This window comes from Marmota flaviventris, chromosome 14 (genome assembly GCF_047511675.1).
Source record: "Marmota flaviventris isolate mMarFla1 chromosome 14, mMarFla1.hap1, whole genome shotgun sequence".
Taxonomy (NCBI): domain Eukaryota; kingdom Metazoa; phylum Chordata; class Mammalia; order Rodentia; family Sciuridae; genus Marmota; species Marmota flaviventris.
Window position 1 is genome coordinate 49,309,157 of NC_092511.1, and position 63,721 is coordinate 49,372,877.

The following is a 63,721-nucleotide window of genomic DNA, read 5'->3' on the forward strand; positions in this document are numbered from 1 at the left end:
ATGACAACAGCTTTATTGGCAAGCCAATTCAATTAAAGCCCCTGCATCCAACAAAGTCTCCGGCAGCCCTCTCTGCATAAAGAACATGGAATCGTGCCTACATTTCCCTGGGTGCCCTCAGCCCTAGCTGTCCTTCTACATGAGAGGGAGAGGGATGAATGAATTAGATGCGGATGATGGTAATTAATGGCTGGCTGTCAGAGAGTCATTTTGGAGGCTTAGCCGTTGAAGGCTCCATATTAAAGACCGAATCCCAGCACAAACTGACCAGGACAGACTAGAACTCTCTTTCTAAATGGTGGGAGTGTCACAGGCACCTGCAAGAAGGGAGGGGGACACAGAAGAAGGCAAAGAAAGGTTGGAGGGGAAATAGAGAAGCAGAGCACCAGGCTGCTTGCATTGATCAATGCTTTTTACACTATTGATATATAAATAATATGTTCATTTTTCATTTTTACAAAATATGTCCTTTAGGCTACCATTACAGAAAACTTGCTTCAGAGTTCTGACATGAGCTTATTAGGGGGCGGGAAGGGAGGGCTGACTGTAGAGCTATAAACAAAATACATTCTCTTATAAAATATACATAGCAGATCATTTTTGCCTTCAGTAACAAAGATAAAATCAGGATTTTTTTTCAATCCCGGCCCCTTCATACCAATCAATTATTTGGCACTTGGAGAGGATGTGGAGAAGAGGGGCATGGCAGAGGCATATGAGAGGGGGCATTGAAGGGAAAGAAAATGGTGAAAGGAAAGTTCCAACTGGCTCATTTACATGGAGATGGGCACCCTCACTTTGTCTGTAGCCAATGCCACCAACAGAGCCAAGTGCAGGTTAACCACCTAGCATGAGAGAACTTGGGTATATTGGGGCTTAATTGTTCCTGATAGGAACAGGTTACCATATGCACCATTTGGACCAGAAACATAAGCCAGCTATGGAGGGGCCAAACTGGTCCTTCTCCAAAAGTTCAAGGCAAGTGAAAAGCCAGGATTGTTCCATCTCTGTAAGTCCTAGTCTTGGTGGTAACAGGGCCTGAGCTGCCACCCGTACAGGTGGGAAATTCTGTGACTGTGTTAGAATGAGCTTCTTATCTCAGTCCCATAAAGGGACCAGAGAATTCCAGGTGGGAAATTCCATTCAAGGAATTTGTTTCTCTGCTCATGTTGATTCTTCAGAATGTTTGTTTAGAACCTGACTTCAAAATTCATGGCTAGAGACAAATGCCAACTCCACCCAGAAGCCTTCCCAGATTCACTCAGCGAGTCACTTTGTCTGCTACACAACTATAGAACTCTGTGTGAACCTCTACCATGGTCTTTAATTCGTTCTTTTTTATGCCAGTCAGCTGTACGCTTCTCTGCATTCCCCAATAGATAGGCACTTCCTGAGGGCCAGGGTCCGGGCTTTGTTTGTAGCTGGCACTCAATAAATCTAGGTGGAATTGAATTGAAAGGCCCTTAGGAGATGGAAATAATTCGGCCAACAAAGCCTCAGTCTTGAGGAGTCATTACGGGGCCTTATTATGACCCAGTAGCCATCAAGATTTCACTGCCATTTTCGTCACTGGAGCCACCAAATTGGTTGCCCACTTTAATTAGAACAGAGGCCAGATGTCTGACCAGCTCCGCTAGAACCGGAAGAGCAAGCAAGCTGGTGGAGTTTCCCAGCTGGGGGCCCGAGGGGCTGGCTTCGTGTGGTTGGGTCACCTTCCCTTGCATACTTCCTTCCCCCTTGCTAGAGTCCCCTCTCTCCCCACCCCCATCCTGAGGGCAGCTGTCCCTTTTATCAGTGAAAGCCCTTTCCTGACAACACATCTGTCCAGCACAATGTTTCACCCTGTCCAGTGATTCGGTTTCCGCAGGCATTTGCATCTTTGATCACTGCAAGGGCATGAAACATTTGTGTCCATAAAGAGACGGCAGAGGCCGAGGATTCCCTTTCAGAAGCCTACCATCCACTAAGTAATGAAATCTAATATTTAAAGGGCATGACACCCGTTCATACTAGATTTCATTAATCAATGTTTTCATGGAAAGGATAAATCCTTTATGCATGCCTTTTTTCCTGATTTTTCCCCCATTTAAAAAATGCAATGCTTATTTTTCTTCTCTGCTATTAGCACACAGAGACCCACTGCTGGGCACCCTGGTTCCTGGCCTCCCCAAACTCACCTTTTCACATTCCTTCTGAGGGAATGGAGTTCAACTGAGAAAACAAAGAAGAAGGAAAAGAGGCAGAAAGGTCTTCTAGTTAGTCAAAAGTGTGTTTCATTAAATAAAACCTTTGCGACGCTTTAAAAAAAAAGAATGTTATTGTAATGTATATGAACCTGTACTTGGCATGTGAGTGACCAGCATATCAGAGACTCAGGAATGTATAGCAGAGGATCACAGTCTTCATTCAGACTCTCACTAAGCGCCCTATTACTGACATGGAAGAAGACAAAAATGGTATTGCTCCTACAGCCACAGACCCAACACCTGAGATGAAGTTCAGGTAAGTAGGTTTTCACTTAAATCCATCCTGGAGTATGCTGTCCAAAGAATATGCTGATTTTCTGGCTTAACATCTTTGCACATAGCCTCTTATGCATCTGCATATAACATTGAAATTGCAATTAAGCAACAAAGACCAGCACCAAAATCCTTAATCATGTTGCTAAGGACAGAAGATTCCCAATGAACCCCCATGATCTCTGAATGATTGAATCAGAGAGATTGAAGGTGTTTGGACACCTGTGAGTGTGCTGAGACCTTCATGTTACATGCTTCTCTCATTTTATAAAATAGTGAAGACCTACAAAATATAATTCCAACAAATTGTTAAATAATGCTCTGCTTTCCCAGTGTAATTGTTAAATAGTATCCCATTTTCTCATTACCTTCAAGTGTAATGCCCACTGTTGAGCTCCTGAATGACACTTTTTAAAAAATGCACCAAATAATGCAAATATGGAAAACAATATTCACAAAGATGCCCAAAACAATATAATTTGTAACAGTGGGAAATTGGAAGCAATCAAAATGATAACAGTAGGTAAATGGTTAAGTAAATTATGACACCTATCAATGGGCCCTCATGCTGCCATTGGGAGGGCAAAGGCTAAAGCCACATGGAAAAATGCAAATGACACATGCCAAGTGAGAAAGATTAGAAATCGTATTGCATCCTGGTTTCAACTAGATAAAACCATATTTGTTTAAAAAAAAAGATTGGAAGAGAATAAACAAAACAATAATTATATTAGGAATTATGAGTGAAATTTTCCCTTATGTTCACTTCTCAAACTATTAATCATGCTATGTGTCTTTTATCAATTTACAAAACCAATGGAAAACCCAGCAAGTTTGAAAAGAACTGTTATTTGTTAAAGTTGCTATGATTTTGAAATAAAGAAGAGTAGTATGCAAAATACTCTAACTGTAGTAAACCCAAATTAAGAGGCTCAGCGACCCACGCTACTGTGCACACTGGTGGTCCCCTTCTGCAGACTGACATTGACTCAGAGGTCCAGGGCTCTTTTCAGATACTTTCATTTCACCTGACCAGTTTATTTCAGTAGCGCTGGATGAGAGGAGGCAGCATAGCAGAAACTCAGAGCTGAAAGGTCAGACAGCTGCTTCCCCATGAAGGCAGGTTGCCCGATTGGCTGACTCTTGCTTGGGTTGTCAGCTGCAGTGGAGCTGCTCATGGTAGATAGTGGAATGACCACACAGGAGAGGTGAGGAGCTGGGAAAGTAAGCCTCTCCATTTAAAATAAACTCGAATCTCCTCAGTTGTGTTGAATAAGATCCCCCAGGATACTGAAACAACTTGCAGCTTTGGCCTTAGCACTATGTGTGATCTTTAAAGAATTAAGTAGCATGAGAATAAAAGAATCAGAACACTGGGGAGAGCTGGTACGCAATAGCTATGCGATGGAACCAGCCCAGGTGCCCATCAACGATGAATGGATGTAGAAAATGTATATACACAATATATATACTCTATATACACAATAGAGTATTATTCAGACTTACAGAGGAATGAAATCCTGTCCTCTGCAGCAAAATGGATGGAACTGAAAGACATTATGTTAAGAGAAATAAGCCAGACATGGAAAGACAAGTACCGCATGTTCTCTCTCCTATGTAGAAGCTAAAAAAAGTCAACCTGAAAATAGAGCTGTGATTTCTAGAGATTTGGAAGGGCAGGCTGGTGAGGAAAGGGTAGTTGAATTTAATCAGTGTACACTGTCTTCATGTATGGAGAGATCGCACCAATGAACCCCATTAATATGTACAACTAGTACGTGTTAATAAAAAATTTTTAAAAGACCATTAGTGGGGGACAGTTTTGTTTCCTTGTTCCAAAGATCACTTCCTATTATTCAGATGGATCATGCTCACTTCTTGAGCAGAACTTATTTCCAAACAACTGTCTCAGAGTGCCACGGAAAAGAAGGGACCTAAAATTTACTTTGTGGCAGCTGGCCATAATTTACAGGTATTTGTTAACAAGTAAATTTCTAGATGAAACAAGAAGACCCTGGGTAAACAAAAGTTTATCCAGCAAGATATCCCACTCACTTGACTATGCTGTACTCCATCTTAAATTTTATATTGGGTCACTCATTTCTGTATTACAAAACCAGCTCTTTCGTAGTCTTGGGTGAGTAGAACTTTTGTTCCACATGAGCTACAAGTTCTAATAATTTTTAAGACAGTGACCTCCTCTTAGGAACTAGCTTCTTTCCATAACACATTTGATAACTTTATCAACCCTAGTGTATTAAAATATCATACGCATAGACTATGTAACATTGGTCCGGAAGTCTATTCTTAAGACTAGCACTTTAAGCTAGTACAACTACTTTTACATGCAACCTGAGTGCAAGACAATATCATATTCAGTTTGGAAGCTGGCCCTTATAAAGTGTGAAATCTTTTAACACACCATAGGAGTACACAGAACAATCATTATAACATATTTTTAAATGTGACTCTTTTGCTGACCTCTTCCTCATCACAGTGCTTTTGGTCTCATTTCTGTGGTTTAGAGTATAATTTTTTTTCCAGCCATGTTATTCTCAGGAAAATGGAAGAAGGACTGAACTCTTCCCCTGAGTGAAAGATCCAGACAGCCCTTGAATCATGAAGCACTAGGCAAAAGAGAGCAAGAAAGAGGCATCTCCTTGGTTGAGTGATTTCTTCTGCCTTTAATCAGAGGCAAGATCATCCTAACTTTTGCTTGGTAGGAGCAGAGTTTCAAAACCAACATCATTTCTGGAAATGGGATGCCTCTGATGCTGCCTTTGGACCTGTACCACTTACCCTTAATGTCCCCCTTAGATTCTCAAATTTTGACGAGCCTGCCTGAAACTTATAATCTACAATTAAACCAAGGGCCTAGATTCCCTATGGAAACCCAGAGTCAAGCCTTAGGGTTATTCTGAAAGGAGACATAGAGTTGTAAGGACATTTGAGGAGTCTCCAGTTTAGTGGTGGTCAACCTTGAGTGTGCTTCTAAATCATCAAAGGAGATAGGACCCAGCCCAGAGATTTCAATACTGTGACTGGAAGAAGCCTAGAATACACATGCTCAAACACACACACACACACACACACACACACACACACGCACACATGCATACACGCACATGTGACTGTCCCACAGATGGACCCATCATACCACTTTGAGAAACACTGATGTAGTCCGATAACCTCAGAGATACCACAAAGATGCCCAGGACACATGATCCATTGACAGTAGAGTTAGGTGTCATATTCAGGTCTGTAGACTCTTGCCAATTCTGCTGCCCCAAGGATCTGCAGGAAAAACAATTACAACTGGAGCCTGGGTAGGAGAGGGGATGGGTATTACTCTCCCCAGTGGATCCCAAGCTACACTGGGCAGTTCAGAGCCCTGAGCAGGCAAGGACTTGTTATTCCACCTTCAATAATCCCTGTGGCTAATCTTCTCCAACAGAAGCCACAGCAACAAACCCTTTTTCTAAGCACCTGAATTTGATCCACTATCTAGACAGTACTGGCCAGCCAGGGTTGGCTCAGCAGCATCAGAAAATCCCATCCCATGGTCACAGGTGCCAGTCAGGTGGGAGCAAGTCACTCGCCATCTCTTTAGTTTCTGAAAAATGAGTCTAACACCTACCCTGCCTGTTTTTCTGATTTGTTGGGAGGATGAAATGAGATGATGGGATGTTCTTTGAAAGTTAAAACCTTCCAGAAATGTAAGGTCCTATGTAGCATTCTTATACTCCTTATGGATCTGGTGCAAAAATAGAATGAATGGATCCTCTTCTAAAATAAGAATTGGATAGGACAGAATTTCTCTAAAGTACCAGAATTGCTCATATTTTCTAGGAAAGCTATAGCCATCCTATGCAGGATGAACACAGACCTATGGTAGCAGAACAGAAATGATGACGTTTTTAGAAGGTATGGGGGGTGTATTCAGCCTTTGACCCAGTGGTTCAACTGACTTCCCATAGTCAAGACCCACAGTCACCAAACAAAGGTTTCTCTGGTCCACTTAGTCCTGATCAGAGCCAATGGTCCCTCCTGGCCCTCCTCCCTAACTCTGAACACATGGTGCTGAAGGGCTTCCTATGCCTCCTTACCAACACTTACAGACTTAAACCATGAAGAAGCCCAAATAATCCATTTTCTGCCTATATTTGCAAGTTTAGAATGAGGACAAATTTTCAGATCTTTGGGGTTTTTTTTTGTTTTGTTTTGTTTATCTCAGATGGAATCTGTTTGTAGAAAAATCAGGCTTTCTTCAGGGGCCATTAAAGGGTGGAAAAAGGTGAGGGGTGAGGCTTCTGGGAAAGCTAAAGGGCCCCAACTTCCTCTTCAAGGGGAGCAGCTACACTTCTGCCTAGCTGGGCTTCCATAGAAGGCTTCATTTTGCTGATTTATAAAAGAAAAAAAAAGGGGGGGGGGGTAGGCATGAAAACCAGCCATCTGATCTCCTGATTTATAGGATCACACTGGAGAAAGGTTAACTCATTTTTCAACTCCTTCCCTCAGCCATTTGCCCAGGCAAGAGAAGGATGGGAAATTGTGCTTCTTATGGAATGGCTTCCCGTCAGGGTCCTTGGTGTCAGCATAGGCTCCTACCTGTGACATCATCTGGGAGTAGCTTCTCCTGTCCTGTGCCATACCTGGAAGTTCTCAGTAGTGACCAGTTCCACCTCATCAGTGTCCACTAAGGGCCTTTCTGGGGCTTCCAGCTAGTACACACCTGGGGTGGTGTCCCAGGGTTCTTCATGTCCTCAGCCCAGGTCACATGGCCCTCTGGTTTCTGGGTAATACCACATTTCACATAATCAGCTCCACCTCCAAGAGCTCTTTCAAAGGACAGTTCTCCAAAGAAACTTATTAATGACTCTATAGTGACTCCAGGGAAGCAACCCTGGTTGTCACACTTAGTTGTCCCCTCAGGACTCAGGCCTGCTGACTCTCCTTCACTCAGAATGTGCTATCCAGTCTCCAAGGCTATCCTCCCAGGAGTTGTAGGGGAAACTTTTTGCTCTTTCTGGACAATGTCCAAACTCATGGCTGAAGGCCTTGGCAAAGCTTCAAGTTGTTCTTCATGGGTTCCCACCATAGCCCCAGAGAGAGACACAGATGTGAATGTCTTCCCAGTTATCTAAACACATTATCCTAACGCATTGACAGCTGGCGCTGGGTAAGACTCGAAACAATGACTTGGCCATTATGCAGAAGAGAGAGTGTTTGTATATGAAAAGCTTCCAGAACTTTCTTCCTCCTTTCCTGTAGCTTGTCTCTCTGGTCTACTGTCTCCTCACTCCATTCCCCCAGCTACAGGAGGAATAGACAAGAGAAGGCTAGAGGGTAGGCAGACTGAGCCTCTTCCCATGGAACAAACTGTATCTCTGACAGAGTCCCCAGGTGTTGCCTGCATCAGTGGCTTCCCAGAACTCAAATACCAAGCCCAAGGACTTGACTCCCAGAGGAAGGGAGAACAGGGATCCAGATTCAACGGGGTGACGTTCTCCTACAGAATGTGGCATCCCAACCTCCACCCGATGTTAATACGGACTTCAGTTTTAGAGGAAGGAGATCCCTAATCCAGAGAATGGCTGATTCTAGACCCAGACCCTACAATATGATCATGGAACATTTTGAACCAGAAAGGATGGAAATAATCAAAGACTATTAGGGCCATGACAAAAAAGATATGGGGAGCCAGGAAAGGAAAGGAAAAGAAAGAACAGGGAAGGGAAAAGAAAATTGACAGAAAATATTTGGGAATTGTGAATACTAGATAATAATATTATGTCTGTTAAATTTATGGGGGATGATAAAAGTATTGTGGTTATGTAGGAAAATGTCCTTGTTCCTAGAAGATATAGCCTGAACGTGTGTGTGTATGTGTGTGTAGATGGGGGGGGGCGGGGATGAGGAGAAAGTGAAATAAAAGTATCAAACATTCTTTGGTGAATGTTGGAGAATGGTATAAGTGCTCATTGTACAGTTCTTTTCAACTCAAGTTTGACATTTTTCTAAATAAATACTTGGGAGATGGAGGAGGAGGTCTTCTACAGGGCAAATTTACCTTGGAGGGAATAAACCTTCAGTGTCAAGGCCCCTCACTAGATGGGGCCCTTTCAAGACCTGGTTAATGAGCATCATCAATTTAAAGTGCAGGAAGATGAATTACTGCACCAGAAAATTTGAAACATCCTGAAAACTTACAACTCACTCACATATAAAGGAAAACTTGATAAAAGTTGTCCCAAATTGGTCAACAATCCTAAAAATTTACCTGACATTACTAGTAATAAGCAACCGAACTGACATTTTCTTAATTATCTGTAATAAAAGACAAATTTCCATCAACCATGGTAGAGAAAGACTAAATCATCCTTTTATTCTCTCTGTAGAAAAATATTACAAAATTGTTGTCATATGAAGAGGTAAACAAATAGAGAAAGGAAAGCATTACAGAAATATATCAAGAAATTCATGATAAAAATGTTACATCAGCTTTCCACATTTTTTGGCATGTTTGTGGCATTTGTCAGTGTTTTTAATAATTATATAATTTATGATTTATTTTCTTTTATTCACTTTAATAGTGTCCCTTGCCCAAATTTGTATGCATTGTTTCCCAAATAAGTAGATCACATCTAAACATACACACATACATACAAACATACAGCTTTTTTTCAAAGCAGCATATTTTGTGCTTACAGCTCCTAAAAACACGTTTTGGAACATCATGGCCCAGAGCAAAGTAGCCTCTTTTTATCCACATCTATCCAGCTTGGCACTGCTGCAGTATGTAAGCATTTGACCTCCAGAAAGATGTTTATTTGAAAAGCTTATTAAAAGCAAATAAACCATATATTTCCTCAATGATTATCTTAAATTTACATGCATCCTGCTTAATACAGCTATATTCATTAACCTAGTTGAGCCCCAAAACAGCCCTGGGTGGGAGGCAGGACAGATGAGGATTTGCCCCAGGTCTCAGCAAAAACCCCACCCCAGCCCTCCAAGTCTCTGATTGGTGCTGCTACTTCAGAATCCTCCGTGAGTAAACTGAGCGGGCAGCTCTCTTGGGAATGACAGCAGAGAGAGGAGGGGACAGCAGGAAAGGCAGATAGAGAGTTGAAGGTGGTGTGTTTGCAGAGGCTGCAGCTGATCCTGCTGGGAGCTCAGGAGTTGAGGCTCCCTTCTGAACTGTCACAAATGAAGGCCAGGGAATATGCTTTCCTATGCCCACATCAGCTAATTGGAAGCAGGTCATCCCTGGGGCGAGTGGGTAAGATTGGGTAAGGCTGCTTCCTTCTGCCAGGGCTGGTTCCAGAGAAAGTACAGCTGTGAGCCATCGGCCGCCAACAGTCTCCCAGCAGCTGGGCAATGAGCATCCGGGTCTTGAAGGGGGAAGTGAGCAGCCAGCAGGGCATATACTACAGGGTCCTCAGCTGTTTCAAAACATCCTTTCAGAAAATAGCAACTCTTCTAGAAAAGATGAGCAGCAAATGGAAGAGAGGGGCTTGCTAAGGGAATCGATGAAATAAGGCCACCACCCCAATGTTCACGCAGCTCTTGGATCTGAAAAACTAAGACTCGGACCTAATGTACCCAGAGTTTCCAAGAATACTGTACCTGGACAACAACACCCACCCAACCTCAACTACTGTTGCCAATAAGAAATGACTAGGGTGACATTTTCTCCTCGTTAGCCTGGTGCATTAAGCTGCACTGAGCAAATTACACCTGTGTGTTTGGAAAGGTTAAAAAAAAACAAACTTTATATTCTTTATAAAGAATAATAAAAACAATTCTAGGAAGGAGGATAGAGCAATGCAAAGCTTTCTTGGAAACCTCCTTGCTGTGACAGGCGCAAAACTCCTGGGGCCTGTGCCCACAGTCCTGTCCCACAGCCAGAAACCACATGGACTCAGAGCTCCTGGTACCCAGCTCATCCTGCTTTGTCCTCTATCCTTCTGGGCCTGGCTAGGATGTCCAGCTCTGGCACATAGCAGGGACCCCAGAAATATGAACTGAATGTTGAGTTATTGACATTGGTGAACCTTGGGAGATGCCGGGCCCAGTGGCTTACACTGACTGAATTTTCTTGCATAAAACCCTAATGAACAACAACAGAACCTTTCTAAAGCAGACCAAAATGCTTTCCCAGGAACTCTTCTGAAGTTCCTTCAAGTGGGCTCTCTATCCACCAAGATGTTTCCAAAACTGTTCCTACTCGTCTCAAAATAATGCAACCGCTATTGGTACTTGTGCTGAGGACAATCAATAAATTGTACTTCTCTAGGTCTCAGACTCCTGTTCTAGAAACTAGGAAGCTGCCTGCCTGCACTGAACTCTGAAGAACAGGTCAGAGAAGAGACAGCATCCCTTCAGCACGCAGGAAGACAGACTTTATAACAAAAGGTGGAACACACTGCTCAACCTTGTAGCACAACCTTGCCCATCTGTGCTAAAACACAGGCAGAGACCTCAACTGTCATGACTCAAGAACAAAATATTGTCTGTGCTCACTCACCTGATAAAGGCCTTTTTTTCCTATAAGTTCATATACTTTCAAACCTGCTTTTTAGGCTCTAGGAAGAGATGGTTAAAAAATGGTTGTTACTTGGGAATTTATCTTTAAACACCTTTTCCTCCACAATTAAAAAAAAAATGGTGTTAGCTAATTGTCCCCTTACTAGTGACTTACAGAAAAATAGGATCCAAAGGGTCCCAAACATCTTTGCACCTGTAGGAATCTTGCATTTTAAAGGGATATAAAGGACATGTCCAACTCTTTGAGAGCTAACACCCACCCACAGAGTTCCCATCTGGACCTGACACTGTGTGAATGAAGTTCTTTGTATTATTATCAAGTTATTTAATCCTGACAACAACCCCAATTTACTATTGTTATCCCCAATTTACAGATGGAAAAACTGAGGCCTTAAGAGTTTCAGTGGACTGATGGAGAGAGGCAGAGCTGTGAGTTAGGCAAATTCACCTGACTCAGGAGTCTATGTGCTTAATCATGATGCTCTCTTGCTTCCAGAATGTAAATGCCTTACAGGGAATGCTTTTACTTTCAATCCTTTAGTTGTCTTTATTTTCATACTTCCCTTTAAGACAGACAGAATGAAGACTATACATTTCATGAAAGAAGCAGGCTTACAATGACCTAAGTTACAAAATTAACCAGCTATTGCACACAGAATGGAATTGAACCCAACACGTAGGCCAGATTCCTAGAGTTGAACCAAACAGACATAAAATCCATGGACTAAATACAGGCGTCTGTTCCTGATCAGAGGGCAATCGAACCCACATGCTGGACAAGGGTGGGAGATGCTTGCTAAGTTCAGCCTAGTAGTCGCGCTAAGGCACATGGTATCCTCCCTTTAATTTGTCTTGGGCAAGGCAATGAACCTGTCTGGGCCTCATTCTAGGAGCGATGACATGAGTCAACTTGTTTCAAGTACAAAACAATAATAAACACTTGCATTATCCTTAATCATTTCCAAAACAGTGCAAATGCATCATCTCATGTAGTCCTCCTAGCACTACTATGAAGAAACCAGTTCATTTTAGAGATAGAACAACAGAGGCTCACAAAAGTTGTGATTAATCCAAAGCTCCGTAGCTCAGTCTTGACGTTTGATCACAGGTTTCTCCGTTGTGTCTTTCAACATGTTCAGGTTCATGATCCAGCAGGAAAAGGTCAAGTTCAAAGAGAAGTCTGGGAAATCTCAACCTAGACCATCAAACTAGGGACTATTCATCCCCAGAACCTCAAACGTATTATTGCCAAATGCACGAGAATGTTGGTTTCCATTATTTAACCAAACAGGATCTGTGCCATGCACATTCCAACTGTAAATCAGATTTGGTGAATCACAAAAAGCTATTGTTTTCCAAGTTTTTATCTGTTCTGCCTGAGTCTCAGGCACTGCTTTAAATTTTGAGGGATCCCAAGATGCCAGTGGTCAACTTGTGCAATCCAAGCATTATGTGATCAAAAGACTTAACTGTCCTAATATAGAGTCTTTATTCATTGGTTTTTTGATATTAAAACACCAATAAAACCAATATCTAATGGCTCTTTATGTTATTAAGTCACATGTTCCTTCCAAGAACCCTAAGAGATAGGTATTACTGTTATCCCCAACTTACTGGTAAGAAAACTAAAATGTTAGAGAGGTTGAGGAACCTTCTAATCATTATCAGAGCCATAATTCAGACACATGTACCTGATTCAGGGGTCGGCCCCTAGATGTGCACTCTGGAGTGCTCAGCGATAGCTCCTTGAATAGCAAGCAGTTCTCCTCTAAGACGTGAGTGTAATGTTTGGGATAGAGGTTTTGTTGTTTCATGTCATTTAATTTTATTCCCTTTTTATCAATGGAGTTTATCACCATATCTTTATCTCTATCATTTCACGCTTTTAGCTCATAAAAAGATTTCTTATCCTTATTGGTCAACTTCCTAGTTCTCAAATAACACACCAGCAGAAAATAAGAGAATTGGAGAGGTTATCGACACTGGAAAGACCTGGCAAGAGGTGACAAAGGAAGAGAAAGAGTAGGTAGAAAAAGTGAGTAAGAAGGTTTCCAAAAGCAAATGCCATCTCTCTTCTCTCCCCTACCTCTTCATAGCATGGCACAGGCCTCTACTGGTGAGCACTCTGCTTACCAAATAGGAATAGGTGAAGATCTAGAGATGAATGAATGAGTCCAAGGTGGCAGGTAGGTCCTGGCTGTCTCCCCTCCTCCAGGCCAAGAGAGTTGCTGTTCTCATCTCTTGGCTCCCTATTATAAAGACATGTCATCATGTCTCAAGTGACAGTTCTCCTAATCGTAGATGGCCAGGCCCAATCTTACAACCCTTCCCTCTGCCAGAACCAGCCCTCACAGGAGTCTCTCTTTTGCCATCACTGCCAACCACACATCTTCTTCTACTTCTTGGTGGTTTATTTCATCAAGCTATCATATTTCCATCTATACAAGCCACTCAAATACTCATTTGAAGAAGACAAAATGTTAATAAGAATGATATTATAACTAAATAGGGAAATCACACCACCAGCAAAGCCGTAAGTAATAATAATGTATGGAGTGCTTCCTGAATTTCACCTTATGCTTTGCATACGTGATTTCTTGTCATCCTCTCAACACACCTTCGAGGTTCGTACATTTTACAGATGGGAAATGAAGGCTCAGAGACCTAAGCAGAATGACAATATCAACCAGAAATTGGTGATACCTGACCCCACCTACAGTTCTGTACTTCTGCTAATCCCAGGCTCTTAACTAATATATCAGACTCCTTAATCTACCCTACAACCAGGCAGGCTTTGGTCAAAGGAACAGATTTATACCCTTGTTTGGTTTTCTCAGAATATTTGAAATCGACACATTGCTATTGTCAAGAGTTCAGCCAACCACAGAGTTTGAGGGAAGAGCTCACTAGAACTCCCTCATGATAGGACCATCTTCACATCACATCACTGTCTATGAATTTGGGGGGTCCTCACAAATACCTCAGCTCTGGCAATTCACCAGAATGATTCACAGTTCTCAGGGATGCATGATATTTAGGACTAGCTGTATTAAAGAAAACAAATACAAATTTAAATCAGTAAAGGGAAGAGATACAAAGGGCAGAGTCCCCATGAGGTCTAAATCAAGACTTCTGGTTTTCCTCTCCCCATGGAATCACATCACCTCTTCCTGATCACAATGTATGACAATAGAGGATTGCTAACCAGGGACGCTGACTGAAGCCTTCAGTGTCCAGAGTTTGTATTGGAATTCAACTGTATAACATTAATATGGCTTTTAGTCTCCAACCTTCAGTGGAGGTTCAGCCCAATACTTTGTCCCCAGTTCCTCTAGAAGTTAACACCAATATAGTGTGCCCAGTTACCTATCATAATTAGCATTATTAGACTGACCAGTGGTCAAAGCCTCCCAGGAGCTGAGGGCAAAAGCCAGATCTCACTTTAGGTAAAATCAATTCTTCATTACATAGGTGTACACATATTACCAAAGTACCTTGACAAAGGTAAAGGTAGGAAAAAAGATAATAGATAGATAGATAGACAGACAGACAGACAGACAGACAGATAGATAGATGACAGAATCTACAATTTTAACTTTGGGGTCAAAATAAATTTCAGAAGAGATCATGAATCCATGGGTTCAGATAGACAACACACTCCACCTGTTTCATTGATAGGATCTAGAAAGGCTGTTCACAGTCTCATGGAGGTGAAAACAGGGAAAGAGCCTAAAATCTTGTGATTTCTACTAAAAACACTCAGTCTCACTACCATGTAGACACGTATACTGTCCCCAAATCACATTTGCCTACTGGAAGTTTCCTGCAGGCCCTGTCATATCAGTGGGCTAGGGTTTGGTTATGTACACATCTCTCTATAGACAACATGCCCAATATGCCTTCATTTCCTTAAAGGCCCTTTGAAGGCCCCAGGAAGGAACCTACCATGATCCATTTCCATCTAGACTCCTAGCTTCAGAGGCCTATGGGTTCTTCCTGAGAGGTCTGAGAATCCAAATCTACTCCAGAGCATCTGTGAAAGTCACCTGCTCCAGGACCCCAGGTATGAACTCCAGGACATCAGATCCCATACCTACAGAAGGGTTTTCTCTGCTAAGAAAAAACCAGGGTGGTGCCATGGCAACATCATGGATAAGAAGACGGTTTGTGCCTCTACTCTGCCCCAGAAAGTTCTTTCAAGTCTCCGAATCTTCCTTTCATTGTTTGTAAATTATAACAGCTTAGAGTCCTGCTACTCCAAAGTACAGTCCAATGACCAATGTAGGTCATTACCAGGGAGTTTTCTAGAAACAGACTTTCTAGCGCCATCCCAGCACCACTGTATTCAAATCTGCTTTGGAGCAAGATCTCCAGGTGACCCGTGTGAACATGAGATTTGTGAGACACCAGCGCAGCCCATTGTCTCCAGATCCTTCCAAGACCTACATTCTGTGACGAAAGGCTCAAAGTCCAAACCTCAGGGTTGAGATGTCTCTTGGAACTGGGAAAATCCAAGCTTCTAATCAGGAGTGGTCAGAAAGTGGAGTCACGGAAGGCGTCTGCGAAACCCAAAGCCCTTGGACAAGGCAGCACTGGGACTGGGATGCGGGAGGAGGAGAACCCCTCAGTTTTTCCATAGGCGCCCTCTGTGTACCAGCTGAGGTCTCTAATGTAAACCCTCCTGTGCCCCGACCTAAACAATGAGTGTAATTATGGGCTCGCTCACCCCCCCCTCAGATGCAGGACTCAGGGTCAGCCCTCCACAGGGTCCTGCAGGAGGTCTCATTTCTGAGTCAGGGGGGCCTCTGGTTAACCAGACAGACCCGACTCCGAGGGGCAAAGTTGACATACCAGCATAATTACACGTAGGTTGACCATATTTACTGCAACGCTGTTGTTCTAGAATTTCAAACAAAGGCTGAACCCTAGGAAAACACACCACTAAAGAGAAGCAGATTGTCCTGAGTGATTTATTGAAGAACAAAAATGAGGGGAAGAAAGAGAAGAGAATTATCAGAGACTCACATATACTTCCCTTTCCCCCAGCTCAGGCTAAGAACCACCAGTGACCACCGCTTTCCCACCCTCCCCAACGGAAAAGCCTCAAAACACTGACAGCTTACTTTTTCTGAGGCATGTTTTCATGTGGCCACATCAGATCCCATGAACCCGCTGAAGCTCATCAGAAGAAAGCAGGCGATCGTGTTGTCCGGGGCAGACAGCTCCTCTTCCCTTCCGCTTCTCCTCACTCCCGCACACCCTCCCCATGACATCCACCTAGAGATTTCAAATGAACAGAAAATTAGTCATGGCTGGAATGTGGCTGGAGAGAAGCCAGAAGATCAGGCCAGGTATCATAACTATCCTTGTACCTTGGGAAGTTACTGGTAGGAACTAGGTTTGAATAACTGCCAGAACTGTTTGGCCTCCGGTTGGCTCCAAGTAACTATAAAACCGTGATGGAGAACAGTGGCATTCCCATTGCACACCTGAAATGCATTGCACTGTCATGTTGGCCCACCGTGACAGGAAAGGGACAACTGGAAATGGCCTCAGAAAACAGAACCTCACTCAAGAAAGGAAACTCAGGTACAGGTGACTTAGGGGTCCCCAAAAACTCAGTGCTAGGAGGATCTCAGAGCTCAGAGCACTTACTTGCCATGGCCAGCCCCATCACCACCCTGAGCACAGGGACACACTCACACACACACACACACACACACACACACACACACACGATCACAATTACAACTCCCCAGCCAAAGAAGACTTATCAACACCTACCACACGCCTGGCAAAGAGAAGCAGAAGATAGGCTTCCTGTCCTCAGACTTTATGACACCTTTAGAGAGGCAAAATCACCCATGAAAAACAAATTGGAAGAGTACAAGAGGGGATCTGGCACAGTTCTGAACAGCTTCTTAGGTACAGCTGAGTGGCTGATGGAGTCAGCAGGTGGGAAGAAAGAGAGAATGGTTGGCCATACAGGTGCATGGTAGTTACTAAAAGTTTTGTTTTTCTTTTTTTATTATTGTTATTGCTTTGGAAAAAAAAAGTCCAAAAAATTTCATCTATCCTGTCAAGGAGAAGGTTTCTTTGCTAAAGCTCCAGAGCAGAATCTTGGAATTTCTAATTGGAAGTCTTGTTAAGGTGATCAATTCTCCTATCTCATTGCTTGGGACTCAGAAGGGGGTGACACATTCTGGGCCAGGTGGTGCCATACAAATGAAGAAATAGCAAGTGATTGGGCTAATTAGCCCATTGACACACACACTTATAAGATTGTGAAAAAATATTTTGCAAACTATGTATGTAGTTATTGTTCTAAACAGTCCTTTGGCCAGGCATGGTGTAGCCCAAAGAAAGGAGCTGTGTTAGTCAGTTTTCCTTCACTGTGACAAATACCTGAGATGATCAACTGATAGGAGGAAAAGTTTATTGGGGCTTATAGTTTCAAAAGTGGCAGTCCATGGTCACTGGGCCTTGTTGCCTTTGGGCCTGTGGCAACATAGTACATCATGGTGGGACCATATGGTAGGGGAGGCCTATTCACCTCACATAAACAGGGAAGCAGAGAGCTAGAAAGAGAAGGGGCTTCCACTAGGCTCCACCTCTTAAAGTTTCCACCACCTCCTTCATCACAGGCTGGTGACCAAGGATTTAGCATATGGGCCTTTGGGAGACATTTAAGATCCAAACTATAGCAGGAGGCATAGAATAGAAGAAAAGCCATAGAAATGCCCTAGCCAAGAACAGGAGCCTCCTTTTCTGTGGGCCTCTTTCTCTCTCACTTTGATTCCCAAAGTCCATCAGAGTCATCCATTCCCCTTCCAGAGAAGTGGGCTTGCAGCCTGTGCCCATCGGGTTCCTTGTTCTTCTGACTAGCAAAGGATTGCATGAACTGAGGAGGGAAATCAGGATCCTTTCCCAAGAAGAAGAATCATTAACTGCCAGTCCCATGAACCAGTTCATACCCCATCCCTCCTTTCTACTTAAGCTGGTCTCAAGGGAAGTTCTGTTACTTACAGTCAGAGGACTTGTGACCAGTAGAGACAATATGTGGGCTCTCGGCCCTTGCCTTCTGGTTTGCATCAGACCCTACCCCGTGGCTTAGTCCTAGAGAATTACCCTGAAGGAAAGGGAGTCTTGGCTCAAGGAAATAAAACAGGGGAGTGTGGGAGGAGGGATGCCTCCTGGGGGAGGGAGACATTGTTCAAGGCGATATGGGGAAAGAGTCGTGGGAAACCACCCCAATGTACTACCCACAAGGCTGGTTGGTGTTCTGGCCCAGGGGCAGTCTGAACAGAGCTGATGAGAACAGCGTCTGCCCATGAACACCCCACTCCAATCTGGGAGCTGTCTATTCTCCCTTCCCCAGCCACCTGCTTTCCAGGAGAGCTGGCAAAACAGCCACAACCCACAGCCCCTCAGCACCTCCAGCCAGCACTAAAACAGGATTTTAGCCATCAAGATCATGAGAAACCCACTATCCCACTCCTTACCAACCATGAGAAATTTGGTTAAATTATAAAACCATTTGAATCTTTCTTTACTCATCTGTACAATGGGGATAATAATAGAATCTGGCTCCTCAGATTGCTGTGAGATCGAGTATGATTACACATAAAAAGCACTTAGCACCACAGCAGGCACAGTTGGAATTGTCATCCTGATTATTGTGATCATTATTAAAAAAAAAAAATGTTCCAAAAACCGTGCTCTGTGAAGTAAGTCAGGATCTGACCTTGCAAAAAATCAAAAAGGACATTCTCCCTGGGAAATAGCAGGCAGCTCCTATGGCAAATTCCAGGTCTGGGTCTATTTTTTGCCTTTATATACTTTCTCATTTATTTTTTTGATTTATGAAAACGCATCCATCATTTTCCAAGGAAAGCCTCCAGACACATGAACAAAAATGATAAAAATGCACAACAAAAACAAATAAAACCATTCAGCATGGCTAACAAGTCAGGCATCTGGCCCCAGTGGGGTAGATAAATCCAGAGCCAGGCTCAGCACAGGGACCCAAAGGTCAACAGGCTGGGACTTTGCTGAAGAAATTAAAGGAAGGATTCTGAAGCTTCGACAGATAGCCTACCAAGTCTACCAAGAGTCTCAGGGCAGATCTTCTAGAGGCAGTCCTCCAGAGGATATCCAAGAGGCCAGTACTGACACCTATGAAATAACTGCTCTACCTCTAGGTGTTCTGAGAATGAGTAGACTTTAAAGCTCTGCCAAGCACCCCCTTTTACCTCCAATTCCTGTTTCAGTAAGGGAGGGGCTGTCTTGGGGAGGGACATGCAGGCAGATAAGAGAATTTGGGATCCCAGGGGTGGGTGCCAGAGTCACTCCTCTGTCTTTATTTCATTACTCTAGAGGCATTGCTATAAGGGAACCCATCCCAGAAAAATTTGCTTTGAGACCAACGTTTCTAGTTCCCAGTGTAGATATTAATTTCTGCTCCAGGTTGCAAGAAGAACAGTGAAAAGGAAGCCCAGCAGAACCAGGAAAGAACCCTTGTGTTGTCCGTTTTCGATCACTATGATAAAATACTTGGGAAAATCAACTTAGAGAAGGAAAGATTTGTTTTGGCTCGAAGTTGCAGAGGTTTCAGTCCATGGTTGGCTGACTCCATCGCTATGAGCTTGTGGTGAGGCAGAAAATTATGGTATAAAGTCACAGTGGGGCAGAGCTGCTTACCTCATGGCAGTTAGGAAGCAGAAAGAAGGAGGAAAGGTCTCAGAACAAGATATAGTCCCCAATGGCATGTCCCCAAGAACCCACTCGTCAACTGGGTCCTATATCCTACAGTTTTCACCACCTTTTCAAGTCCATTCAGCTCTGAATCTATCAGTGGATGAATTCCCTGATGAGGTCGGAGCCCTCATGATCCAATCACTGCCCCAAAGCCCCACTTCTGAACACTGCTGCCTTGGAGACCAAGCCCTCCACACATGAACCTTTGGGGGAATCTGGAATGGCAGATCCAATCCATAAAAAGCCTCGTGGTGTGAGATGGACAGAGGGCCCTGCAAGCACAGCACGATTGCCCTCAGAGAACCCAGGAAGGGCTCCTGAGGGAAACAGGGTCCCTGGGCGTACCACATTGGGAAGTCTCCATAAGATCCCTTCCTGCCCTCACTCACGGGTTGCTCTGGCCATAACTGGCCAACCAAGAGGTTTCTCCATCAGCTGCAAAGAGGCTAACCAGGTGGCCTGCAGTGAAAACTGCCCATTGGAAGATCAGTACTAGAAAACACCCAGTGTAGCCGATCAGATCTTCTCTTAAGACATCCGAGACACAGGGAGTTGCCATCAGCAGGTAATGGCAGATGTAGCGGAACAGAAAAGTAAGGCAGTCACTCGAGCTACCCAGCACGAGTGGACTATGACAGACCTACCTGTGCCTGTGGGGCAGAGCCCCTGTGAATACCAGTACTCATAACAACATTGTTCATGGCACCACAAGTGACAATATGCCTTGAGCATGACTTTGTGCCTGACACTGTTAGGCCCTGCTGCCCATGATCTCTGAATCTGCAAAGGCCCCTAGGCAGTCAGGGCGATTACTATCCCCATTCTACAGGTGGTAGAAACTGAGGCCAGAGAAGTGATACAGCAGAGCTGGAATTGAAACCCAGGCAATTCAATTATGGAACATGAAGTTGTAGTCACTAGATTATACACCTTCCTATTAGAGGCCAGATGGCCATGAACAATAGCCCAGTCCTTCATGTAGCCCAACTGTGGCTACAGAGGCTTCTGTTCATCCTTACCTCCCTGTATGTCCTTCCAGAAATCCCCCAGCACATAAAATGATGTTCCTGTAAACTAGAAGCACAAAAGTTCCAAGAAACTGACTTGGGAGAACAACACAGAATGTCAGGCCCTCCAACTGAGACTCGATGGCTTTCTTTTGCCCTTTTGAACCTTACAGGAAAAAAAACACAGTCCGAGATGGTCTAGACAGAGGCAAGTGCTGGCAAAGCCTGCAACGTAACCCTGACCTAGTGGTCTCCTTTTCCTGGTCATCTTAAAGGGCCTTCCCTGAAGCCAACAAAATACTTGGTCCCAGTCAGGGGTCAGCAAAGTATGGCTCATTGGTCTACCTAATCTGCCTTCTGTTTGGTAAGAAAAGTTTTATTGGAACACAGCCACAATTATTCATTTATGAATTGTCTCTGGCTGCTTTCATGCTAGAAAAGCAGAATTGAGTAGTTGTGACACACACCATATGGCCCACAAAGCCTAAAAGATTTACTATTCAGCTCTTTATAGAAAAAGTTTGCCAAGCCCTGGCCTAGAGTGACTAGCAGGTAAGGAAATACTCGTTGCCATTAGGGACTCCACTCAGCAGGATGGATCTGCCCCCCAAGAAACCCATGCCAGGGACCCAAGCTGAAGAAACTATCTTCCAGGAACATCCACATTAACTGCTCACCCCACTCAATAGATATGTGGTGAGCAACCCCCTGGGCCAATCCCCATGGCCTCCCTGGGGCTGCTCTGGACCCGAGTGCACAGGAGTCTGCTTCCTATAGGTTCAGGTTCCTTTTAAGTCACCTTATGGGTAAAGAGTTCCATCAACATAACCAGATGCAGTGGCATCATCCCAGTGACTCGGGAGGCTGAGGCAGGAGGATCGCAAGTTCAAGGCCAGTCTCTGCAACTTAGTGAGACCCTGTCTCCAAATAAAAAATAAAAAAAGCTGAGGATGTAGTTCAGTGGTAGAGCACCCTGGGTTCAATCCCAGGCTTAAAAAAAATAATATAATAAGCAAGTACTTTGTTTGTTCCTCCTATATGTCTGGCATTGAGATGAGTGTTCAGGTGAGCAGAGGGAAGAGGACAGAAAATCCAGCACCACAGCTGCCCTCCCAGAGTTTAATCCAGAGGTAGAACACATAGGGAATGCACATAGATAGAGAACTATCTGGAAAATTAAGGGTCGGGCATTACAAATTAGAAACACTCTTGAAGTTCGGATTATGAAAAAGTCAGCCTTGGAATTAAGCCTTAAAAAGGAGGGAAAGACTTCCAAGGGCAGAAGGGAGAAAGAGGGGTGCTCAGACTGGGAGAAGCAGAGCAAGACTGAGGGCAAGGGGTCTTCATGGCCATCATAGGAGCAGCCAGGACGTGACCACATAGCTTTCTAGGAAGGGAAAAAGCTGTGTTGGCCACAGGATAGGAGATGAGGAGGCTGTGTGAAAGGAAAACCCTCCCGACTGCTCCTGGTGGCTCAGGGTGGAGGTGCCAAGATGAGGGGAAGACCTCCAGCCAAGCGCAGAGGAAGAGCAGGGGGGAACTCTGCACCCGCCAGGGTGAGGCCATGCAAAGATTCTGCAAGGTGTTTTTCCAGGCAACGAATGGACTGTTCATCCTGGGACCATGACAAGGGGGTGACTGGCAAGACGTAAACCAAATGTGTAGACTCTACTGTGAAACTAAAGCCCCCTCCAACCCAATCCTCCTGTCTTTCACGTTCCTGCAAAGGAGCTGCCCCCTCCCTGTTGAAAGGCAAGGAAGGAGAGAGGAGGACAGATTCCGAGATGGCCAGAGCTCTCCCTGGAGTGACCACACAGTCTAAGGAAGCTCTCAGCCCCCACCTGTCCACCAAGGGAGCTTATCTGTCCCCAGAGAATTTGGATTTGGGCTCCATATATTTTCTAGTTTGTGGGATGATACTGAGGCAGGTAAAGAGCAAGCATCTAACCACCAAAGTCCTCCTCTTTTTCATGCCTACGTGGATAAGGAAGACCTGAGACTAACACTGCCCTGTTCTGTGTCTCTGCTCCTTCAGTATCCCTGGATAAGTGGATACCTATCTCCTCTCCTTCACGAAGACTTCTAACCAAGAGGGACTATTGACCCAGGGCCAGTCAGCCAGATCCTCCCCAATAGAATCTGCCAATGTCATCTGAAAAGACCATGTCTTCTCAGCTGATAACTCGAGAGTTTGGAACAGCCTGCCTCATGGAAAGTGAGAGATGGAAGGTGAGACGGATGCTTGACAACCTGGTGCTAGCCCCTGGATCCATCTATACCCGTATCCCACATTCTGCACTCCCCAGTTACAGGAGTCAATAATTCCCCTTTTTCATTTATTTCCAGTTTGAGTTGGGTGACTCCTACTTAAGTCACCTGTGACTTAAGTAATTCTATCTGCAAATCCCAGCCAAGGTATTCATCTTAGGTCAAATGCCTTTGACAAATCTGTAAATGCTGCTTTTGAGCACCAAACTCCCTGTTCCATTCAATCACTGACTACCAGAGAAAGCAAACTTGTACCAACTAACCACAGCAAGTATTGCTTTTTCAGTCCCTCCCTGTTTGATTTCCACCTCCTTCAACAGGCCTGTCTTCAAATCCAGTGCCCATTCCTGCCGCAGTCTGGCTGGGCACAAAATAACCGAGCCACCACACCGCCTTGTAGATTCAAACAGCAACTCTTTATTCCCGACCCTCACCGGCTCTACACGCGCGTTCTGGGAAAATACACTGCCTCTACCCGGCTCCGTGCACCAATTCTCTCAGAACTCCGCACGAGAACTCAACAGGAACTCAAGGAGCGGGTGCCTGAGGCAGCAGGATATGCACTATTCCCAGCAGGATCCACCCTAAACCTGGAGCCACCCTAATCCAGCAGGATCCACCCTAAACCTGGAGCCACCCTAATCCAGCAGGATCCACCCTAAACCTGGAGCCACCCTAATCCCTGAGCAGGGTCACCTTTCAACCAAGACTCTCAAACATTCATTCAATGTCACTGCAAATGACCTGGGTCCAAGGCAAGCCCATTTCCACAATGGAAAGTCCTCCCTCTAAGCAACATTGGGTAGGCTGACAAGGAAATTGCCATGCATCATTCCTACTTGGCTATGGCTCTCAGCACATTCCGCCCTCACTTCCCCTGCCTTCCCTCCTGTGCCTCCCCGCCTCCAACTTTGTTTCAAATGCATCACTAGTAAACGAAAAGTAACTCCCACTTATAAAAAGTATAACTGCCACCAATGTTATGAGCCACCTCCAAGGAAGCCATGCCCTGCTTCGATAAATACCCTGTAACTGCTGCATCATGATGATTGTCCTACCCTGTCCGAATGCTCTGTCTGGTGTTTACAGAGCAAAGGGAGGCAAGTCCCAGCCACCAGATCATCAGGCTAAGCCCCTGGCTTCCCCAGCCTTCGTTCATCTCTCACACAAAGCAGAGAACCTGCAGTTGCGGTCCAAGACTCAGTTTCCTTATAGGTAACCTGGGGAAATGTTAGTATTAATGACAAACCAAGCTGTGTCAAAGAGGAATCATCCCAAACATGGTCAAGTCTCAGCAAAGATAAATAGCACTGTGGGAAGAATTGTAGAAGGGTCTTTGAGTTGTGATGATAAAAACAGCAATGATGCTACATGTCGAGACAGACAGCCCTGAGAGCTTCAATTCTTTCCCAACATTTACTATCTGTGCACCCTCTAAGCCTCATGTTCTCATCTGAGAACTGGGATCCATAATTGCACCTATTATAGGATTTGGGGAGAAAGGGTTGGTAAATTTGTCTTTTATTTTTTTTAAGTTATGAAATATTTTAAACATTTAAAATACAAGTGTTAGTATAGAGCCCACTAGCAAGCAGCTTGAAAGATATAATATCATTGATGCCCCATGTGCACCCCACCTGGTCTCATTCCCCTTCTTCCCTTCCAAGGAAACCATTTCTCTGAATTTGATTAGATCAGGGGTTGGCAAGCCTTTTCTGTAAAAGACCAGATAGCACATACTTTTGACTCTTTGAGCTACATGGTCTGTTGCAAGTCTTCGGCAAGATGTGAAAGAATGGGTATGGCATTGTTTCAAAAAATTTTATTTATGGACACAGCAATTTGAATTTCATATGATTTTCAGGTGTCATGAAAGATTGTTCTTTTTTTCCAACTATTTCAAACTTTAAAAACCACACTTCAGTTCACAAGTCACACAGAAGCAGGTGGCAAGCTGGACTTGGCCTGTGGGTGGGGTTTGCCAACCTCTGGAACATACCATTCCCATATGTGTTTTAATTCTATAGCTCCACCTGTGTTCAGCCATACATGTATCTACAGTGCATTCATTTTAACTGCTGCATGGGATTTCACTGTACAACTTTACCACAATTGACTAAGGTTATTTATAGCATTTCGCTACATGAATTTAAGACTATGTGTCCATTCTTCTCTGGATAGGCATTCCACCTTATTCTAGTTTCCCAAACAGTGCTCAGAAAAGCACCCTTAGACACATCTTGTGCCCATGTCCCAGTAGAATTCATGATTATAGGATATTTGTTGAATATCAAATGATATTTATTGAATAGCACATGAAGTCGCAAAGGCAAAAACTGGCACGTGGGAGGTACCCTGTCCTTGGTAGCTCTTGCTCCTCTAGAGGTCAAGCCAACACTAGGCAGAGGGCTAAGTATTAAAAAAAAAAAAAAAAGAGTGTTTAGTAAACACTTGTTAACTTAATCTGAAAAAGGTAAAATATATGGGACAAATAATGGGACCTGTGGGAGATGGAAGAAAAGAGAAGTCAGGTAAGAGCCATTGGGATCTTGACCAAATGCTTCTGATGAAGCTGGGACATAATGAGCATGCTCTGTCCGGGAGACCAGCTGGCTTTGGCAGGCTTTGGATGCCAGGCAGAGGGGATGGGGCTTGACTTACTGGTTGATGGGAATCCAGAACAAGCCAATCTAAGGAGGGAGTAGGTGCTGTTGGGGATATTAACTCAGCAGTCCTGGGTAGCAGAACTTTTGGAAGCAGATGCCAGAGTTGAGATCAGAGTGTGTCAAGGCGACCAGATCCAACAATGACAACCTCCTGGGCCAAAGCAAATCTTCAGAAATAGCCAGTGTGCAGGTCTTGGGTTGGCCATCACTTGGGGCTAGACTGGACCTTTAAAGAGTCTGTTGAAGCCAGGCTGAGGGCTGATCTCTAAAAAGACATTCCACTATCTAGTCCTGGTCAAGGGGGGGAAACCTAAGTTGTTTCTTGAAATGAAATGTGACATGGAAATTGGTGTATTGGTGTTGTGACTTTTCCCAAGGCAGAGCCCCGTCTAATCCTTCTTGGCCTTTTTTGCATTGTACCTGTAAGCCATTCCAGCATTTGTGGTTCAGGCAGAGGTGGGGAAGCTCCTATTTACCTAGCTTGGACTGTGGAGGATCACACTTCCTACTTAAGTCAATTATTGATATCAACCTATGTTTGAGACATGAAATCAGAGAAGGGGAAGAAAGAGGAAATCAATAGCATCTCTTCGTTCATTTATTCCTCATGAACATATTTAGGAAGCCCTTCTGTGCATGCCTAGGAGCCAGGTACCGCAGGGCCATGGGGATGCACTTAGATTGGCCTGTACAGCCACCTGGTAGGTCAAGAGGGTCCCTGCTATTGCTGTTTTCTTAGCAGTAATACAAAGCAGCATATGATAGGTGCCAGAATTAATCTTTTGGACAATTAACAGGATGAGAATTCAAGGAAATAAAGACAGACTAGGAAAAGACCGAGAGGCAGAGAAGAAACACGAGGGCCAAGCAGCATTTAATGTTGAAGATGAACAAGATGCACTTGGGCTGCGTGAGGCTGTACAAGGGGCTCATCACTCCCAATGACACAGCCACACGTGTTCCGTCCCACCCCAGGCTTGCTGGCTGCCCCACACATCAATGCTCTCTATCCTCATGTGTCCTGGTGGCACAGGGCCTGTCCTCACGTCTCTCTCCCTCTTCCCAGATCCCTGTTGGAGACAGAAGCCCTGTGTGTGTTGACTCTGCGGTTTTCGGGCTGTGTTATCTTGAGCAGAGATCAATAACCCCTCACAGCTTTCATTTTCTTTGACAGACAAAGGAGATGACTGTGCCTCACTCTCCAAGCTATTGTAAATATGGAAGAGAGAGCTCACATCGAGTCACTCTGTGAGTAGGAAAGGATCTTGCTGGCCTGTGTCACTGTCAGGTCTATTGTGCGGGTTCCACATGAACACCTGGAGTACAGCCAGATACAGGACCTAAAAGGTCACCATCAGGCAGAGGGCCACTTATTTAACATGGAACCAGATTTGTAGGAGCCTGAGCCTCATCACCTCTTCCCCCTCTTAGAAAACATAGACAGGGTTGAGAAGTGGTCATCTAGAGAGGTGGTGACAATTTGTTAAGTGGTTACATCTAAAATTTACTGTCTTGCTGATTCACACGTGGGCAGGTGCCTTCTCTCTCTGGGCTAATTGCGAATGGATCTGGAATGCAAGCTAAAGTTCTCTTTTTCCCAGGTGCAAGCTAGGGGCCTAAACGACAGTGGTCTCCAAAATGGTACTTTCATTTCCCAAGGGGAGCACAAGATGAACCACAGAAATGTGAGAAGAAAATATTAGAACTTCTACTTACAGATTTTCTTTATACAATTGCATTAGTGTTCTATTGCTGCTGTAACAAATTATCACATATTTAGCAGCTTAAGAAATTGGAAATACATGATGGCATAGTTTCTATAGTTCTGAAATCCAGCTGGACTTTACTGGATCCTCTAGGTAGAGTCTCAACAAGGCCAAAGTCAGAGTGTCTATAAGGCCATGTTTCTCACTGGAAGTTCTGGGAAGAGCCCTCTTCCCAGCTCTGCAGGCTGTTGGCTGAAGTCAGCTCCTCAGGGTTGGAGGACTGAGGTCTCCATCATCTTGCTGTGTTTGCTGCCCAGGGTGGCCTGTGTTTCTTCTGCAGTATTTCCGGGGCTCATGTTTGCTTTTATCGCCTTGTGACAAATTAAAATCTTTAGTAATGTCGCAGTGGCTGGGATTCAGAAACGAGAATCCTATTTCCCTTCTTCTATTTGGATTCTACATCTTACACATCATCTTTGGCTACAGCAGCCCAAGTGTTGAAAAAATCAAACCTAGAGCATTTTTTTAAACAAATAGTGAATTCTTTTTTTTTAAAGAGAGAGAGAGAGAGAGAATTTTTTAATATTTATTTTTTAGTTTTCGGCGGACACAACATCCTTGTTTGTATGTGGTGCTGTGGATCGAACCCGGGCCGCACGCATGCCAGGCGAGCACGCATCCCCAGCCCCAAACCTAGAGCATTTCACTCAGTGTGCCACAAACTATTATACCAAGGTGTTAAAACCTAATTATGCCTATTAATCTCATCAGAAATTTGATTATTGGTAATACATCTTAATGAGAACAAAAATTTTGGTGAATACTTAATAGGTAAAATCATTGTAAGTATTTATTTCATCTGTATTGATTCTTAAATTTTATTTAAGGATTTTTTGGTTTTGGTTTTTTAATACATGGCAGGCTGACACCAAAGTACATTTTAGTACAAACGTACAAGTAAATATACTTATTAGTTGTAAATTCCCAAAAATGTTTTTGCTGATAAAGTTGCTCAATCAGGGTTTGGTACAGAAAGCTTTAGGTCACAGGGCAGAGACTGTGCTAAGGCAAACACAGACCTTCTGGAATTATTTCAAAGCTTCTTCGAACTTCCTAAATATACTTTCTTTTCAAAATATTTGGTTCTTGGATTGTGATTGATTTTTTCAGGCAATTTGGAGAATTTCTTTTGCAGATAGCCCCTTCCCTAGACCCTCTTGTTAAAGGATACCGACTGTTCTTTCAGGTACTATTTCCTAAGGTGCAAACTGAGAGTGGGGCTGGGGGCCCCCTGGCTTCTTGTGTTCAGGGTCCAGCAGGAGTTGAGGGGCCCTGGAAGGCCATGCCGGGGGGTTTCCTGTGCAAGACTTTACACATTTGCGGGCCCATCAATCCAGCACCTAGGGGACGGGAAGCCGACAGGGTTTGTGGGGCCAGATAGTCAAATAAAAAAAGAGTTGCTCTTTACTTTCCTGAAGTTAATTAATGCTGAACGGAGCAGGCCAAGTACAAAACCCGAGGAGGCTTTCTCTGAGCAAAGGCTTCGCATTTTACCCATAAAGCCAAATAAGCCTGACCCTGGGACCCCACAAAGGCAGGTCAGGCCTAGCTGGGAGGTACAGAGGAACTAACACTTTTCCCTTCACGCTCCTCCCGGTGTTTCCCTTCTGGGTCTTATTTTATTCATTTTTCCAGTTTATAAAACACACTCACCGATGGGCCCTTGGGGCACATGTGGAAAAGTTTAAAAGACACAAGTACAAAAACAGACTGACTTAGAGTCAAGAACCAAAAACAAGAATTCTCCTCCCGCTGCCCCCACCTCGACTCCTGCCCCCGTTATGCTCTGGGCCTTCCCCTCCCAAATTTCCTGAAAGGGCCATAAAGTTGGGCTTTCTCGGGAGGAAAAAGAGGTGGGTGTCAGAACGATTCTCTAATATCTCCATCCAAGTCTTTCTCTGGAGCCTGGTACTGTAGCCCAAGGCGGTTTGGCAAAGGGGTTGCTTGAACAAGGGGCTCAGGCCTCAGCAATGGGCAACGGGGCTTCTTCATCTAGTTCCAGGCCCTGGACAGCCTCCAGAACATCCCAGTCACTTCCAAGATATCCAAGATCCAGACCCCCAGCATACTTATCAGGAGCTCAGATTTCCCACACCAGGAAGGGAAATAAAGACTATATTCTTCAAGGGCTGCCTGAGCAAGGTGCTTTAAAAGGCTCACTCTTCTCTCTCTGGTTAAAAGTGTGCCATTGAAATTATTTTAATCTGCTCCATCCAACAGCTTACTGATAATGTGAAGGGTGGGGAAGAAAAGACAAAAAGGAGGCCAGACATCACTCCTATGGGGAGAAGCATTCACTCACCCTTCTTTCTTTCTCTGAACATGCATTTAATGAGCACCTACTATATGCCCCAAACTAAAGAGACATCTTAAATGAAACGTACTTGCACTCTGGAAGAAATCGACTTAGTCGGGGGTGAAAGAAGGCCTCTCAGAGACCCACACTTAAGCTGAAACCTGAGTTAACCAACCAGGTGAAGGGGCTTTTGAGGCAGGAATGAGGACAGGCTGAGAGTCTGCAGCTCAGCAGGGGGCACAGGGCATGAGAGGCAGCTGGGGAGGAGCAGTTACACAGGCCTGGCTGGCCCCACTTGGGCTGCAGCTTTGTTCTAATATACAATGAGTGGAATGACATGATGTATTCACTGTCTTTAAAAAGCTCACATCAGCTGGAGAGGCCACCCACCCACAACCTTACAGCTCTTCTTATTCCTGGGGTCCAAGAAAAATGATTTGAAAACTCATCCTGGGGAGTTGCTGTCCTCATGGTCTTCATTTTCATCAAGGCTTGGTTTCTGTGTTCACCAGACATGTCTGGATGCTTCACTGAGAATTTTGCCAGGGCAGATGGGAGAGTGTGGGGAGAACTAGACGTGATCCTGGGACAGCAGGTGTGATCCCCAGTGGGAGCGGACTTCTGGGTGGGACCCGCTCTTCCTGCGGGGCCCAGAAGGCCTCCAGAGGTCACTGCCCACTCACCACTTCCCTCCAAGTTCTACCTTCTGCAGGCCATCCAGACTCCTCAAAGGTGAAAAGATGAATAATGCTGTCCCATTGCTTCTTAATCAAATGACAAAGCATGACAACTGTCAAGACACTTTTTAAGAGGTCTGTGAACACATTCTTCCTGAGGCAAAGAAGAATAAACAAAGCCAAGCCATTGTGCAAAGCTTTGGCCACACTGGTCTCAAAATGTCTCCGGGATCCTTCCCCTGCCTAAAGGAACCTTCCAGAAGGACATTGTTCTCCAGTGGCTGTTGTGCTGTGGTATGTTTCACAGGAAAAGGAAGTGGGGTCTTGGTAGAAATCAGCTACATGCCCCCCAGGTTCCCCTCAAGTTAACATAATGCATGCATTCTGCTGCCGGTTTCTTAACAAATACTGAGGTGAGCAGTCTTCCTTGATTGATTAATCCTGCTTCCACCCTTCATCCAATGCATGAATAAATGAAAGAGAAGGTGTACTCAGCTGAAAAGAAAAGAAAAAAGAAGGGAATCAGAGACACCCCCCTGGCCAAAACATGAAAAAATAGGCAATTTTCCCAAAAAGCCATCGCATAGGTTAAAATCGCCCCAGGGAATGTTTAACTTGCTCCTTGGTCATTTATTTGAGCTTTAGGCCACTCTTGGGCTGTGGTGCTTAATGGAAAGAGTGTTTACCTTAGCAACCGCAGCAAACCAGGATCCGGCAGGCGTGCTGGGAGGACACAAAATACCTTCACAAAGGAGGCCATCAGCTAAGAAAATGTCAGACTTCACATTTGGGGATGCCATCAAGGGATCTTTTAAAAATATTTTTCTGTTAATGATGGCTGAGGGTGGAGAAAGAGAAAAAAGAAAGAAAAAAAGCACACTCAAGTTTCCCTTTATTTTTCACTCCGCCCCTGCTTTCCCTCCTCTCCCCCCTCTATTAAACAGTACAAAGCAGGTAAGGCCGTCAGGCAATGAAAAGACCACCTGCGAGAAGGGGTTCAGAAAGCAACCACCTTTTTTTCCATTGTCTTGTTGCCCACTGTCAACAACATGCGCATATGAAGCTCCATATAAAATCCCAGAGGTTGTTTTCCTGCAAGCAAAAAAGATATCCACACATGTGCTCCTGCAACTCCGGGCCTCTTTTCCCCACACAAAAATGCATGGCATCTCATGTGCCTGTCTACTATCAGGTTTCCAATGTGCACATGTGTGCACCCACACTCACAACAGGCAGTCCTGGTTTTTGAGTAGTATGTGAAGGAGTCCGCTGTGGTGGGGGGTGGGGGGTAATGGAAATTGAACCAGGGTTTTTTACCATTGAACTATCCCTAGCCCCCTTTTTTTATTATTATTTTGAGACAGGGTCTTGCTAAGTTGCTGAGGCTGGCCTCCCACGTGCAATCCTAGCCTCCCGAATTGCTAGGATTGCAGGCGTGTGCCACCATGCCTGGCAGGAATCTGCTGTTTAGATGCAATCAGTTGGACCAGAAACACAGCTGTCTGGAGTGTTAAGGTCCAGACCATCAAAAGGGAAGTGATGGACATTTGTACTTTCCAAGAAGCTCCAGAAAGCTGTTAACCTGGTGACTTAGCGGAAAACCAAAGTCAGAGTTCCCTCAGTTTCTCTTGAGGAGGCTTCTGAATCATTGGGGGACAAGAGGATGAAGCAAATAGCAGGGTAGAAGGGGCTGGTGGGTAGAGAGGGACAAGTACAAAAGTACAAGGGCAACTGCCCACTGGGAATCTTACTTTGCGTCATGGAGGGGAGGACCAAGCCAGCACCTCGCCCCCTGATGCACACATAGCTGAGACATCACCATTTCACATGGGAGTGCGCAGCCTCATTGTGCAGTCTTCAGTGGGCAACAGAGCAGACATCTATCCCCCTAGGACTGGATCAGCACACGGTCTCTGCATCTGTTAGCATAGGCTAAAGGCACGGTAACAAATAGACCAAAAGGCCACAGCTTGTCACAAAGGAAGTCTGTAGATCTTGGTAGAAGAGAGAAAGGATACAGAAGGGTCTTGGCCTGGAAGAGTCCCACACCCCTGCCACACGCTTTCCACAGGTGAGGAATTGTCCTGTCTCTGTTTAAATGCAAGACAGGGACTGAAAAATAGAGTCCCTGAATGCTCAGCTTCTTCTAGGTGACAGCTCCATAACATACGGCTGCTACCTCTGCAGTAGCTCTGAATTGACACACTCCTGTGCTCCCAGGAAAAAATTGGTTTACACCTGATCAAAAGGGCAGAAACTGTGCCCATTCACTTTACTTCTAGTTCTTATTGAATGTTGGGGGAGATGATCATGGGCAGAAGTCACTTTCCTCCCCTGGATTGGATTCCAATGTCAGAAAAAGGTGAAGTTGCTGGGTGCCATGGTGCACACCTGTTATGCCAGCAACTCAGGAGGCTGAGGCAGGAGAATTTCAAGTTTGAGGCCAACCTCAGCAACTTAGCAAAACCCTGTCTCAAAATAAAAAGTTAAAAGAGCTGGAGATGTAACTCAGTGGTAGAGCACCTCTGAGTTTAGTCCCCAGCACCAAGAGAAAAGACAAGAAAAAGGATGAAGTCCAAATGCCTCATTGCCTGGGGGTCCTGTTCACCCTGGTCCTCCTGGTCCTCGCCTGCTTTCTTAGTCCCTTCTGCAGCCTCCTCCTAGTCCCATCTTCACTGAGGCACATCCCAGCTCCTTCTCCCAGAGCCCACCATGCTCTCAAATGCCTCGACACGCTTGCATGCTGCTCCCTCTGCATATGCAGAAGGGCCCTTCCCCTCTGCTGTGCCTGGCAAACTTCTGTGCACCATTCAAGATGCAACCCAGACACCCCCTTGCTCCCTCCTCTCAGTCCCAGAGTCCTTGGGGAATGCATTCAGTGAACCACTGAACACACTGCTTTGTGTCGGGTCTGTCTGTCTCCAACCAGGCCAGCAATTCTCAAAGGCCCAGGAGACACTTGGCAAACTCTGCAGATATTTTTGATTGTCCTGACTGAGGGGGATTCCACTGGCATCTGAAGGGTAAAGGTCAGGAAGGCTGCTAAATATCCTACCATACATAGGACAGACCCCCCAAACAAAGCATTACCCCACTCCAAAGGTCAATAGCACAGAGGCTGAGAAACCCTGAACTAGCTGGTGAGTTCCTTAGGACAAGGACAGCCCTTAATTTTGGAATCACCTTAGCAATGTCACAGTGCTACACCATGTGCCCAGTAGTCTCTCTATAGATGGAAGGAGGGATGGACAAACTGCAGGAACTGCCAAAGAAACACCACAAGGACCCTTCCTGGGTCCCTGAATGGGGCATTTCACTAAATTCATTAGACACTATTTCAATACATGGTTCAATCAGTTAATTTTATCTTTCTTTTTTTTTACAACTCCTATTCTGCTAATTTATTTGTATAAATTATGTTTATTGACGTAAATAATTTACCATCTGAACTTGTTTGTTTTACATCTTGCATCTTCACACCCTTTAGTCCCTGGGAAATTTGAGGGACAAAGTGTTACATAAACTGGTTACAAAGTGTATTTTCAGGAATAACATGTTTTTGAGATGCCCGGCTTATTTAACTGTGGTTTGCCTACTTCTACTCAGGCAAGAAATAAGTAGGTAATTATTTGACCCAACCCAACATCTCCCCCAGGGTTTCCCCTGCCCCCACCTGGCCCTGCAGAACTTCCAGGTGGAAAAATAGTGATTGTAGTACACATCCACAGCACAGGGGTGATCCCCAAAAACCCCCAACTTGTTCCCATGACCCCAGTTGTCCCTTCTGTAGCCAAATGGGCAGACATCACAGGGGCACACAGGTGTCAGGAAGGCCCTGTCCACTGGTCTCTATGCCAACATGGCCTCAGACTCTACAGAGAACAAGCTCAAAGATAGGCAAAACCCTCTCCTGGGTGCCTCCTAACTCCATCACACACAGAGGAGTCTGAGCTTTTGACAAGCAGATTCGGAGGAATTCCATTCAAGCCAATTGTAAGAGCTTTTTTGAACAAAAGCTCTGTGCTAGGCACTATGCTAGAAGCTGGAGATGTAAAGAGAAATTTTAAAAAGCAGAGCTACTGGAGGGAGACAGACACAATCGTTAAAGGCTGTGTATCTGTACAGTGATAGCAGTAAGAGGGGCTATGGCAGCAGAGAGCCACAGGAGGGACACAGGCCCTCGCCCTGACAGCGCCCCAGCAGAGAAGAAAATGGCGGCTAGCTGGAAGGGACAGGGAGAGTGGGCAGATTCTGACCTACAGCCTCAGCTGAGTCTCCAGGGTCAGGTTCCCTGCAACTCTGAAGACAGTCCTGGACCAGGTCCTTCCCCCTAGGACTTCAGGGGGAAGTATGAGCTTCCCTCATACATTTCTCAGGAGGGGGTGGGGTCGATGGCTAAGTCAGGCCTATCAGGAGCGAGCCCGCTGGGGCCTGGGGGTCTCTTGCAGACTAAACATTGAAAACCCTGAACTCCCACAGATGTCAGACTGGCTGGACGGCACAGTCGGACACCTCCAAAAGGCCGTCCACTCCCTGTCTGAGAATAAACAGGACCATGAACTGTTGGATTTTTTTTTAGTGTGTGTGTGTGTGTGTGTGTGTGTGTGTGTGTGTGTTTTCTTTAAGGAAAGAAAGAAAATGATGGCATTCCCTTCACTCAGAGGTCAGAGCCTCGACCTGCCCACCCAGCCCCCACACAGCAGTCCCTTAGCCTCAGACTTTCCCATGACTCTGTCCACCTCACCCACACCCCTCCAGGTGCAGACAACACTTCTGACTCTTCTCTCTTGCTTGAAGACTGAGACTCCCACCTCTGGTAGCCAGGGGCCTCTGCACTCCAAGAATTATTTCCTCGAGCTTCAGATTTGTTCAAAATCACCATCCTAGGTATAAGCAAGCTGCAATGAGCCATTGCTCTTTGTGCCAGGGTCCAGCCTGTCTCCCACATGCCGCTCATTGGGAGGGATAGCCCCAGCAACTGCTGTGAAGCTGATGTTCCACTAAAGCCATCACTGGCTTTTACCCAACCACTTAGACCCAAGTAATTTTCACAGTTACACTGCATTAGCAAGTCATTTATTACCCAAATTTCTCTCAGGTTAAGAGAGAGAACTGGTAAATACAGACCTGGAAAACCCAGGATCTAGAGCTTCAAACTGGAATAAGTCACAAGGGTCTGTCTGTCCAGCTCACAGGCTCCCTGCTCCTTCTCACAGTGGGGCGGCCTCTGCCACCTCAGCCCCACACTGGACTCTGTCTCTGTCTCTCCTCCCAGACCCGGGATGCCAAACTGACAGCTTTAGAAGTGTGCAGGGGAGTTTCCATGAAGTCCCCTTCCATATAGCACAGCTGGAACATCCTCAGTGGAGGGTCTTCATTATGATGAAGGGTGAGTCGAATTTCAAACTTCCTGGAAGTCAGAGGGGTCCAGTGTGCACATCTTTAATTTAATTGGTATTTATTATTTATCATCCCTTCATAAGCCGAAGAGTTTTAAGTCTATAAAGAATTAGACATATGAACTACTCAGATCTGCAACCCAGAGTATAACGATTAATCACTGGTCTTCTTCCTTTTTTAAATTTTTTTAAAAAATGGCTTTACCATTCCTGCTTCTCCCTAAAACATATTTCTCCTGAGTTAACCTAAAAAAAAGAAAAAGAAAAAAAAATCCCTCTCCCCAGGAGCAAGAGGAGGGCAGGTATATTTTGAGTCAACTCAAAGCTGGCCTTTAGCCTTCAGAGATTTCCTCAGTTGATGGACCGTATATTAAGCAAAAAGGCCAAGCTGAGGGCAACCACAGTGCCCTCGGCCCCACATCCTCATGGTAGATTGGATGTCTCTTCCCCCACTGGCTTCAGTTCAGAAGCTGGCCAGTGCACACACACAGATACCCAGGTCCAGGGATGTTCCAGAATCCAGAACTCTCCCGCTGCCTTCCAAGGGCACAGCCATCACCAAGACCCCAGTCAGCAAAGACCAGCAAACACAGGTCCGATCTGAAGGAGACTTAACTCTGCTGAGCAACCCATCTCCTCCAGAATGTTCTTGTCATAGTTCAGTGTGATACCTAAATCCTTTCCACAAGTCAGAAAGCCTTTGACTCCACCAAGAAGTAACCAGCTGGCTTTAGCTCACACTTCGAAGACCTAGATGACATCCTAAATGGTCTTTGAGGTGGTTTCAGAGCCCCAGAGGGCATGACAGCAGCAACCCTGGTGGGAAGAACCTGGTATTTTAATTATATGTGGATTAAAAATCCTGGCTTCACCCCATATTAGCTGTGTGATCTTGGCTGAGTTACTTAACCTCTCCAATGGTCAGTTTCTCCATGTGTAAAACATCTAACTCACTGAGTCATCATAATAAGTCAAAAGTAATAACGTAAGTAAAGTGCCTGGCACAGAGACGGTCAATTTTCTTCTTATTCTTGCAGAGAGGAAACGTAAAAGTGGGGTGAGGAAAGAAAATGATACTTATTTCTCCATTGAACCCAGAATCAGCTCTATCTTCCCTGAGATATAAATAAGAATTTGCGAATAAACTAAGCTATAAAAAAAAAAAACATCGTTAGGAAGCTTGCCTATAACAGCATACTGTGATCAATGTTCTATGTTCTATGCCCTGAATCAGCAAACTTTTGCTGTGAAGGAACAGATAGTAAATATTTTGGACTTTGAGGGCCTGTCTCCATCATAACTACTCAACTCTGCCATTGAAAGCAGCCACAGACTCCGACAGCATCACTATGTAAAAAAGCAAATACAGCTTGCAAAAACAGGCAACTGTCCTTGTTTGGCCCTTGGGCTACAGTTTGCTGACCCTTGTTCTATGCCAATTAGCCCCATGTTTTGTGACTTTCCTTGAGCATCATGGGCCACTTTAGAAGATCTTGCCATATTCCATACTGGAGTTTCAAAAAGTACTGAGGTAATGGTCATGTCTGCAGTCTCCCAAGTCCTCTGGTGATGCTTGCTCATAACCTGGGACAATGCCCAGAGTCCCAACCCCAGGCTCTCTGGCCACATGAAGCTGGGTTTAGCTTTCAGAAAGACTCAAAGGTAAGGAGAGCATTTTTTCCCCACATGTCCTTTATCTACACACACACATCAAGCACAGCCATGAGATGGAGCAGATGCCATTACCCCACATAACAAACTTTAAAATCAAGGGGTGAGGATGGGGAGGCTTGCCAACCCAAGATCATATGGTTACTTAGTGACAGAACCAGAAATGAAATCCAGTCCTTGCTCCTTCTTCCATATCACAATATCTCCCCTGCCCAGTTTCGCCTGCTCCATCTCAGGGCTTTCAAAATTGGCAGTGAGTGGACATCTCCCTCACTGTCTTTTTTCAAGTAGAAGCAACATGAATGAAGAAACTTGTATAGATAGGAATAAAAGGCTTGCCACAATGGGATTCATGGACATCTCGGGCATACTGCAAAGATTATTGCTTGCTTCCAAGAGTGACATATGCTGCCTCGAATCAGGGCTGGGGCTGGCGGGCTAGGGCAAGGCTGCCAGTCTGAGTCACCAGCCCCAGGCCAGTGCTTTTCTGCACAGGGCCACTGTCCAGTCTCCCAACCCATTCCTGGCCTCTTGTGTCTCTATCCAAGCAAGTCATTAAGCAGGTATAATTGACCTTGACCTATTTAAGGACATCTTTCGAAACAGCAGCTGGTCTACATGGGGCACTGAGCATTCACATCCATCCTGCGGGTACTGCTTGGTTTCTAGAATGATTCTTCCCACCACAATGCACCAAGGAGTTCAGAATTTTTGCAGTTCCCTAAAATTGAAGAATTCTTGATTTGGTCAGAAGTGTTAGCTGATGGGAGAATTCAAGCCTTGTTTGTGAGCACATCTTTCTTCTCTCTGCCAAATGGACATCTTAAAATTCTGCCAGTGCCCCACGGACTTATGTACAAACTGCCTCTAACTCTCTGAAATTAGGACTAGATATAAATCTGACCAAATGAATAATGAGTAATGTATCTTGAGAGTCAACTCCATGCCAGGCACTTCGCATGTCATAATCATTTAATGTTTATAACAACTTCATTGCTGAGTTATTATTATCACCATTTTGGAGACAAAGAAGGAAAGATCTCAGAGAAGGTGCAGCTTCCTGTGATACTCTGCATTTGAACCACAATCTGTAGGTCTCTAGTGTCCTCCCACCCTCAATGACCTGTGCTCGTTCATGGAAGTGTGTGACTCTCATAAATCTCAAGCAGCCTCTAGGTCTCAAAAGCAAAGTCTGGGAAATAGTTCTTCTCTGAAGCTCAGATCTCTGTGCCTGGTCTACCAATACTCAGTGTTCCAAAGGTAAAGAAGGTAAGACACTACAGGATGCACCAATCTGTGTTATTAAACCAACGTGGCCAAGGTCTCTTCCAGAGCAATAGTGTTTATTTGGGACAGAAACAACAGGGATAGATATCTATCAGGGTCTAAGTAAAGACTGTTGCTTTTAACTTTTTTTTTTTTTTTTAGCTGTAGATGGGCACAATGCCTTTATTTTATTTATTTATTTTTATGTGGTGTTGAGGATCAAACCTAGTGCCTCACACGTGCCAGGCAAGCGCTCTATCACTGAGCTACAAATTCAGCTCCCTAAAGTAAAGATTTTTAAGCTCTGGTGACCAAAGCCAGGGGGGAAGTCTGATCCACAGAGGTTAAAGGGCAGCCATCAGCCCATGCACGTGGCTCCTGCCCTTCAGGGCAACAGACTGCCTGGAACCCAAAACTCCTAAGTGCTGCTCTCAGAGCCACTTCGAAGGCATCTGGCCACTGGGTTTGATTCATCTCCTCTGAGATTTCAGGAGATGACCCAACTCTGGGCTGTAGGTCCTCAGCTCACCTTCAAGATTACAGACCCGAAATACAATACTGTCAATCTCAAGGCCTCAGAGAGCCACTGAACCCTAGGACAGGGATGCAGACAGGCCTGACTACAGAGAGAAGGGAAAATGTGACCCTCCAGGACTTCTCATGCCATCGCATTAAAAAAAAAAATACATGGAGGAGTCAAATTTCATTCATTTCTTCTGGTTTATAAAAAGCAAGTCTGAGAGTTTGGGTGAGAAGGCAATGCAGAGGAAGGTCCCTGAGGTACAGAAACCCAGACAGCCCATGTGTGTGTGGGGAGGGGGGCGACACACTGTTTGACAAAGGTGTCATGTGATATTAAACATGGTCTCAGACCTGCGAACACTGACCTTCGCCCCTTCCAGCACCACCCCCTTCTCCCCCCTGCTCCCCCCATTTCAAATCTGAAATGTAGATTTGGCTTGAATACAAAATACCTTCCTCCAACTAGAACTGAACGTTTGCACACCCCGACTGCATTGAAGTGATACAATGCCGGGGTCAGAGCAACACAAAATACTAGGACCCCTAGACATAACACAGACTCGATTTCTAAACACTATTAGAGCGGCTGGCAGTCCCCAGCCCCCTCCCGACCCAAGTCACAAATGGAAAGGGGTTTTTACTCTATCTCCCTCACGCCTGTTTCCCTTTCAATTTCTTTATTCATTCCATGTCCTGGTGCTTTAATTTTGCTTTCATTAAAAAATATATATATATATATATATATCAGACCTTATCTAGAACCAGCCCTTCTAAAACAGGACCAGTGTGGGAGAAGGCACCTTAAGGAAGGGTGTGGAAATCTGTTTGCAACTTTCTAGAGTGTAATTCTAAACCACAAGGAAGAATATCCTTCCGCCCTGTGCAGCTGAAAAATTTAACAGATCACTACAGCCTTTCTCATTCTGAGGCAAAAAGTGGATTCTGCAGAGAAGGACTTGTAGGAAAATTCATCAGAAAGATGATCTGTCTCCTCCAAAATGCTTACCTTTAAGTTTGGGGGAAGTGGGCATGTGTATGCTTGAGTGGGCAACGTGTATGCATAAGTGCATAGTCGTACAAGTAAGTATATGTATGGGAGAGTGAATGTGTGTGTGAGTACAAGCATGTATACATGAATTTGTGAGTGTGTATGCATGTATGGAAGTTTATAAGTGTATGAATTTATGAGAGTGCCTATTTGTGCAAGTAAGTGTGCATGTGTATGTCAGTGAGGGTGTGTAGATGTCAGTGTGTATTAGTATGAGTGTGTGTGTGTGTGTGTGTGTGTGTAGGGGCGTTAAATGGAGAAAGATGGCATCTGATGAACCAGCTGGATTAGAGGGTCTCCTAGCTACCCCTGGAACCTGCCACCCAACCTATGCTCTGTAAATCAAGGCAAGGTTGAGGTTGAAGTGACCTGGAGGTTTTCGATGACTCAAGGGACAGAGAAACACAAAGTCGACAGCACTCCTGGGAGTCCGCTCTGTTGGTGAAGAGGCTCTGAGCATGTGGGGATTTTGCTGTAAGTCCCAGGAAAAGCCCAGGAAAAGTCACAAGAGGGAAGGTCGAGCAGGTTGGGAAAGCCCCCAGAACAGACACAAGGGAAAGGGCGGGACTCAGTGTCCACTTGGCCTTCTGTCTAATCTGTGTGCCTGCCCCAAGTATGAGCTCTCCTGCAGGAGGCCTGCCCAGGCCTGGGGACTGCTGCACTGCCAGTTCAACACTCCTAAAGCCTTCCTCAGTCCACTTCTACCCAAGTATTCCCTCCATCCCTCCTAGTCCCCAACACTCAAGCTGCCAAATGACAAAAGACTCCAGAATTAGAATTTCCCTTTTCCCCCATAAATGTATGCTCTTCACTACCCCCTTATATTTCTAATCTCTTAAACTCATTTAATTATGTCCAGAGTAATTAAACTTGCTATCAGGGATCATCTGGAAGGCAAGTTAATACATTTTAATTTTACTTATACAATGAATCTTTGATGGCGCGTGCGCGGCGGGGACGGTGCCTGTACACACATCCCTGCATCATTTGCTCATGGGGACCATCGGCTGCAGAGGCTGGCAGGGTGGGAGCTGGCCGGACTCCCCCAGACACGCCAGGAGACCAGAACACCACTATGGCCCAGGCCTAGGGGTGGAAAGGGATTTGTGGAAAGGGGAATATTAAAACAGGTCAGGGTAGGGCTCGAGAATTTCCAACACCCTTTTGACAAACCGAAATGCCCAGGATTTAAACCAAAAAGAAAAAAAAAAAAAAAAAAAGATCTTCCTCATTAAAACCTGGAATTGGTATTTCCTTTTAAAAGCAGAAGGGGTGGGGTTTAAAAAAATAATATTAAGTTGTGGCTTGTTGTGAGCCTCCTTCCCCTTAAGCAGCCGGAGAGGCAAAGGTAGGCAGAAGCGAAGGTCCCCCTGGGTTCCCCTTCCATTTATAAAGAGGTACTCGCCAGCCATAGATACAGAGGAGTCTCTGTCCCGTCACTTTTAAACAAAGAGAAATAAGTTCGCATAACTCCATGCTCAACACTTATCAGGCTGTTGATGTTGGGCAAGTCCCGTCCCTACCAGCTCCCCATGTCAAGCCAGACTCAGTTTTGTCATCCGTGAAGAGTTGAGCAAGAGGCTTGCCAAAGTCCCCCAAGCCAGGATGCTCCATGATTCCACACTTGTCACTTTTACCCCTCCCCCCTCCCACCAGGGAAATGTGCTTCCTTGGTGGGAAAGGGTTGCTGGCAGTAGAGTTCCCCAGCAAGGGACATTAATCCACATGGGGACAGTTAGCATAACTGAAGTTTAATCAAATAAATGGCTAAAATGCAATCGTTAAGTGCTAGCCTGCCTATGCCATCTGACAGATGGCACACCCCCTGATCCCTCAGCTTGCCGCATTGCTGGACACCATCCGAGGGGCAGGGTGGGACCCAAGCGGTTCTTGCTCACCTCCAATTGGCCCCAGGCCACTCAGGCTGGTGCACGGGAGAGGCCACTTGTCACCAGAAGGCCCCATTATGCTAACAAGCAACCAAGATAAAATGGATAACTCTTTGAGGGGGCAAAAGCTCCCGGGTGGGAAAGGCACATGGTAAGGGAACACACCTCCCTGGAAACAGATGTCCTGGTCCTATAACACAAATTGCAGTATCACATCCCCAAAATGCAAGCCCTCCCATAAATCATTCAGGGGAGCCTGTTTCGTTTTCCTGTTCTGATGAAAGTGACCCATGTGTGGGGCACAAGGCCAAAAGCCCTGCCACACTCCAGCGGCTCCACACTTCCCCACAGCTTACTGTAAAGGTGCTGACCAAAACCACCACGGCGGGGACCGCCCCTCCTGCTGCAGAGTCCGCACTCCCAGGCTGCTGTCCGCAGCTCCTGCCCTCCCCACCCTCCTGGGCCACCCCTGCCAGCCCCCGGTGCCCATCCACACAAGCCTCACTTCTCTCTCCTCTCCTGCATCATCCCAGGTGGCATCAGGGGATCCAGGTCACATTTTTTTTTTAATTTCTTCCTCTCTTGTTCGGACATTCTCTCTGACTCTACCTGGCATTGTTTGTTTTTTTGCAAAAGTGTTTTCTCTCTCCCCCGTGAAGTTCCTTTAATCAACTTTATTGAGGTGTGATTTTTATAAACAAAACTCACCTAGGCTAAGTGTACAATTTAGTGAGTATCAAGTGTACACGGTCGTAGAACCACCACCACTCTCACGCAGAGAACATTTACATTCTCTCTTATCCTTTTTCAGTCAGTCCTCTGACTCTTGACAATCACTGACCTGTTTTCTATCACTATTGTTTTGTCTTTTCTAGAATTTCACTTAAATAGAGTCATTCAGTGTGTCCCCTTCCATGGCTGTTTTCTTTCACTTAGAACAATGTCTCTGAGACTCATTCATATTATTGCATGCATAAAGTATTTTCTTACTATTAAAATTAATTTAGTATTCTTTTTATTACAGAGTATAATATTCCACTGCATGGCTATATCCCAGTTTGTTGACCCACACATCAACTGATGGATATTCCAGTGGATATTTGTCAATCTACAGTCTCACGGGTTTTCTGTTTTCTTTTATAGTTTTAATTTGTACAGTTAGGTCTATGATCCATTTTGAGTTGATTTTTTGTTGGTGGCACGAAATATGGATTGAAGTTTCTTTTGGCATATAAGTTCTAATTATTCAGTTTGATGAAAAACTTATTCCCTATTGAACTGCCTTTTCATCTTTGTCAAAATTCAGTTGGCATCTATCTGTGGGTTTGCTTTTAGATTCTATTCTGTTCCATCAAATTCCACATCTTTCCCATATACCAACACTGTATGTCTTTGTTGTAACTTTTAATCCTTTTTTTTGGGAAACAGAATTGAACCTTTATTCCTGCACTACATCCCTAGCCCTTTTTATTTGTATTTTGAGACAGGGTCTCCCTAAGTCACTGAGGCTGGGCTTGAACTTGGAATCTTCCTGCCTCAGCCTCCTTAATTGCTGGGATTACAGGCATGCCCCACCACACCTGGTAACTGTGAGTCTTAAAGTCAGGTAATATGGCTGGGTGCGGTGGCACACACCTGTAATCCCAGCTGCTCCCGGAGGCTGAGGCAGGAGGATGGCAAGTTCAAAAACAGCCTCAGCAAAGGCGAGGTGCTGAGCAACTCAGTGAGACCCTGTCTCTAAATAAAAAATACAAAATAGGGCTGGGGATGTGGCTCAGTGGTTGAGTGCCCCTGAGTTCAATCCCCAGTAATCCTCCCCCCCTCCAAAAAAAAAAATGTCAGGTAATATGAAGTCTTCCAACTTTGTTTTTTTCATTTTCAAAATTGTTTTGACTATTCTAGATATTTGCATCTCCAAATAAATTTTAGGATAGGTTTATCAATGCCAACAAAAAAAGCCTGCTGGAATTTTGATTGAATTTGCATTGACTCTATTGATCGATTTTTTTTCCCCATTATGTTTTAAGTGCCTGGAGGAGAAGAAACCTGTCTTACATCTCCCCCTGGTTTTTGAGTAATGGTGAGACATGTGCTTTTCTTTGGAAATATGACTCTGACTGGGAGCAGAGAAGGTTGAGGTGGACAGACTGAAGGTAGACCTGGAGCAAAACAAGGATGGTGTGGAGTCCGGTGCAGACATGAGGACAACAAGTGGGAACTCTTGGGTGGTGCCCTGTGCCCTGGGAGTGGGCCAGGAAGGTGGTGATAGGAAAGAGCCAGTGTTTTCCCACAGCCAAGGTCAATGTGCTTCTCAAAGAAAATTCCAAGATGCCCTAAACTTGCAGATTCTAGGAGGAACTAGTGATTCCTAGAGCCTGGGATCTGGTGATCAATCATCAAGGAAAGGAATAGAAGTTGATTTCATGTCTGTGTGAGTTCGGCTTCTCCTAGAAAGGGCTAGAAAAGCCTTAGATGTCATCTAGCCCATGTTTAACAAATGAATAAAACAAGAACTGGAGAGAGAGAGAGAGAGAGAGAGAGAGAGAGAGAGAGAGAGAGAGATCAGCATTAAATAGTAAATTAGCAGCACAACTGGAGCTAGAACACAATTCAGGTCTCCTCTGAGCTTTTCTCTATATCCCAGGCCTTTTTTTGGGGGGTGGGGGTAATATATGTCCTCTCCTGTCTGTCAACAGAGCCATTGGCTTCCAGAACTGAGCTCTAAGAACCTGGCCAGATGGTTCTCCCAGAAAGTCAGAGACTGACTACAGACACACAGCTCTCCTCAGGTCTCCCACTTTCTGACCACTCCTCAGCATGCACCATTTTCAAAAGCGCTTGGAGACCTCTCCTCCAACTCCCACTATAATCACTATCCCTGCCACTTGCTTCGGGCCAGCTTTGGCTTCCCAGGTATTTTAGTGAAATAGAAAGGACTGTGAGCCAGAAGCCAGTCCTGATCTCTGGACCCCTCACTCCTTAGGCAAATCACTGAATGTCACCAAGCCATGGTTTAATCTCTCTGTCGAATAGGGATGGTAACAACTGCCTATCCCGCCTGCTCTGAAGGCCTGTAAGGACATAGTGAGAACAAGCCGACCTGCCTTCAAACGTCTACAAGGTGGCCTACGGTGGAAGACACAGGGGTGAAAGTACACTCCAAACCACACTTTTCCTGAAATGTCATTGCCAGAAACAGGAGTTACACAGGGGGAGTCTTACCTGCATCCTCTCTCCCTGCAATTGGACCCCTCCTTCTCCTGCTGGTGGGAAAGCCCAGTTCCGTCCTTTCACCTCCAGTGTGTGTGTTTTCACCTGTGTAGCGCGTAAGCGAGTGGACACCCCAACTCTCCATCAAACTCTCCATCTCCATCTCTCTTTCTAGAAAGGGGACCTTCCCAGAGAGATTTAAGCTCATTTTTGCTGGGCTCCACTCCCAGCCCACTGGGTTGCTGGAGTCCCAACCTTGCAATGCCCTTCTCCCCTGCGCAGGTCAGCCTTGTCAGTGTTGGTCCATCTTCTCAGAAGCATCTAGTGGTACCTCCTCCGTGGCTGCCTTAAGACACCCCAGGGGCCAAATGCCCCCCAAATCCTTCTATATGTAAACCAAGGTTGTCTGATTGCTTAGTGAAGTTTTGAGCCCGCCTAAGAAGTGGGAAGATCTAGAAGAGCCAAGGATGACGGTTCCTTGATATCAAACACTGACCTTTCTAAAAATTCACAGACAGCTCAGACTCCACCTGGTTCCCCAGAGACAGGCTCCTTTGGCTTGCCTTTCTGCACCAGAAAGGAGATCCTCCATCTCCGTGAGCTGACCACTGCTCCCGTAGAGACAGCCTCTTCTTTTTGGTGTTGCTGAATTCCTCTCTCATTCCCGCAAGGCCCCAAACTCAGCAGGCCAAGAATTGACCCCAGGCTCTGCTTTATCTCTCCTGCTTTGAACAATTTAATTACTAAATTAAGGTAATACCATTGTTTTTCTAACCACAAATGGTATTAAAATGATCCATGTCGTTAATGGGTAGCTGGATCTCCCTCCAGCCACCTCCCCCACCCACATCCTAAGCCCCTGCCACCCCCTCCCCCCAAGGAGAACAGGACTGTCTGGTCTCCAGCGAGAGTGCCACATTTCCATGCAAATCGAGTGTCCAGAGTGAATGGGGTGAAGGCGGTGCCCGCACTTTCTCCATGGCTGAGTTGCAGGAGTATTTGCATAATAAAATGCGTTAACAGCTTGGAATTAATCATCGCTGTTATCCTGAATGGCCTAAGAACTATTTTCTGGGGCCTCTCTGTGAAAACTATAGATGGCATTTGTAGGTAATGGAGCCTCTGTATATTTTTCTAATTATCACTACATTTTTCTGCCTGTCTCCAAAATGTGCCCCCATTCCAGAATATCATATATTGTTGTAGGTATCTTAGAATTTTTTATCACATAAAATATCTTCGAAGTCCCCATCCCGTAACCACGCATGCCTTTACGCATGAGAATGATATTGGAATGAGATGGTAGGGTTTGCAGGGGGCAGAGTAATGACCTAGTTTGAGGCTTCATCTACAGATGATTTAAGGAAAGTCACACATCCTCGCTAACTCTTGGTTTCCTCTGCTGTAAAAAAAAAGGGATGTGGTAGGTGGCCTTCTAAAATGGCCCCATTCTGGTATCCACACCCTTGTGTAATCCCCTCCCCTTGACTGTGGGCTGGACCTGGTGGTTTGCTTCTAACAAAAAGAATACAAGAAAAGAGATTGGATGTGAATTTCAAAATCAGGTTGGAAAAGTCGTTCTCTTTCTTTCTCCCCTTCCAACCCTCTCAGTGTGCTTCCTCCGATGAAGTTGGCTACCAAATTGGAATTGCTCTGCAGAGGCTCAGGTGGGAAGGAGCTTAAGTCAACCTCCAACCAACAGCCACTGAGGAACTGAAGCCCTCGGTTCAGCAACGAACCAGGAACCGAATCCTGCAAACAGCCTCAGAGTGAGCTTGGAAGTAGCCCCTGCCCACTTGAACTTGGAGAAGATGGCAGCTCTGTAGCCCTGCCCGGCACATTGACCACAGCCTCCTGAGAGACTTTCAGCCCAGCTAAGATGCACCTGCATTCCTACCCCATGCAAAGTGGGAGATAATAAACATGTGTTGACATAAGTGCTAAGTTTGGGGGTAATTTGCTGTACAGCAATAACTGATACTATTTATTATTTAGGAGAGAAAACTATGCAAACTACTTCACAGGGCGGTTTTCTGCCATAAGGTAATAGGAATGTGACTAGTGAAGCACCACAGAGACTTGGATTCTCATTTGTTTTTAGCCCAGCGAACTGTTCCTAAATGCTAAACTTGCTCCCTCTGAATGGCTGCAGCAAGCTCTGCTCTCCACCCAGACACTCCCTGGAGGTTTTATCCCCGTCACAATTCTTGCTTCACACCTTGGGTTTGTTGTCACTAGGCTGTGGGCAGAAGCCAGTGGGTGGACAACAAGGGAAAGTCAACCAGCAGCATCAGGAAGGTGGTCCCCACAAGGATATGCCTACCTGACTTCTGGACTGACAAGCTCCTACCACTAATAATGGTGATAAGAATCGTCATAATTGCAGCTCCTACCATTTATTGAGCAACCTCTATGTGCCAGGCGCTTTGCAAACATTTTTTTCAGATCCTCATCACAACCTGGAGAAAAATTCAGTGTGAATCACTTGTTCCAGGATAAGCAGTTAGAACCTGTCCGAGCTGGGGTTAGAACCAAATTCTACTTGCTTGTAATTACTCGTTATCTTTTATGTGTGCAACTATAAATAAACTATTTTGATAAAGATAGAATGCATTTGTTTTGTGTATTTTCTTCCCACATAACACTGAGTCATAAGCCTTTTCTCATGTCACTAAATATTTTTTGAAAAAAATCTATTTTTAAAGGCTACATAATATTCCATTATCAGGCAGACTTACCCTACATTTATTATTCAGCATTTAGGTTATTTCCAGGTGGTTTACCATCATAAATTGCCCTATGAAAAGCATTCTTGTACATACAACTGTGATCACATGTCTGATTTTTTTTCTCAGGATACAGCACTAGGAGTGGGACTGCCCGGTCACGTAAGTAGATGTTTTTTAAGGCCTCTGACGCATGTTGCCAAATTGCTTACCCAAAAGGTTGTGCCAATTCATATTCCCCAGAAGATAAACACTTAACTTTGAAAGCAAAGGGAGTCGGAAAGTGTGAAATAAGCTGACACCTTGTTTAAAAGAACAACTCCTAAGTTTCCCACCAGGGCCCTCTAAGGACCCCTGTGAACCAGTGGCTCAGGAAACATATCTCAGCCTTTCTGACTGGCTGGTAAAATTCCCAACGTCCCCAATGTCATTTTATCACAGTTGTAGGAGGGGATTGGGTGGGGTAAGAGGGGAAATGGAAGCATTTGCATGATAATAAACCCGAAACTTAATAATCATGCTCTTAGAAAATGTATATATGGTCCTTTCTTGAGGAGGCTTTCACAGAATTGGATGACCTTCTCCAAGGGGATAAGGATATTTTTCACTGCCAGATCTTAAGTTAGGGCATTGAAATTATTTCTATACACATACACAAAGAGAAAGAGGGAGCTGAGGTACAAATATTTAGTTACCCAGAGAGAGGAGAAAAGATACCACTATGCCAGTAATTCTCCAGATGGTACTTAGGGCCAAAGGAAGATTCAGAACAATTTTTTTTTAATTGTTAAAAATTTCCACCCCAAATTGTTATGCATTGATATAGCCAAAGAATAATTGGCCTATTTTAACCTTTTGAACAATTCCATTTTATTTCTATAAATTGGAGAAGGAGAGAGGAAATGAATATTTTGAAAAACAATGAAAGACTGGTTAGGAGAGGGAGACCAATAAAGCCAGAAGAAGTTACTTGGGTTTTTCAAACCACAGAAATCAAAGTCAGCTTCACACACCGGCCAGGTAGGACAGGGTCTAGGTTTAAGAGGCCAAAAATTTTTCTGTATTCTACCATTATTTGAAATGCCCTGCACCAGTCAGCATAGGCCAACTGCTATAACAACCCAATCTCTGCCCTAATAGCATAAAACTTTATTTCCAGTTTATGTCATAGTCTGATGCAGGTTAGCCAGGGCATGGGAGGTAAAAGAGGGCCTAGTTCACAGAGTCATTCAGGGACCCAGGCAAATGTGCATTAAACCACGAACATGCCTTTCTGACCTATCACATTAACAAAATTTAAAATTTTACAACAAAGATATACGTGTATATAAACTGGGTGATTCCAATCAATTTTTAAAATTACACACGGGTTCTATGCTCTTCAAGAATATAGAGAACACCCTGACCAGCAGAACCGAGGACAGGAGGAAAATTAGATGAAAGGGAAGAGACTTGGGAGAACCACTTGCAGATCTCTCCCCAATCCAAGGAGATTTAGAAGAGAGCAGGAAATGAGTCCAAGCCCCAGAAAGAAGTGGTCATATCCCTATAAAGAGCAGCTGAACCAAAATGGGCTCTTTTAAATTCTACGGTCACCCCTAGAACTCTGCCCTCCAAGAATAAGTCATGGTAAATCAGGGCTTCTTAGAATCCTGGACACTAAATAGCCCTACTCACCCCTGCCAGCTTCTGACCTATTGTGGACACAAGTTTCTTACTTAGTAGCCCGGTAGGAATATGTGTTCTGGAAGAGAATTTTCTCATTACCTGGCCTAGGGTGAGGGCTGAAAGAGTGTGTGAGAACTGGGCAGTCCTAGCCAAGGACGGCCACCTGGGACACTTCTGCATCTTCATTTCTGGTCCTAGGACTGACAGGTGAATGATGGAGCAGAGACGGGGTGAGTGAGACAGTGGTTCCAGAGATGTCTGGTGCGAGATGAGTGAGACCAGATCCACACCAGCCTCTGGGACAGGAAGCATCTTAGTAATCTAGGCCTGGGAATTAAGGGGAGAAATCGTTTTCATCCGTTAAATTTCAATATTTGTCTAACAGAGACCTCAACTGACATCCAGGGAAATTAAATAATTGCCAAGAGAAATTGGAGTTTTCTAGAATCCTTTTTACATCTTAGCGATACTTCGATCATCCTGGTTGAGCAGCACCTTAGCGCTGAATTGGTGAGCACTGGCCTTCTAGGGCGACTGTCTCATCCCAGTTTGCCCAGAACTTTGCCAGTTTTAAAACCGAGGCAAGACCCTCCGTCCCCGACAAACCAGGACAGCTGCTCTCCCTAGATCATCCACATAATTTTGCAAGCAGCATCCATCAAGTTGGAGCTGTTTGACACAAACCGACAAGGGATTTGGTCTAAACCACTGACTTCAAACCCACAGGGGTCAAGAGAGGATAGGTTCGGGCTGCCATCTATGACTCCAGCACAGAGCAGCACTGGGTCAGAATTTACAACTCTGGCCTCAACTCAAAGACTGGGAAGGGAGCTTGGAGATTATCTAGCACAACCATCCCTAGAGCAAATAAGGAAATGGAGATGGAGGAAACCTGAAGGAACGCACTTCAGACCACACAGCAAAACTGTCCAGAGCCTCAGCTTCTTTCACAATCTAGTGCTCTTGCCACCAGACCACATGCATCCATCAGTAGAGGGCCTGAGCGACCAGATGAATGGGCCTCAAGAGATGAACCTGGATGTCCATCCCAGATCCTATGAGAAACACTCCCAATAGTTTCCACCACTAGTGAAGAAGAGAATGGCGGCCATGGCAGCCCCCTGGGGAGAGCCAATGTGGTAGCTATAAGGCCACACCACACCATTGTCAGCTGCCATGTTCTCCTGGGACTCTATCCCACAACTTCCAACTTCTCCTGCATAGCCCCAAACTATCCCATAGTCTCTTCCCCTTCCCACTTCCTAGGGCTTACACAGGGCTAGAAAATAAGGCCCAAAGAGCTGAGAGGGGTGGCACACATCTGTAATCTCAGCGCCCTGGGAGGCTGAGGCAGGAGGATTGCAATCCAGCCTCAGCAATTTAGTGAGACCCTAAGCAACTTAGTGAGACCCTATCTCAAAATAAAACATAAAAAGGGCTGGGGATGTGGCTGACTGGTTAAGTGCCCCTGGGTTCAATCCCTGGTGAAGAAGGAGATGGAGAAGGGGAAGGGAAAGGAGAAAGAGAAGGAGAGAAGGAGAAGAAGGAGAAGGAGAAGGCCAAAGGAGAGAAAAGAGTGCAAAAAATTAGAGTCACCATGACAGCCTCCTCCAAGAATCACTTTAAGTAAAGGTTATTGGCAACTTTTGAGAAGCTGAGTTAAATACCTGTTCACAGAAATGTCATTTCTGTTCTCTGAAAACCAAGTTAGCAGCCAAGCAACTATTTCTTCAACCAATAAGACACCTACTTACAAGTGTATTATTTTTAAAGATCTGTATTGCACACAGACTAAGTACTTTGCCATACTGACATATGGCCCTTGGGAACACAAGGCTTTTAAATTCTCTACTTTGAGATTTCTCTCATTATTTTTTTAAGTTTATTAAATCTCACTTGTATAGACATACTTGTAGGAAAGTCATTTGGATTGGACATAGTTTTTGGAAACACAAGGAAATATGGCCATCAATGAGGTGGGGTTTTTTTGTTTTTTGTGTGTGTGTTTTTGTGGGGTTTTTTTGTTGTTTTTGTTTTTGTTTTTGTTTTTTTGGTACCAGGGATTGAACTCAGGGGCACTCAACCACTGAGCCACATCCCCAGCCCATTTTGTATTTTATTTAGAGACAGGGTCTCACTGAGTTGCTTAGTGCCTCGCCGGAGGCTGGCTTTGAACTCGCAATCCTCCTGTCTCAGTCTCCCTAGCCACTGGGATTACAGGCGGGCACCACAGCGTCCAGCTAATGAGTAATTATTTTATCTTTTCCCCCTCCCAGCTTTCTTTCTGGACCTGGAGATAGTTACTATTAAGGCAGATGAAAATGGGAATAAGACAGCGAAAGCTCTCCCCTTGGGTTAGAACATACCCATAATCCCAGCTACTTGAGAGTCTGAGGCAGGAGGATCACAAATTCAAGGCCAACCTCCACAAATTAGTGAAACCCTGTCTCAAATTTTAAAAATAAAATAAAATAATAAGCTAAGGATGTAGTTCAGTGGTAGAGAGCCCCAGGGCTCAATCCCCAGTATTGCCAGAAAAAGAAGAAAAGGAAAAAGAAAAAAAAAGACAATGAAAGTTATTCCCATCTTTTCAAACTTTGAGAATTGAAAGACCACTCTAGGGAGATTGACTTCAACCGAAAGCAGGCAACACTGCACAAGCAGCTACTCTGGTTTCCCTCCCCACCTCACTGCCCAGCCCCCAGCCCCCAGACACACCAACCTGCCACTCTCCGCCCTCTTTCCCCTGCAGACCTTTGCTGGGCTTAGACCAGCCAAGCCTCTTTGGCACCCATCTTCTGCCTGAATCCATGCAGCTCTTGAAGTAGCCCTTCCTTACAAAACATGTTCTATTGTGCTGTGCTTCAGGATTGCTTGATTTGTGTCCCTCAGAGTACATGTAAGGTCCCACATGGGGGCAGCAGCTTTGATGAGAAATTCTCACAAAATATTTGTGGGATGAATGAACAAAAGTACAGACTTTCAAGTCAGGCAGATCTGACTTCACGTCTTACTAGCTAAGTGACCTTGATCAAATCACTTAACTAGTTTAAGCTTCAGTTTCTTTATCTGAAAAATGGCAATAATACCACATGGCTCAAAGGAATAAATGAAATACACTTAAACAGAAACTCAAGAATAGAGCCTGTCCTTCACCTTCACTGAGTGCCCAATAAGTAAATAGATTTTCATTGTGGTTGTCTAAACTGGTTTGAATTCTGGATTTTTTTGTTCTTCTTCTTCTTGCTCATTCTGGGACGTGTCTACCATATTTTGATTAGGACAAAGTTTGACCTATCAATTGCAAACAAAAAAGTTTCCAAGAACCAAGATCAAGTCCTGCTAATAAAACAAGATCCATGGAGGTCATCTGCGGATGTGTGTTGATACACCTTCTTACCTGAAAAGAAAAATTCCCAAATGTATTGCAATTCAGAAAATGTCGTTTGAGTCACCTGCTATAGCCCTGGTATCGTTCATTGCTATTTTCCTCAAAACACCTGAGTCTTGCAGGTCGCAAGACACAGCAGGCACTCCATTTGTGTTTGTAAACTGAATTATGACCATGATTCAAAAGTATTGGAAATTTAACTGGTTGGGGTGAGAGGGAAATGTTTTCAAAGGAATTCAGTTCTTTGTGTTCTAAACTATATTTCAACAAATGGAACTCCAAAACAGACTTCCAAAGGATGGCTCAGAGCTACGGTCAAAGCAGCCCTGAGCCAAGAATTGTTGAATGGTGTCCTTTACACCCTGACTCATAAATACTCCCAGCCTAATGAACCCATGCCCCTAAACAGCCCCTGAACTGGTCTACTAACCCCAATACATGTTAAATTTATGATTTCTACAGAAGATAAAAGGACTAATTATATTTATTTCCTTAAAAAGAAGAAGAAGAAGAAGAAGAAGAAGAAGAAGGCATTCCACTCCTGACCAAGTTGAGACCCTGAGCGGGTTTGTTGGCTCCTGTGCAAAACCTTCTTATACACGTCCCTGGCATTTTTGGTGGTCACCTTCTTTCACTGGCTGGCCGAGCCTGCTTCTCATCATGGTCATTGAACTAACTCTCAATGATTCATAGACTCTTCCTAGGGCAGAGCCCAGTAGCTTCCTACCTGGGGGCTAAAGACAGACCCTTCCGTGGAGGGTTAGGACAAGGCCCACACTGAGCACCTTAGCACCTTCCAGAGACACCATCAACTCTCAGACTTAGCCCAATACATCCAGCGCTCTCTCACCTAGCACCCAAGAGCATTCCAGGTCCATTGGAGGTTCTTCCTTCCAGGGAAAATAATAAAGAATCTTAATGAGAATTGAACTTGGGAATTCATCTGCTCCTTGCAGATGAGAAAACTGAGGCACAGAAAAGAACAAATGAACTCCAAGAGCAGAAACTAGACCTAAAGAGTCTTAATGCTGAAGTCTTGGTGGGACAGACAGGCCCACCAGGCTTCTGGCCTGAAGCTGTCCTCAACAGCCCCTCCCTGGTACACATTCCCACGAGGTCACTTGTGAGGTTACTTATGAAGTCCGAGGAGTTTGCCTCCAGCTGGACCCCCGGATATCTCTCTAGGTAAGGTCTCTGGGGCCACAATCCTCCTTTCCCCCATCCCTGCCAGCTCCAGTCTTGTCTTTGCTGAATTCTCTGCATCTCGTCACCCAAGGTCAGACTCTTTGCTTGTCTGGAACTGCCAAGGTGAAATTCTGACAAACTAATCCATCTGAGGAGAGAAGACTAAAGACTTCTCCCTGATATTTGAGAATAATAATAAAACAAGGACCTTCTGAAGGATATGACTTTGGCATCCCAACCAAAATAGTAACTTTAAAAGAAGGCATTTGAGCCTGGAGGGTAACAAGAGAGCTGCACTCTTAGGGATAAGACGTAAGAGCTGGCCAAGCTCAGATGTGACCTAGAGGAGGCCAGTTGTCCGATGCACCTGCTTTTGCAGGCGGCATGGAATCCCTGAGGATCAAGCATCCATACCATGAACTCAACACCCCCTCCTCCCTTCCAGGAAAGGGGCTGAAGACAGACCCTTCCGTGGAGGGTTAGGACCAGGCCCACTCTGAGCACATTAGCATCTCCCAGAGACACCATCAACTCTCAGACTTAGCCCAATACATCCAGCGCTCTCTCACCTGGCAGCCAAGAGCAGGCATGTCCAGAAAGAACAAGTTTGACAACCCCAAGGAAAGTCTGCAGGCTGAGTCACAACACCCAGGTCCTTGCCCTTGCCTCCTTCTAACCAGTTCTGTGGCCTCCCATAAACCACCAGAAAGCTCTGAGCCTTAGTTTACTTGTCTGAGAAAAAAAGGTATTGGCAACTCCTGGGTGGCATGAAGACAAAATGATAAAATAACTCTTCCACAACGTTAAAAACCTTTATCAAAGCTGTGACTGTCTCATTATGTTATTTGTAACATAGGATCACTTCCTTTTCCTCCTCCCACTTACTCAGAATCCTTCAGAGAACTCCCCACATTTACCAAGCAGCTCGCAAAAATCAGCTTCTCCTCCTGCTTCAATTCCCTTGCAGTTAATCTCAGCCTGGACCAATTGATTTTTTTTAAAAAATAAGATTATAAAGGAAGATTTGCCCAGGTCATTTCTCAGAATTCAGAAAACTAAATCATTAGGTGAAAAAGAAATTCTAGTTATCTGCCTCCATCACCAGCAAATACCATGTTCAGCTGTGCCTCAGAGCAAGTCACAGGGCCCAGTGCTTGGTTCCTTTGTGCTGGTCTCGGATGCGACTTTAATTTTCTGAAGGTCCTTTGCTTTTGAGACCAGTTCTTGCCCTTCTGGTTCTAAAGCCCAATGGCAACCAGAAAAAAGTCCCGCCTGGACTGTTTCATCTACGATCACACCTTGCATTCCTGCCTCTGTCTAACTACAGACCTTGACCTTCAGGTTGGACAAACAGAGGTGTACAGGCAAGGACTGTGATCGCACCACCTTCTCCCTGCAGGTGGGAAAGAGAAGAGATGATTCTAAACAAACAGAGACTGACCATGCACATTTGCAGTTACAGTGTAGTCTCCGTCTTCTCGGATTCAGCCCAAGGACAAGTTCAGAAGCCGAATGTCCCACTTTTCCTAAGGGGCAGTGTAGACAGCATGAAACTTTTAGAATGATAAAAGTGAAACTCTAACAGCAAAGAGCCTGGCTGTGGGATGGGGGATGTTGCACCTGTCTCGGGAATGCTACCGTAACTTTAAGGGGCCCCACTTCTTGCACTTTCTAAGTGCATGAAAATTACGCAAAGGTGAGAGTATAATTAGAGGGAACAGCAAACCAAGGGATCTGATGACTTTTCCCAGTCTCCTCCCCCACAGAAACCTCCTACCAAAGTAAATGGCTCAGAGGGCGCAGTTCATCGGGAAAGCACTCATATCAAACCACCGGCCTTAAAGTGGACATAAATATCAGGTCAGTTTCACAGTCATTTATCCTACTCTGGGGATAAAACACATAAATAAAATGGAAATGGACACTTCTCCCACCCCAGGGATATGATCCTGCCTTGGGGCTCCAGGCACGCTGCCATGTTGTAAAAGAAGTCCAGCCTTGTCTGGCTGACACTGGGACAGCTTCCCTGCAGGACCCTGATCCCCAGCACCAAGGCCTGCAGGCCCCTTGGCAGAGCACTTTCTGGACCCTGCCCAGGGTCACGGCTCCCTTTCTCTCTTTCCTTTCCAAGCTGGAAATCACTCTCTTACACAATGGCCCCTGTTCGTCCCCTTTTTTCCTTGGCCTTCTCTTGTTTTTGCTTGTGGTTTCACTGTCATTGTTTGTTGTTGTTGTTGTTTCTTATTTGCTTTTTTTTTTTTTTTTTTTGGTACTGGGGATTGAATCCAGAGGCACTTACCACTGAGCCACATCTCAGCCCTCTTTTTAATTTTTTTTTAGAGATAGGTTCTTGCCAAATCGCTTAGGGCCTTTCTAAGTTTCTGAGGCTGGCTTTAAACTCACCATCCTCCTGCTTCAGCCTCCCAAGACGCTGGGATTTCAGGTGCACACCACCATGCATAGATCTTATTTGCTTTTTTTGAACAGTTTTATTTTTTATTGTGGTAAAATATACATGAACCACCTCCAGAGCTTTTTTAATCATCCCCAACATAAATTCTGCACCCATTAAACCCTAACTCCCCAGGCCACCATCCCCTTAGCCTCTGGCAATCTCCACTCTTCTTTCCTTCTCTATGAATTTGCCTGTTCTGGGACTCTCAAGTGAGTGGAATCGTACAGTACTGATCCTTCTGTATCTGGCTTATTTCACTTAGCATAATGTTCTCCAGGTCCATCCAGGTGGTGGCATATGTCCAGATTCCATTCCTTTCTATGGCTGAATGTTATTCCATTGTGTGTACCCCCAGGCTCCTGTCATGGCTTGTTCCCACTTTTAGATATTGAGAATAATGCTGCCATGAACGTGGGTGTTATAGACCACTGTTCAAGTCCCTGCTTTCAATCTTTTGGATCCATATCTAGGAGTGGAATTTCTGGGTCCTACCATATGTTCTATACTTAACTTTTTGAGGAATTGCCAAACTGTTATCCACAGGGGCTCCACCATTTTATATTCCTGCTAGCCCAAGGATTCCATCCCTCCACCTCCTCGTCAACATGTATTGTGTCTTTGTTTTAATAGCCAGCCTTGTAGGTTTGCTTGCTTTGGGGCTGGGGTCGGGGATATGGGGTAAAATTTGTCCTGAGCCATAAATGGACCCTAAGGCCTCTGAGCTCTGTGAGTTGCGTGAAGAAAGCCAAGGAAAGCGGCTGCTCAGCACTGATGAGAAGCTGCCAGAGTTTGCCCCAGGAGAGGGCACCCACCCACTGGACTTGGGAAGAAGAGCAAGGAAGAGGACTTGAACTTGTCAGAGAACACCAGTGGTCCACAGACACAGTTCTGAAACATCTACCTGGAGCTGGGGGGCGGCTGACCTGACTCCTAACCCGACGTGGGATCTCAGGAGCGCACCAAACCCCTCTGGCTCAGTCTCCCAGTTAGTGAAAGAAGGCCTAGCCCTGCCCTTCCTGTGTCAAACCACAGTGCAGCAGTGCTCAGTAGAAGTTGGTCACCCAAAGGTACAGAGCAGCAGTGATAAGACAGTGACTGAAAATTAAAGCGAAAGAAATCTCTCCGTGAACTTTTCTTCATGCCTCCTCCAAAAACCAAGGGCTGCTGCCCCAGCAATGGAGCGCCTCAGCTGGGGCGTTTCTCTCAGAGGCTCACAGATTGTTCCTTCTGATCCCACCTAAGAGAGTGAAACCCAAATGGAGCAAGAGCCTGCCCAAAAGGAGGCACTCAGGGCTCTCCATTCCCAAGGAAGCTCCTGCAGAGATGACTTCTCAAAGACCAACCAAATGGGAATCTGAAGTCAGGAACTGAATCCCAACATGGGAAAAACACGAATATTTTAATCCCCTTGAGAGGGTTGAGTAGCAATCCCATCCTAACCATCGCCAGTCCCTTGCCCATCTGAGAGCCTTTAGATCAATCCGAAGGTACATTTCGAACTTTAAAAGCCTCCAGAAAAATGCCCACTTCACATGTTAGTTTCTCCAGGGACCAGAATGCCTGTGGCTGTCCCAGCGACAACACAATGAGGCAACATCCATCCCGAGGGATGAAATAATCCACTGGAGCTCTGTCAGCCCTTCCAAAGGCCACTTCCATCTGGACATCTGTGAAGGGTTGTTTTGTTTTTTTTTTTTAATAAGACACTTTTTTTTAGTTATAGATAGACACCCTTATTTTATTTATTTATTTATTTAGTTTTATGTGGTGCAGAGGATCAAACCCAGTGCCTCACACATGCCAGGCAAGCACTCTACCACTGAGCTATAGCCCCATCCCTCTGTGAAGGGTTTATTCATCACTCAGGAATTATATGCAGGACACTGGATTTGTTGTCAGGGACGCCACAAAGTGTGGGGCAGGCTAGGTGGAGTTAGGACATTGAAGTCCTAGGAACACGCTACTGTGTTTGAACCAACCCAGGCTTAAAGACAAAAACAAAATCTTTTACTGAATAATGAGTCAAAACTTGTTTGGTCCTCTTGTCCTCCTGCCTGGTACGAAGTAAACTGGGCCTAACTCAAAGACAACAGTAGAGACTTCAAAATTCATACTCTCCATCCAGTCCTCTTGCTGTTGGTCCAAGTCCATTTCCCACCTCTGGGAAGGAGGACTCTGTTGAGTTCACCCTGCAAGACCAGGATGGGTCCGTATCTACACAGGCCTCGAGACGTGGTGAGTGGTTGACTGGTAGTTCTTTAACCTGAGTGTTACCTCAACCCGCCTTTGCCATATAAGCATTTTCTCTACTAATTGTATTACAAAAGGATTTTCATTTTATTAGAGGCCATTTCAGGTGATGAAAGGTTGACTACCCAGAAGTAGTCCAAAGAGCCCCTGAAATCACTGCAGGCTCACGCAGCCTGCCCTGAGGTTCTCCATGCTTTATCATCTAGGGTGGCCTAGGGGCCTCTGTCCTCTCACTCCCCCATCTCACTACCCTCTGAGGTCCACTCTCAGGGCAGTAACTGGCCTGTTTCCAGAAAGGGCTGGCAGGGACACACCAACCTTACATCATTAGGTTCTTAGACTTGAATAAACAATAGAACAAATATAAATCCCCAGAAGACTTATGAATCCCCAAAGGCTGGACACCCTGTCCCTCCCCAACTACCCTCAAGTTGACCCCCCATATTATCTAAGTTGGTGTTTGGCGACACTATCTTGATAGTTTCCAAAGCATTCATTGTTTCCTATGATACTTTTTTCTTCCAATCACAAGTTTTGAAGAAAACTTCAAGTATCTAGAGGACCCTCTCAGTTATGCAAAAACTATTAACCCTAAATGATAAATGCAGGATGAGAGTCCGTGCAATAGGTCAGAGAGTGAGAATAGCCATACTTCTCAAAATTTAATGAATCTCCTTAAAAAGCAGAGCGTGACTCAGAAGCTCTGGGGAGAGGCTGAAGGTTGTGCATTTCTACCAAGCTCTCGGGGGCCACTCTGAGGCTCTGTTCTCCGCGGGTCACACTTTGAGTCTCTGGTGAAGATCCCAGAGCCCCTTGGATGAGGAAGGCTTCTGAAAGGAGGTGAGAATTGAGGGACAGTTTCCTTGTCTGTTGAGCCCCACAGGGATGACCACCTGGAGAGACATGGGGGACATCCTCTGAGATACACCCTGAGAGGGAAGCATAACTCACCTGCTCAGGGTGGACGTGGTGGCAGGAAGTCCGAGTACCCTCTGCAGGCTGTTTGTACCACCCAGGAAAGAGGAACTGACCTCTTTCTCAGGAGGAAGTGATCTTCTGTTCTAGAAACCACAGGCTCACAAACCCACGAACTGAGTGAAGTTCCTGCAATGGCCACGGGGCGTGGGCCTGCCTCTTGCAGCCCCGCCCAGAGGTCTGCCATCCCTGTGGGGGTCACAGGACGCCAGCCACCCCACCGAGAACTCAGCTCTGCTTGCCTCCATCTCACCAATGCCATGCCTCCAAGCCGAAGCCAGGAAAGCAAGCTGTGTACACTGACACTTAAATTAGCTTCTTGCAATTATCTCTCAATCCTGGCTTGCCCTGTGCTTCTTTATCACTTTTTTTTATAGCTAAAGTTACTCGCCCTCGTTTTAAGTACATTGTGCATAAGGCATAGGCCAACTTCTGATATATTCCCACAAGCAAAATTAAATACCAGTAACATGTGTTTTAGTGAATTGGGTCCCTCAATTTGCATCTTATAATAAGGATGTTATCATACTGGTTTATGGCTCAGCTCTTTAGTTTTTATCTCTCTGGGGCTAGATTCCCCCTCATGAGTTCAATATAAGTCTATGAACTAATGCAATTTTTAAAACACTTTTCTTCTGTGTTAACATTAACACCCTTATGAGTGAAAGGGTTTTACTCCCCAAAGTGTGCAGAAGGTTTGCATTCACAGAGGATGTGGGGGATATTAGCCCTCCGCGGTCTCCATGGCGGCTCAGAAGTGAAAGGAGTCGAGGCAGTCATCTGGTCTGCCACTGCCAAACAGGCTTTTTCACCTCTTTGCACGGAGACATAATCTCTCGTGTGTTCATTCCCTTACATTTAGATTAATTATAAAACATTGTCACCAGAATATTAAAGTAATGTTTAATACACAGAAGGGAATAAGGTATTCTGGAAAATGCATAATTTTCCTATGATGATTTTGCCAGTTGCATGCAATATGATCTTTTGATTGCCAGCTATAGAAATATTGTGACTAAGCTTTCACTAGCTTTTTATTTTTGCAACCATCCTGTCATAGCACTTTGAAAACTGTAAGCTTGGCCCATCAAAAAAAAAAAAAAAAAAAAAACTAAGGGTGCCCATGCTAAAGAGTTCTTTCAGCTTGGTTCCAAAGGAAGGTGATGAGAAGAGGGAGTACTTTCCACTTCATCAGGGTGAAGCAACTGAGTGGTAATAAAGGGATGGACCCCCACCCTCATCCAGGCCCAACACACACATAGGCACATGCACACATGTGCATGCACACATGTCCTTGGACCAGGAGACATTCCTAAGTGGAAATCACAAGTCGTCTCTCTTGCTTCAGATTTTCCAAACTCTACCACAGCCAAGTACCCAGGAGAGATCACTGAAATCAACACAGAGTAGCAACGAGTGGAATGTTCCTTGCTGGCAGTGGCTGAAATGGGACTGCCATTCCTCAGGGGACTGCTCCTGGGGATTGGTTTCCTCAGCCACCTCCCTCTAGGTACTGGCCTCCATCCTTGGCTATGTTGGTTAACAACCAACTGTCGTTACCCATGGAGGGAGGGCTCCTGTCCTTCGAGGTCTGACTCTAGGGCTCTGCAGGTGAAATGTTTCCATGTCGAAAATCATTTTTAAAATAATCACAATTGGGGCTGCGGAGAGGGCTCAGTGGTAGGGTACCTGCCGGGTATGCATGAGGCCCTGGGTTCAAACCCCAGGACCTCAAAAATAAAATAAAATAAAGTAATCATAATTATAGCATAAGGAGTACTTCAACCCACATCTTTTCCCATCAGCACTCACTGGGCACCTTGGTGAACCAACTCTTCTGTCACGCCATCAGGAATGCTGGTTGAATTCTTAGAGCTTTTTAAAACTCAGATTAATTTTTAAATATGTTTTCTGTTGATCCATGTCACCTAACAACAATATACCCAACACCTGTCATCTTGTTTCTTCTCCCGTTCAAGGTTTCCCATGTCTCTCTGACCTCTACCCCTGCTCTTCAAAAAATATACTGGATGTGAAAACCTAAGCGCTCTCCCCCCAAAAGGCTCAGAGTCTGGCAGCTTAATTACCTCTCCATTTGTGACACGGAGGCCCCTTGGGTCAGAATTAAATGTGATTTCCAGTAGGAGAGGGGATAGGTTTACCCTGCTCCTGCCCATCCCACATCTGTTCTGTAGACACAGTGACTCCTGAGGCTGGGAGAGGATATGCTAACCTCCTCCAGCCAGGCTTTCTAGCTTTGCCCTTTAACTCCCGGAGAAGGTTAGGAGCCAGCGCGAGTACAGTATCTGAGGGTAAGACTCTAGAAGCAAGTAGTGATGGCTATTGAAGATCCAAGGCCCAATAATGCTTTTGAGATCATCAGTCATTACAGGTGAGGCATGTTTTCCTGTCCAGATGCGCCTGTGGGCGGCACCACAGGACACAAATATGCATGTGCTATAAATAAAAGTATACATAGGAATTATAAGTGTGACTGTTCATATATACACACTTCCTGTACGTATATCATAATTGTGACTGATTGGGAAAATGGAAAGGGTGAGTGTATGCAAATAGGTCCTTGGAAGGCGCAAACCCAAGTGCAAATGACTCTGAGTGATTACAATGTTCCTGAGGCCTAGATTGAGCCCAGTGTGCACACGGAAAAGGGGGTGCTTAGCTACTGAAGGGGGTTTGTCTTCTGCTCACAGAGTCCTCACTTCCTTCTCTATCTCTCATTAAAGTCTATAGGGGGATATTTAGCTTACATTTTGCTGTATTTACTATATTTACTTAAATCTACTGTATTTCAGTGGAAGGAAAAATTTGGGCCATCCTAGTAATAACAAAGTGTTTCTACAGCTCAGGGGAGTATTTCCACTTATGTTGAACTTCTCAAGTGACTCAGCCATTCACTTAGGACTGATTCTTAGCATGTATTTACATCCTGTTCCTAGGACACCATCCCCAGAGGTGGGGCTGGCTGTTGATGGAACTTATGGCCATGCACAGGCTGCAAGAATTGGTGACGGGACTCTGGGAGAAATTCTAGGGTAAAATGGAAAGTTTGTAACTCAGCACCAAGAGCTAATTTTTCCGTCCTTCCTTCCTTCCTTCCTTCCTTCCTTCCTTCCTTCCTTCCTTCCTTCCTTCCTTCCTTTCTTCCTTCTTTCCTTTATTTCTCCTGGAGGTACTGGAGATTGTTCACCCACTTAAGAGGAATGTTCACCCACTTAGCTGCAACCCCAGCCCTTTTTATCTTTTATTTTGAGACAAGGTCTTGCTAAGTTGCCGAGGCTGGCCTCAAACTTGTGATCCTCCTGCCTCAGCCCCAAATTGTCAGGATTATGGGTGTGAGCCACTGCATCCAGACAAAACCAAATTCTTTATGTGCCTTAAATATCCTTTCTACAATACTAGACTTTAGTAGACCAGTTCTGTCTCTAAGAAAACAGAGTGGTAGGCAGGAAGGTAAGGAAGGATACCAGATTATGTAACTCAGGAATGCAATGCAAAAATACAAGTTCTCTATTTTTGAAACGTAAGCTTCCAGAGAGTGA

At 45.1% G+C, this 63,721-nt stretch overlaps 1 long non-coding RNA gene across 1 annotated transcript; it reads right to left on the bottom strand.

The window, feature by feature from the left end:
* Window positions 1-28,078: 28,078 nt before the first annotated feature.
* LOC139701709 (uncharacterized) lies at window positions 28,079-60,214 on the bottom strand. The gene is made up of 3 exons (XR_011704240.1): window positions 60,138-60,214; window positions 31,193-31,344; window positions 28,079-31,001 (listed from the first exon to the last, which is right to left on the bottom strand). It is a non-coding gene; the product is annotated as an uncharacterized lncRNA (long non-coding RNA).
* Between the last annotated feature and the right edge of the window lie 3,507 nt (window positions 60,215-63,721).